We start from the raw sequence: 57,827 nt of genomic DNA on the forward strand, positions 1-57,827 counted from the left end.
GATCTCAAATATGCAGTTCATGCAAGACAATGACAATTTCATGCCCAAGAATTTACAGGAACTGGAGGCTTTTTGTCAAAAAGAATGGGCAACTTTACAGTCTGAGAAGATAGAGAGCCTCATCCACAAATACCACAAAAGACTTCAAGCTGTCATTGATGTTAAAGGGGGCAATACATGGTATTAAGAACGGGGGTATGTAAACTTTTGATCAGGGTCATTTGGGTAGTTTATTTTGTCATCATGATTTAAAAAGAGTAAACACAGTTGATTGATAGTAAATGACTTCAGCCAAACACTAACCATGAAGTGAAAGAAAAGCTTTTGTGTTATTCATATTCTTTGAAAAATGGCCAAGAAATTATAAATTCTGCCAGGGTATGTAAACTTATGAGCACAACTGTATATCAGTTTGTTCCCACATGGATTTTAGCAATTAAAGACCCAAAGTAGTCAATTTGGAGCTGGGTTCAGATGTTCACCTTGGTGTTCCATGAGGAGAAGTGGCATGGTTGCAGATGATTAGCGCTTGTGCTGAGCGCTCTGAATAAGGGGGTCATTGTGGTCTGGTAAGCCTGCACCCTTAGTATTTTTTTGGTGTTGGCAGAAGTTGTTGTCACTTCATGAGAATAATGAAGATTTAAATGGCTCACCTGTAAAATGTAACTTCTTCAGTTTTGGGACTTTTTTTGATTCATCTTTGCATGGACACATTTTTTCACATTTTGCTAATGATTGTATATGATATTTGCACTTTATATATGCTTTTTCATGTATAAGCTTTGAGAAGCAATAATGCTTTTTTTTGTACTTTAGCGCAACACGATTTAAAATTGTGATGCCTCTGGAATTGCGACTACGGTACCTGAAATTATCCATAGGTGACACTTTAAAAGCCCTTACAGGTTGCCAGTGTAAACATGAGCTCTGGTGCTAGAATTATTGTACACACTGTACATACATTGGCTGGGAAGTGGTTAAGTTGGACACTTGTACTATTACCAGGGCTTAATGGTACTTTTTTTTTTTTTTTTAGAGATCGGAGTTATTACTGCAAGATCACAAATATTTTCCAACATGTACAATGTGTGAGAGCAAACACTTACTCGTTATTTCTCAGGACTTAGCTTTACTAGATTGAGATTACTGCAAGTGATGTTTAAGTGGTTGTTTACTTGTGCTTATTATATGGTGTTCATCTACCAATACTATGAAGAAGATATGTCGATCTTGCTGCACAGCATGAGTGCAACACTGGAGCAATGAGACTTGGGTTTTAAACTGTCTGATTTTAAAAATCTATGTCCAGCTGCTCAGGGCTATACACATGCTGTTCCCCTGATGCTGTGCTTTGCGGCAAAACTTAAACAGTATGCCACTGAACGTGACTACTGCAGGTCTATGGGCGTCTCCCTACAACCTCACCTCAAAACGCATGCAATGCACGTGGTTGCATCCCAGTAGCATGGCAACTATCAAGTTAAATCCGGCAGTGAGGAGCCGACCTATTGCCTCTTTGCCACCTGTCAAACACCTCTAAAAAGCAAACTGAGCGTGGATTGCTTTTTTGAAGGAGCGTCAGTTCCTGCTGCACTTGAGAATTTTCCCTAATGCCACGTACACACGACCGGACTTTCATAAATGTCGTAAAGGGAACTATCCTATAAATCATTATATAAGTTTTCTTCAATAATGCACCTGATTCTGAGGCTAATTTGCTTAAGGCTTGGTTCAGACCTATGCGTGCATTTTTTTCAAAACGCAGTGTGCAGGGAAATTGCACGATCATTTTGCCCATGTGATTCCCCCGCAGGTTCCTTCACCCGCGGGGAACACACTGCGTTTTTACATGTGCATCTGGGTGGCATGCAGAATGAATGGCAGCCCCCACGTATTTTCTCACAGCAGCGTGTTTTCATTGGGGGTCCAGGAATCACAATTCCCGCACTTGCAGCCACCCGCATAGATGTGAACCGAGTCTAAAGAGGAACTTTGAGGCTTAGTTCACACTTCTGCATCAATTCCCACACCCACAGAAAAAACGCACTGCTCTGTGAAAGTGAGCGAGGCTACCATCCATTCTGAATGGCACCCCCACGCATATAACATTGCAGTGCATGTATGGAAAGTGCAGGGAACTCACATGGTCAAAAAGACCATGAGATTTCCCTGCAGCCGCATTTTTGAAAAGGTGTATACACCTTTTTTTTTTGTGGAAATGCAGTCATGGCAGCCCATTTATTTGAAAGGATTGCCATGGCTGCACAAAAGCAGCCTGCAAAATGCATAGGTGTGAACCTAGCGTTAGTAGCAAATCAACATTTGGCAGAAGAGGCATACTTTATGTCGCTCTCGCATTAAAGTTCTATTACTTGCCTATATGCACATGCAGGTCAGTGTACAAATTTCAGCAATGCTGGGATAAATGAACTTCCACAGATGTGTGGGAGTGATTTCTAACAGGGTGATCAGTATCTGGAAGCCAATCCAGCCAAAGATGACAGTGTCTGGCAAGGAGCTCCTGGAGACCGCAGTGGTGGAGAGAAGGAGAATATAGTTCCACTTGAATAAATCTCCCTCAATGAGCTACTGCCTGTCAGGATTGTTCGTTTTCATAATCACATTACTTTGTGCAAAACTAATGGACAATCTTTTATGGTGATGGCCATCATTTATAATTTAAGAAATAAAAAAATGCCAGATTTGGCAGAGTACACAATGACTTAAAAATAGAGAAGACTGCAGGAAACTTGGAAAAAAAGTGTTACAGGAATAAATGAAAAGTGATAAGCACGACACACAAAACTTTATTCAATAAGTTTAACAGAATTGGTCAGCAGCAAGCATCAAATAATGTGGCATGGCTTATATAGATAGTATTCAGCACTACAGTAAGTAGTGTGACCACATTCATACAGCATTTAGGAACCAATTGTTGCATTTTGGGGGCAGTGGTCACCTTTACAGAGCCAGGGAACACAAGCTTCTCATCAGTTAAAAGATTCATTGGTAATACCCCTGATGATACCCGGGTGAGCATAGAAGAATGGTAACCCCAACGATTGACACAATTATGTGGATTACTCCTGAAATTCAAAAACATATCACAAATCTAATCCCCACACTTTAAAAAATATGAGACTTGGTTAAATATTCGGGAAAAATGATATCCCCACCATATGCCACTGGCCACTTTGCTTTCTAACCCTTCTTTTGTGCCAGGTCAAGAAGAACCTGGTCCTTTTCAGTGATGTTACCTCTGGCTTCCATCGGATATACAATCTGTCAACATGAGGGACATGATGAGCTGCAATGCCTTGCAAGTTTTCCATAAAATCCCATCCGCTGAACTTTTCTGCTATGTTCACAAATGGACCTGCCACTCTCCCTTACCCCTTTCCAGCATGTATGCAATAGTGACCCTCTGACTAAGAGCACACTGTCTCTAATATACAACTCCATTTCGTCTAGTGATATGTCAGATCTTCAGTCTTATACAACATAATGGCAAAAGGACCCGGGGAGTCTGTTGGAGGCACAATAATGATTCCAAATATGGGATAATATTGCACATGGGTCCATAATTTCCTCTTTTTTGGAGGCTAACTATAAGGTTTTATTTAAGTGGTACATGGTACCCTCCCAGATAACAAAATTTGCACAGGGTGCTTCAGCTCATTTCTTTCTGGGCTGTGGTATGACTTGCACTCTGGTGCATGGGTGGTGGGACTGTCCAAAAAGCACACCTAAGAGAAAGTAACTCCAAGAACCCCTTTGAAGCCTTGCTTAACCTCTTGGCACCAATTGTAACGCATATTTGCGGCCTCTCGGTGGATGGGCCTAACGCCAAGTGACCACATAAATGCAGAGCTGTGTAAACAGAGAGCGCTACCTGCACGGTAGCCCGCGGGGATTGGTAAGCTTCCAATACATAGTTGCGATCAGGACCTTTCCAATGTGACCACTGTGACAGCCAACCACAGTGGCCACATGATGAAAGTGCCCGTCTCCTGACTTTTAGAACTCCTAAAGGGCCAGGAGGCAGTCGGTGCTAAGGGGTTAATCACAAAACACCTTCATGCACTCATAACCAATTTAAGTTGATATCTTATATTTTCATGGCAGCCAACCCCTTAAATTAACCTGTTTTCTGCTGTAACTTGCCATAAAACGTGATCTGATCTTCATTTAAATTACAACAGACATACACAATGCGGATATTTACTAACCCCGGAGCACACAGAATGTAGTAACCGATCAGCTTTTAGGTTTTATTGTCAAAGCATAATTGCCATCCTCATCCTAATTGAACAAGCTGAAGTTTGAGGTTATTGGTCAAGAAAAACCTGGGTGTTTAGCAGACATTTACTAAATCTCCCCCAAAGTACCTAAGCTGATAACACACAAACAATCCACATTTCTCATGCCTTTATTGATCACACCCATTAAACATTTACAGTTTACTGCCCTTTAGACCTTAGGGAGGCTAAACTGTGGCCCATGGGAGTAGAAAATGGAAAATAGAATAATGCCCCAATGCTGGTGTCAGTGAGAATAATGTCCCATCTGTGGTCAGTAAAGAAATAGTTCATCATCATTTCTGATGGCACAGAGCAACGGCTTTCTCCCTGGTGTTCTGCCATGGATACCCTGCCTGTTCAAAGTCTTACATATGGTAGACACATGAACAGGGAGGTTTTCCAGTTCAAGTGATATCTTCAAGCCTTTAGCTGTTACTCATGGGTTCTTCTTTAGCCCATTCAGGATTTGTGTACCTTGGGAGTCATCTTGGCTGGGCGCCCACTTCTAGGATAAGTAGCCACAGTATTAAACTGTCTCCATTTATAGACTATTTGTCTATTGCCTGATGGAGGCCTAAGCACTTTGAGATTGCTTTGTATCCCTTTCCAGCCTTATGTAGATCAACTACTCTCGATTGCATGTCTTCAGAGAGCTCCTTTTTGCAAGGCATAAGTGTTTGTGTGTGAGCAGCTTAAAGAGGAAGTAAACCCTGGCCTGGTCTGTGCCTACTCCAGGAGGCTCCCTGTGGTGGGCCAATGGGCGGGAGGCCCCTAGTGACTGCTCATTTACTTTATTCTTGAGCTAATGTGACGCAGTACAGCATGAAGTGTAATGCACTGTTTAAAAGACTAAAAAGTTAATAAAAAGAGGAAGTAAAGGCTAAAAAAAATTAATAAAAAAAAAAAAAAAAACACACCCTGCAAGGCAAAGGCATAATGAGCTAGTATGCATAGCATACTAGCTCATTATGAATAACTTACCTGAGAACGAAGCCCCCGAAGCGGTCCTCCGTCTTCATGTCTGCCGCTGCCATGCATCCCAGACTGACTCCCGGGTATCGCTGCTCCGGCGCTGTGATTCGCGGGAGCAGCGATGACGTCACTCCCGCGCATGCGCACGGGAGCCGATACTCGCGGCATATCGCCGCGATCTGCAGCCTGTCCAGTGTGCCTGCGTGCCGCTGTCTATAATAGAGGGGGCTGGCAGTGAGTTATAATTTTTGCATTAACAAAACACTTTAAAGGATAAGTTCATATTTGTAACATGTTATACCCATATTCAGGGTGTAACATGTTACAGGTGCAGCAGCCCCCGATCCCCCATTTTGACAACAAGGAAATCCCCCCCCCCCCCCCCCCCCGCTGTCACAATTGAAAAAAAAAAATGCATCTGCTTGGGGCTCCGCCTGCGCCATTCATTTACAGTGTTCTGTGAATGTGAAAACTACAAGCACCGACAGCCTTTGCAGCTGTCGGCTTCTAGTTCTCAATGAACTACCAGGGAGCTGTTGAACTCTCTAGGTGGTTCATAGAGTCTTCCTGTTAGAGTGTAACTGCCTGTCCATACATACATACGTGTAGGAGCAGACAGCTTACACCAGGGGTAGGCAACATTGGCTGTCCAGCGGTTCTGAAACTACAAAGCCCATGAGACATTGCAAGACCCTTACAAATCACAGGCATGACTCCTGCAGGCAGAGGCATGATGATATTTGTAGTTTCACCTTAGCTGGAGTGCCGAGGTTGCCTACCCCTGGCTTAGACAGTCTGCAAGAACCTTGCATTGCACCTGCAATCTGCTGCTTGCAGGTGCAATGCTTTGCGGGCTTCTAGCTAAAAAATAAATAAATAATAAATGCACATTTTTTTCTTTAAAAAAAAGTGAATTTATTTTTATTTTTTTTAAACAAAAAGGTGAGTTTACGATCCTTTAAGCACATTGCATTTGCCATTAAATTTAAACCTGATCTCTACAAATTGACAAATTACTGCAGAAAACCAGTTAAGGGGTTCACATACAAATTCTTGCAGTTTATTACGTACCGCTGTGAAATGAAAAACTTGACTGAGATCCATGCATTGTTTAATCTGCTTAAAAAGTTATTCAAAAAAAAAAATAAAAAAAAAAGATTTGATGGCTCCTCAGATTTGTCTAATTCTGGATGCTGCTGTACTTGCAGAAAAACTACTATGGTTCAATGAGAACCCCAGCTGAAAGCCAAACTGAACCTTTAGTTAAAATCAGCTACATATATTCCAGGAGCACCTATAAAAAGGTATGCCGAGTCTTATCGTTTGTTTTCTTTCCAAAGCTGCTACAGCATGAATAGAAAAATCTGTCCCCTTCTAAAAGCGTCCGGTTATGACCCTTGCTCTCTAAGGGAATGCAGTGTATAGGTCCAACATGCCCCCTACCTAGACAGCCCCATAGTAATCAGCAAAGCTTATGCTTCCTGCTGATTAGAGAGCTCTGACTCAGCAGGGGGGGTCAGACCTTTGTTCTACTTCCCCTAAGGGAGCAAGGCCCCACCCTGCAGCATGTTGCCAGGACACAGGCTTTTCTAGTTTGGTTGTGGCACCTTTTAAAAAACTAAAAAGTTTGCATACCTTTTGTTTTAATACACCTGGAATGTATTTAGCCAAGTTATACTAAAAATTCTTTTGGGCTTTAAAGTGGTTATAAACCCACTTTGAAAAAAAAACCAAAAACTAACACCTGTAAAACAAAGGCATAATGAGATAATATGCATAGCATACTAGCTCATTATGTAATACTCACCTCAGATCGAATGCCTTGGAAATTCTTTTGTACCTTTCTCCTGACTTTTACCTTCTAACAATGAGACCCCTCTGATTCTTTTGAAGCTCTCTGTGGACCATGGCTTTTGCTGAAGGATAAGACTAAGAAAATGTCAGGAAAGACCTAATAGAACAGCTGAACTTTATTTGGGGTTAATCAGAGGCACTTTAACCACTTTCCACATGCCATATAGCAGAATGACAGACGGAAAGTGGTTGCATGATCCCGACTGGGCATCATATGCTGTCCAACAGGATAAGTCAGTCTGACACACCACATCTACGATTTCTGTAAAGACCCCGACGTAGGCTCTTGACCATGCGATCAGCTGTGTCCAATCACAGCTGATCACATGGTAACTAGGAAGTGCCATTGATTGGCTTTTCCTCTGCGATTTCTGTAAAGAGCCTGACGTAGGCTCTTGACCATGCGATTAGCTGCTTCCAATCACAGCTGATCACATGGTAACTAGGAAGTGCCATCGATTGGCTTTTCCTCTACTCACACTGACAAGGCATGAGTAGAGGAAAGCCGATCGGCTGCTCTCCTGACGGTCTGGATTAACAGTGCAGATCTGTGGCCATCAGTGATTGCCTCCTATTCAGTGCTGCCTATCATTCCATCAATCAGTGCCACCTATCAGTGCTGCTTATGAATGCTGCCTATCATTGCTGCATACAAGTGCCTCATCAGTGCCCACCAGTGAAGGAGATTGCTTTGTATTTAAGTGGTCAAATGATGGCATGTGTGTACTGCTTCCTATTTAACATGAGTTTGTATGTGATCGCTTAATTCTGAACACAGCTACATCCCCAGTTATAAGAGGGTGTGCACACCTTAGCAACTACATTATTTTATTTTTACTCCCTGCCCCCCTTAAAAGATTTCAGTTTGAACAGTCAATAGGTTACATTAAAAAGGTGGAAAAGTTCTGAAATGATTTATCTTTGTCTCATCTTTTTTACATTACAGAAACCTGACATTTTAACTGTGCTTCATGGCCACACAAAAAAAAAAATCACCACATTTCCTTAAACAGTGGCAGCAAGAAGGTAGTTCTGCTTTTTTTATTTTCTACACTGAGAAAAAAAAAGTCAAACCATAATCATAGAGGCACCGGTATACTGTACAGGTATTGGCATGGAGAGGATGATACACCAAAATGAACTTGAAGGGGATGAACAACTTGTTATATGTAAAAACAAACAAAATGTAGACAATGCTGCACACACTTTTATATTACATACCATCTTGTAAGCTGTTACACCAAGTTCATAAATATTGATCCAGTGTTATGCCCATAAAAAGAGACGTCAGAAAACCAAACGTGAAGTATGAGATTATACACCAGAGGTAGTGGTTGTAATTTAGGGGGTAACGCCGAGACCAATAGTTCAATAATGGCAGACAACTGATCTTGACAAAAACAACTCTGTATTATAACCCCCAATGAAATCTCATACATTAGTTATTAAAATACAGTACAGGACTTGTATTTTTAGACCAAGGGTTATATGCTGCCTCCACCTTCGGGTGTCAACGGGTCATTTAGAATATCATGCTTTTCCAAAGAAAACAATGCTACAATAGGGAATAAATTTGACATACATGCATCAACCCTGAATATCTCTGGGAACACATAATTGCTCTTCTTTTTTAGAGGTACATAATTACTAAAGCTTCTGGCCTAAGATACCCAGTGTTTAATGCATAGTTAAAGGAGATTTGCAATTTAAATTATATATCTGGCTACAGAGACACACAAAAGGTTCCTCAGCTTCCCCATTGAGCTATTTTGTTTCCTGTGGAGCTATCGGCACCTTTGTGTATTTTGCAGTACCAAAAGGTCACCGGCTTTCGTCATTGCACATGAATTCAAACTAAAGCATTATTAAAAGGGTAGGACATCCATGTAACTACCAGGAGCATTCACAATATAATGGGGATTCCCTTTTAAACTGGAAACCTCATGTAAACAAAACCAGCTGCAGACATTTGAATATTTGTGATGCATGGGCAAGTGATCAATTGCAGCGACTTCCCTATAAACCCAGCAAAATGATGGAAAGAACCGATTTCTGCATTTCACAAAATAAGTATAAAAATCCAGTCCCTGCCAAGTCCCAGTTGAACATGTTTACAAACCAGTTTTCAATCACCATTTAAATACATTGTTATACACAGGCGTTTAATGTAATGGTTTAGAGAAGCAGCTTTGGTCTTTTAGATGGAGCAGTGTAAACGTCAACCTCTGCAGGGACAGAAAAATAAATAGTCCTGTGTATACCCTTCTCAAAATTGCACAGCACCTGGTGAAATATTAAACAAAGAAGGGTCAAACGTCTGCCCTCTGAATGGCGATCCCTCTGCATCCCATCCTTTCTTCAGCATTTCATGGACTTTCTGTGAAAAAAAGAACAGCAGAGTCAGAAAAGGGGCACAGATGGGCAAGGTATTAACCATTCTGGTCATAAAACTTTAAAGAGGGAGTCCACCCGAAAAAAAATATATTAAAAGCCAGCAGCTATAAATACTACAGCCGCTGACTTTTAATAAAATGGACACTTACCTTTCCTGTGGTCCAGCAATGTTGGCTCTTGGCTGCTGCCACTGCTATTCTCGGTGAGGGAATCAGGAAGTGAAGCGTTGCAGTTTCATTTCCCAGTTCCTTACTGCGCATTCGCGAGTCGCACAGCTCACTGGGAATGGTCCCAGAGACAGCGTGGCAGGACAGAAAGAGGCATAGACTCCAGTGGGAGTCTATGCCCGGAAGTGGGTGCAGATACCGGTCTTAGACAGGTATCTGCACCCCCCTCCCCCCTGAAAGGTGCCAAATGTGACACCGGAGGGGGGGGGGGGTTCCGATGAGCAGAAGTTCCACTTTAGGGTGGAACTCTGCTTTAAGGAGAGAACAAAGGAATTGCTACTCAGAGCTGTTTAGAATGCATGTTTGTGCAATCAGGGAACCCTTTTCTTTTACTTATAAGTCAATGAGGTCTTCGCAAACACAAGCACACTGCGATTGCACATTGGTTTAAGGAGTTACCAATCCTCAGTTAAAACTTTCCATATTTAGATTGAATTGGTTGCAGAGAGCTTGGCAAATTGACCATGCAATATGCTTGTGTGCATTTCTGCAAGAAATGAGGAACTACAAGGAAAACACTAGTGGTACCGTTGGGTGTAGAAGCTACAGCCTAGGGTAAAAACTAGAGCCCATTATCTGGAAAGATGCATCAATAATCATCTTTTCTTAGCAGTATAAATTTATTGTAATTGATTTGAAGATACCGTGTCCTGTGATGTACTCCATCTTCAGATGATTGGACACTGGCATAAACGACAGGAAATCCTCTCACAGGCAGGCATATAGCTTCAGTTTTTTTTAGCAAACCATGAATCAATAAAAGAAGAGGGGTGAGATCCTGTGTCCTGTGATGTACACTCAGAAAAGGATTTTACAGGTAACCCAGAAATCCCATTTTCTTTATCGTACATCCCAGGACATAGGGTATCTTAATATCTATTATGATAGGGATGTCCCAAAGTACTGAAGTATGAGGAGAGGGCAACAAGCCCAAGTTGATACAACTGTATAAAATACACAAACTGAAGACCAGCTAACAGCCTTATCCACTTGTGCTACCGAAGCCTGATGTTGGAAACACCAATACTGGTAGAATGAGCAGTTACTGAAAATGCAATTATGCTCTATGGCCTGTAAGCTTGGGAAAAAGGCCAATAGATCCCTTGAGAAATGATAGAGGTGGAAGCTATGTGACCCTTCCTTAGCACTTCAACACACACAAAAAGGAAATCAGACCAACGAATTCCTGCAGTCTCCTTCAGGTAAATCTTGACTGTATGAACCAGATCCAATGTATGAAGTCTCATCACCCAGCATCTGAGGCTGAAGAAGGTAACACAATGTCCTAGTTAAGATGGAATCAAAAGACTTTAGGTGAAGAAAAAAAAGGGGGGAGGGGAGGGGGATTGCATAAGGCTGCAAAAAACATGGATAACTGGAAACGGTTCCTTACAAGCAAGAGCAGATAATTCTGGCCAAAGTAATGACAACCAGAAGAATCACTTTCACGTTAGCAGGAGTATAGGAATTGTCCAGGATGGGTTCGGGTTCAACGCAGAAAGTACCAAGTTGATGTCCCACTGAGTCTTATCCAGTGGAACCCCTTGTACAAAAAGCACACACCAAGGAATGCAAAGCAACTGGTCTCTGAAAAAGGACAGCCAAGGCTGAAATCTGACCCTTGATTGTACTAAAGGACAGTCCCTGGTCGACCCTCGATTGGAGACACCAGAATGCAGCCCACAACGCACAGGGATGACATTCTGAGGCTCACATCAGCAAAATTAAAAAATTTCCAAGTTCTGTGGTAAATGTTATACATAAAAAGGAGTATGCCCAATATGGAGCCTGGAGAATAGACAGTATCTCACAAAAGTGAGTACACCCCTCACATTTTTGTAATTTTTTTTGAATATTTTTTCCATGTGACAACACTGAAGAAATGACACTCTGCTTCAGTATGTCACAGTACATGTTGGCCTTCATGGTTCCCTAAATTAACTCTAGCTCCCCAGTTCCGGCAGCACTCATGCAGCCCCAGACCATGACACTCCCACCACCACCACGCTTGACTGTAGGCAATAAACACTTGTCTTTGTACTCCTCCCCTGGTTGTGGCCACAGACACTTGAACTAAAGAAGTTAATCTTGGTCTCAGCAGACCACAGGACATGGTTCCAGTAATACATTTCCTTAGCCTGCTTATCTTCAGAAAACTGCAGGCATCATTTTTAGAAGAGGCTTTCTTCGGGGAAGACAGCCATGCAGACCAATGTGATACAGTGTGCGGCATATGGTCTGGGCACTGACAGGCTGATTTCCCCCCCCCCCCCCCCGCCAACCTCTGCTGCAGCAATGCTGACAGCACTCATACTTCTATACCCCACAGTCAACCCCTAGTTGACGCTGAACACGTGCACGCAACTTCTTTGGTCGACCATGGCAAGGCCTGTTCTGGAGTTGAACCTGTCCTGTTAAACTACTGTATTGTCTAGAACACCATGCTGCAGATCAGTTTCAGGGTCTTGGCAATCTTCTCATAGCCTAGGCTGTCTTTACGTACAGCGACAATTATTTTTTTGGTTTTATCAGACCATAACACATTTTTTCACAGGCTTTTTGTAGACTTCAGATGTATTTTAGCCAGGCTTGGATGCTTCCGTCTTGCCACTCCACTCCATAGTCCAAACATATGAAGAATACGGGAGATTGTTGTCACATGTTCACACAGGCAATCCACATAGAATGCATCCTTTAAATAACACTGTACCAGAAAAAATTAAGGGTGCTGTGGCAAGCACTATGATTCAAATCCTGTATCCGTTGAGTGAGGAGGACTCAGTAAGCAGTAGCTTTAAATTGGTCTGGACCACTTTCACAAGAAAGCCCACAAAAGGTCTTTTGGGTCAGAGATAAAACCCGACCTTGGGATCTCAGATTACCTCCCTCAACCTTTTCATTAGCACATTCTCTCCTCTGTCAATAAGGGAGGTAGGAGGAGAGGGGGAACATTTCCAACTGCAAATGAGATGGTCCAATCCAGAAAGGGTTTCCAGAAAGCTGGTGTTACATTCCAGAAACAGCAAATGAGGATTCCTCCCCTGACACAAAGTAGCTAGATTCGGAGGTAGTGCAAAGATCAGACAAATGGAGGGAGTGGAGTGGGAGTGGAGTTATGTCAATGTCCCTCCCTGCCCGATGAGGGATTTTGGGAACCTCTTGATCTCCTCTTCTCATTCATCCCTGAGAAATGGCCTTCTGACAACCGCTTTTGAACCAGCTGTCTAATGCTTTCGAGAAGTGTGGCAGTGTGCTGGTACCCTAAAAAAAAAAAAAAGAAAAAAAAAGGGGGGTTGTGTCATTCCAGCCATGAACTGAAGCAGGACCTTCCTACGTTGCGCCTAGGGCCTCCCAGACCACCCCTAAACACTGCTATGTAGTGCCCGATCAGCCAGGGGGCATCCACACAGTGAAAAAACACTATAAAAATAAAGTGACACAGTGTCCAAACTGCAGCTAGGGTCCCCAGGGAACAGGAGAGACTAAGGAAGAAAGGAAAGCTACTACCAGGACATTCTAGACCACAGGCCCGCATGGAAAGCAATTGGCCAATGGGGAGAGATCTCCCCTGACCGGCTCTGTATTCCACATGCACCACCTGGGCCGGCTGTCACAAAACTACAAATCCCATCATGCCTCTGGCTGTAGGAGTCATGCTTGTAACTGTCAGCCTTGCAATGCCTCATGTGACTTATAGTTTCGCAACAGCTGGGGGACGGGATGAAAGAGAACTCTGTGCAAGTAAGGTACTTGTCTGGCAGATCCTATTTCTTCATTTCGGTGCAGGAACACACTGGATACCTTCAGCTGCCATTGTACTTTTGCTGGGTGTCCAGAGCGCCCCTATACCTTTGAGGGGTGAGCTCCCTCCAGGCATACCTGCCTTTAATCTATTCATTATATATGTGCTGCATCTTGGGAGACTATCAGAATTATAAAGCTGGAACATGACATGGCATGCTGGTAAGTGAGCTGGAAATTTGTGTTTGTTTTTTGGCATGCTCTCTGTCCAGGACACATTACGTGCTTGTGCTTTTGCGTGGTTTACACTGAGGCCAGATAAGGAGGCAAAAACGCTATAGGAGGAGGAACAAATTAGGTAGCGAGATGTTGGTAGACGTGACATACAACAAGATGTGTTCTCCAAAAAAGGCAATTTTATGGGATATGCCCGCCAGGTCAAGCCCAGTTATGAGACCAGGATCCATGATGCAAAAAAAGCATCTGAGCATCTGAGACCAGGATCTAAAACTAGATCGAACAGTTGAGGCCAGGATCTAAAAATAGATCGAGCATCTGAGACCAGGATCTAAAAATAGATTGAACAGTTGAGGCCAGGATCTAAAAATAGATCCATGATCTAAAAATAGATCGAGCATCTGAGACCAGGATCTAAAAATAGATCCACGATCTAAAAATAGATCGAACAGTTGAGGCCAGGATCTAAAAATAGATCCATGATATAAAAATAGATCGAGCATCTGAGACCAGGATCTAAAAATAGATCCATGATCTAAAAATAGATTGAACAGTTGAGGCCAGGATCTAAAAATAGATCCATGATCTAAAAATAGATCGAGCATCTGAGACCAGGATCTAAAAATAGATCCATGATCTAAAAATAGATCGAGCATCTGAGACCAGGATCTAAAAATAGATCCATGATCTAAAAATAGATCGAACAGTTGAGGCCAGGATCTAAAAATAGATACATGATCTAAAAATAGATGCTTAAAATATCTCATGAAATTACATTGTTAAATGTTTTATGCAGATTGAAGTTTCAAAAATAAATATTAAAAACAACTTCTTTAACAATATGAACATAAAGCATATTTCATCAATCTGACTGTGATAACTAAAATAAGGATAAAGTATGATTGGCTACTATAAGCACTGTACACATCATTACTCCCTTGTTAATTAAATATTTGAATGCTATATTAAATAAAGCATTAAAAGAAAATTAAAACCAATGAATGACACTTTTACTGATTTAGGATGCAGAGAGACTTAAGACCACTTTCACACTGAGGAGCTTTACAGGTGCTTTCACGCTCACAAAAACGTATTTCCATTAAAATCAATGAACGCTTTCACACTGGGGCAGTGTGCTGGCAGGGCTGTGAAAAACTCCCCTCTCCATTGAAATTAAATGGAAAGCTCTTCAAAAGTGCCTGAATAGCTCTTCAAAAGCGCTCAGTGTTTTTACTGGCAGTTTAGAAGCGCCTCGGTGTGAAAGTGGCCTTACAGCGAAGCACAGCACTGGATAGGGTAGTGGAAGCTGCCAAAGTTAACTTTTTCTATTAACAAGCTGGTGATTTGGTTGCTCAGACCGCCTAGCAACCCATCACTAGCTTCTTAATAGGAAACGTTAACTTTGGCACCTCCTGCCCAACCCCTCTTCCCTCCCCCATCTCATCTATTTCTTTGCCTACTCCTGCTGTATGCCAGGCCCTGCTAAGAGAATGACGGGTGGAGGCTGGAAGGAGAATCAGCTCCCGTTCAACCCCCACCTGCCGGAGGCGTGCACCCCCCCCTCCCCAACCCAAGAGACCAGCAAAAAACTGTAGCTAGGCCTAGCTGGGAGGGGGTTTGCATGGGAGGATATTTTCCGGTCTTTTTTTTTTTTTTGGTCAGAGTCCAACCACCTGAAGGTGGCAGCATAATCCGATCATAATGGACAAGATAACCCGTGTTCTGGGATGTGCGATGAAGAAATTCACTCAGTGGGTGGCCCTGCCAGCCTTACTCCGTTCAACTAAAATAGGATTTTTATAACAGCTTACCTGTAAAATCCTTTTCTTTAAGGTACATCACAGGACACAGAGCCATAGTAGTTACTATGTGGGTTATAGGCCACCTTCAGGAGATGGACACTCTCACGCCCTAAATTAAAGAGTGCACTCCCTATATAACCCGTCCCACTGGTGGGAGCACCTCAGTTTTGTAGCAAAGCAATACACGTGTATACCAAGAAGGAAGTGACCGCTGTGTCCCGTGATGTACCTCAAAAGAAAAGGATTTCACAGGTAAGCTGTTATAAAAATCCTATTTTCTTGTCGTACATCACGGGACACAGAGCCATAGTAGTTACTGTGGGATGTCCCATAGCAATGCCAACTGAAGGGAGAGAGACACAATAAAGTAGGGCACCAAGAGACTAGAGGACGCATACTGCAACCTGCAGTACACTGAGCCCAAAGGCAATGTCCTCATGCCTTTTACATCTACTTGATAGAATCTGGTAAATGTATGGACTGAAGACCAAGTTGCGGCCTTGCAGATTTAAGCCATGGAGACTTGGTGATGCACTGCCCAAGAAGCACCTGCCAACAGCCCTAGTGGAGTGCGCTTTAATATGAAAAGGAGGAATTTTCCTCTTTAAACCATAAGTTTGAACAATCACTTGACAAATTCATTTAGAAATAGTAGATTGCGTTGCTGCCTGTCTTCTTTTAGGACCATCTGGCAACACAAACAAAACATTTGTTTATGAATATGAACGGTCACTTTCAATAGACCTTGACCGCTCTCACCACATCAAGAAAATGTACACAGAAACAAAGTTTTGTAAAAACCGAAGGCAGAACAATATCTTGGTTTAAATGAAAACCCAAACTGGAGGATTAATCCGTTTTACCCCCTGAATAAAGTTACGAACCAGAGAAAGGGAAGCAAGTGGTTGATGAAAAGAAAGACCGATAAGGCCAACATCTGGCCATTGATAGTACTCAAGGCCAGCTTTATTTCTAATCCTGTCTGTAAGAAATCAAGGATCCTACCTATGACATATTTCCTGGGGTGCCAACCCCTGGATTTACACCAGGAGACATATGCCTTCCAGATTCTTGACTCTGGAGGCCAGCTTCCTAGCATTTAACCAAAGTAGAACTACTGAGGCTAACTGCCCACGATCTTTCAGAATGTGGGTCTCAATAGCCAAACCACTAAATTTAGCATTTGTAAGGTAGGATAGAATACCAGACCTCGCGAGAGAAGGTCTGGCCATAGTGGTAGGGTCCAAGGATCCCCCACCGCCATCTTTATGATCTCAGCAAACCAAGATCTCCTGGGCCACACTGGGACCACAAGAATCACCTCCTTCCCTTCTTGCTTGATCCTGCAATGAAGGCGCAGAAGCAGCAAAACAGGAGGGAACGTATAGATCAGTAAAAAACAAATCCCACGGAAAAAAAATCAAGGCATTCGTTTGGTATGCCATCAGATCCTTTGTCCTTGACACAAAGTTCCACATCCGGAACTCCCCATCTATTGGTATATCAACAGAAACATGTCGGGGGGACAGGACCATTTTCCTGGGAACAAAAGTAGCCCGCCTGCCAATTCACTATTCCTGGAATGAAAATTGCTAATAGGCAAGGAAATAGGATTTTTTGTGCTCACCGTAAAATCCTTTTCTCTGTAATTCACCGACCGACACAGCTCCTCTCTGTAACTAAATGGGTTGTATAGCCTGCCATTAGGAGAAAATAGGCAAAATTGTTACACAATACACAGAACTTTAATCCCGCCCCATGAGGGCGGGCCCCGTGCACGTCAACAAGCAGTATAAACATAGAAAAAAGGAGGGGTGGGTGCTGTGACGGTCAGTGAATTACAGAGAAAAGGATTTTACGATGAGCACAAAAAATCCTATTTTCTCTTATATTCACCGACCGACACAGCTCCAAGCCGTGCCAAACGAGGGGTGGGAAAAACAGCACAAAAACTTCATCCACCATGGCAAATGGGAACTAGTGAAACTAAACCCACAAAAAAACAGCAGTGTGTGAAAAAAAAAAAATCACTATATAACCGGGTATCCTCAACAGGAGTGATCCCCAAGACCGCAACAGTAATGCAACATTGCATTAACCAAAAAGTACTGCGTTTTTATGGAAAAAGCAGGAAAAATTCAATTGCAACTACACAGCTGCCTGCAAAACTTTGCGGCCAAAACAGGCATCAGCCGACGCACGGACGTCTACCTTGCAGAACTTGGTAAACGTATGGACAGATGACCAGGTTGCCGCCTTACACACCTGAACGACAGACGCTTGGTTTCGGAAGGCCCAAGACGTTCCGATTTCTCTTGTAGAGTGGGCCGTGAATGGAAAGGGAGGCACCTGCCCCTTCAAGGCATAGGCTTGGACTACAATCTGTCTGATCCACCTGGAAATGGTGGCCGACGAGACCGCCATGCCCTACTTAGGACCAGCCACCGAAACAAACAGCGAGTCAGACTTCCGAAAGGAAGCTGTGGAAGACAAGTACACCTTCAGAGCCCTAACCACATCCAGAGCGTGAAGGGCCACCTCCTTGGGGTGCTACGGCTTAGGACACAATGATGGCAATACAATGTCCTCATTGATATGAAAGGCCGAGACCACCTAGAAAGGACGGTTGCAGACGCAACACCACCTTATCCCTGTGGATGACCAGATAAGGCGACTTGCAGGACAAGGCCGCCAGTTCCAAAACCCTCCTAGCCGATGTGATGGCCACCAGAAAGACCACCTTCTGTAAAAGGGTCAGCAGCGGAATCTCCCCGATATTCTCAAACGGCGGCTTCTGAAGCACCGACAACACCAGGTTCAAATCCCATGGGAGGTAACGGAGGATGCACTGGAGAGACTACATGTCGCACCCCCTGCACAAAAGGTACTCACCAATCAGTGAGACACCAGGCGTCTTTTTTTTTTTTTTTTTCCAAAGACAGCCAGAGCTGAAATCTGCCCCTTGATGGTGCTCAACACCAACCTCTGGTCTACACCTTGCTGCAGAAACAGCAGGATCCTGGATATAGAGAAGGAGCGCGGATGCCACCCTTTCTCCTCACACATGGAGATGTAGGCCTTCCAAGTATGATGGTATATCTTCCTGGAAGAAGATTTCCGTGCCCTCAGCATAGTTGGAATCAACGGGTCCGACAGACCTCTGTTCCTTAATACCTGGCTTTCAATAGCCAGGCCGTTAAAGCCAGAGATGGTAAAGCAGGGTGAAAGATTGGACCTTGAGATAGGAGGTGCTCTCTCAACGGCAGTCGCCAGGGAACGTCTGCCACCAGGCGCACCAGGTCTGCATACCAGGCCCACTGAGGCCAATCTGGGGCAACCAGGATTACAGGAATCCCCTAGGCTTCTCTGCAAAGCAGACGTGGCAACAGTTTCAGCGGGGGAAAGGCGAAGATCAGCTGGTACTGATCCCACGGAGCCACCAGTGTGTCTGACGCGTCTGCCCACAGATCTCGTCCTGGACATGAATCTCGGCACCTTCCGATTGAGCCGGGAGGCCAATAGATCCACATCTGGTGTGCCTTATTTCAGGCACAGCAGCCTGAATATCTCCAGATGCAATGCCCATTCTCCTGGATCCAGCATCTGACGACTCAGATAGTCCGCCTGCCAATTTTCCACCCCCGGGATGTAAATGGCCGACAGAGCCAGAACGTGACGCTCTGCCCACCGAAGTATGTGAGCAACCTCCCGAGCAGCGGCTGAACTTCTTGTTCCCCCTTGGTGATTTATGTACGCCACAGCCGTGGCGTTCTCTGACTGTATCCTGGTCGGACGCCCTTGAAGACACATCGACCACATGTGGAGGCACAGCCTGATCGCTCTCAATTTGAGCAGATTGATCTGCAACTTGGATTCCTTCATCAACCAGCCAACTGAATCCCCATCATTCCACCCCAGCCGGACAGACTGGCGTCCGTGGTGACCACCGTCCATTTTAGAGGAAGGAAAGATTTTCCGGCCTTAATCACCGGGGACCTCAACCACCAGATCAGGGAGTCCTTGACTGGCTGGCTCCCCTGGATCTGCTGATCCAGGGACAACGGAGATTTGTCCCATTTTGTCAAAATCTCCTTTTGCAGCACTCTGGTGTGGAACTGGGCACAAGGTACTGCCTCGAAGGCAGCCTCCATGAGCCCCAACACCCACATGCAAAAGCGGAGTGATGACCACTTGTGGTTCAACAGTAGTTTGACCGCAGATCTGAGAGTCAGCAATTTTTCTGAGGGGAGAAAAACCCTTGCTTCCCTGGAGTTCAATAGAAACCCCAGGTACTCCAGATGCTGAGACGGTACCACCACCGACTTCTTTAGGTTCAACAGCCACCCAAACGCTTGCAGAGTCTGCAAGGTGATCGCCACATCCTCCTCTAACTCTGAGGCAGAAGAAGCTCTCAGAAGGAGATCATCTAGGTAACCTATGATCGCGATCCCGCGTTGTCTCAACAACGCCAACACTGGAGCCAGTACTTTGGTAAAGATTTGGGGGGCTGATGCCAGGCCAAAGGGAAGAGCCACAAACTGGTAATGGGCTTCTCCGACTGCCAAATGCAGAAACTTTTGATGCCGAAGGCATATGGGTATGTGCAAGTAGGCATCCTGAATGTCCAAGGACGGCAGGAAGTCCCCTTGATGGAGTGCAGCGACAACTGAGCGAACTGATTCCATTCTGAACCTCTGCACTTTTACAAAGTGATTGAGGGCTTTCAAGTCCAAGATTGGACGTACCCCTTCCTTCTTGGGAACCACAAACAGATTGGAGTAGAACCCCTGGAAGTTTTCTGATTCCGGAACTGGTACGATCAGTAAGTCCCCCACTGCCCCTAACAGTCTCCCGGCGAACCGGGGGACACGGGTATGCTGGAGGGGAAGAATCTGTTTGGCGGCCAAGAGAGAAATTATCTTGTAGCCTGTAGAAATCAGGTCGCAGACCCATTGGTCGAATAACCGGGGAGGTCCAACGGGCTGCAAACTCCCGAAGGCGACCCCCCACCCGAGATGTGGGTGGGGGCAGACCTTCATGCAGTAGCACTTTTGTTTGCAGGCTTGCGGTTCCAGGGGCGCTTCTGACCATCCGTGGGCATTCTGTCGGGCTGGGGTCGTTTTGCCGAAGCACCGGGCAGACGAAAAAGCCGCTTGTGAGCGGAAAATGAGGGCCCTTGCCTGTGGCGTGGCTCTTTAGCCTTCCTGGCCTGTGGGAGTACTCTAACCACCCATGGCATTTTTAATCCAACAAGGCTCCAAAGAGCCGGCCGCCAAGGAAGGGAAGATCCGTCAGGGCTTTCTTGGATGCCTGGTCTGCGGACCAGCATTTCAGCCAAATAAGGCGCCTCAGCACCACAGCTGACACTGCGGCCCTGTATAACAGAGGGAGAGTATCCAGGGCCGCGTCATAAACGTACTTAAGGCCTTGCATTAGTTGGTCTGCTAACTCCACTCAGACAGGGGAGGCATTCTGCTCTCCCAATTCGCAGTGCAAAAGTTTTGCCCACTCAGTCAGTGTCTGCGACACCAATGCGGATGCCAGTACAGGTCGCACGGCTGACCCCACAACCGTAAACAAGGAATGAGCCACTGCTTCGGCCTTCCTGTCCGTGGGATCCTTGAATGCAGGAGTCCACTCAACCGGGATCGTGGTTACTTTATTTACTTTATTTAACCTAAACACTGGGGGGTCCACGACCGGAGGAGCCGACCACTTTTTGAGAAGTCTTTCCTCAAAGGGGTAGCGCACCACCCAGTTTTTGGGGACCAAAAAGGTCCGTTGCCGGCGACCCCATTACCTGTAGATGAATTTGTCAAAATAAGTCAAATACGGGAACACCTTAGGTGAACGTGCTGGCTTGTGGGACCCAAAAGGGACCGGTACATCAGCAGAGGAATCCCCTGGCTCCTGAGTCTTCAGGGTATCACGCACAGCTGTGATAAGTGCTCCAACAAGCGCCTTGTCGCTCCCGGACCCGGACGGGGAAGCATCCTCACTGTCCGAACGGTCCTGGTCAGCCACGTCCGATAGGTCAGAGCAGAAGTCTCCAGCCGCAGCAGGGCCCGAGTCTGCATCAGAGCTTTCCCCAGAGGACGGGGGGGCAGGGGCCACTTACGTGCACCTTTCCTGTAATGTGCCGCCTCTATCTTAGCAACATAGGAGTCCAGGAACGCCGTCAGGGTGTCCATGCGCACCACTCTAACCGCAGGTTACCCGGTTGTTATAGTCTGGATTTCGGGGGAAGAAACACCAGTTTCTGAAGCCATGCTGACCCTATCCTGTCTGCCACCTGCAAGTGGACTTGGAAAGTGAAGGTCCCACCCTCCTGCTGCCACCACGTGGGTGGGGGGGATGGGGAGGGGTGCTTAGCGCTAGACTCACCACCCTGGGGCATTCTGTGAATGCCAAGAGTGCCTGTAGTCCCTAGGAGATTCCCAGATTCAGAGAGGAGAAAAAAACTGTCAGCAGCAGCTCTAACAGCGGTGCAACGGTCTGCAGAACAGAATCAGCGATCCACACAGAGCCATCCAGTGTCCTTCACACACAGGGAATACAGGAAGTGACAAGAGAAAGCACATTGCAAGCTGTCGCAAGAGGCCAGTGGTGAAGAAAGCATTTTGGCTTTCACAAAATGGCTGCCAATGTAATCCATAGGAATCCCAGGGAAAATGGCTGCTGAAGCTCCCCAGGGGAATCTATAGCTTTCCCAAATCCAAGATGGCTGCTGGAACGGCGCCATGAGGTGAAAAGAGCAAAAAATAAAAACAAACCGCCTGCTGACACACAGACATCCTCCACAAAAACTGCCTTTTTTGGACCCCCAGACCTGGATCAGGACTGAACAGCAACTGCACAGAGCCCCACAGGTGAGAAACGGCAACCCACACACACACCGCCCCGCAGCGCATGCAGACACCATCTCAGAGGGGGGAAGGAGGGGCGATAGGGACTTGGGAGAGAAGATAAGGTGAGGTGGCCCCCAAATCGACCCCCCAGGGAATGCCCAGCTGCTCCCCCTGCCGAAGCAGGAAGAGCCGTACTTACCAGTCCTGAAGAGCTGGGAGACATTCCGTGGTAGCCAACTCCTGCGCAGTTACAGGGAAGGTTACTGGCCCGGTATACTGTGATCCAGACATCAGTAGCCCGGTCATATGTATACCCCGGAGCATTGAAGCTCACCGACCACCTCTTGAGCATGAGGTATGTCATGGCCTGCTGAGCCGTAGCTGCAGCCTGCTCACACTCGATGGCCGGACTGGGGAGACTACAAGGATTTCATTAACCAGCCTTTCACCCAGCCGGCAGTTGATAGATCTCAGGATCTCTCATATTGCGCAAAAAGCAGCAAACCTGCAGCAAAAACATGGACTGAGAGGCCCGCAGGGTTTTCTAGGTCATTCTCCTTGCTAGGCAAAATAAAAGCTGAAGCTGCTAGGAGCAGTGGGAAGGGTTGATAGCACGGGGCCTGCCCTCATGGGGCAGGATTAAAGTTCTGTGTACTGTGTAACAATTTTGCTTAGTTTCTCCTAATGGCAGGCTATACAACCCATTTAGTTACAGAGAGGAGCTGTGCCGGTCGGTGAATATAAGAGAAATGTTGTCAAGCTAGAATATGATTCACCTCTTTCTGGGCTGCACAACTTCTCGTGCCCAGTGAATGATGAAAGCCACAGCTGTGGCACCGTCGGATTGGATCCCAATAGGACAATTCTGTAGTTTGAGCGTCCAAGCCTCTGGGACCAGGCGTACTGCCCAATCTCTAGAATATTGGTGGACAAGGTCATCAATGATTTGGACCATTTCCTTAGGACAGATGCTTCTTCCAGGACTGCTCCTTAGCTCAGAAGGCTGGCGTCTGTTGTTACAACCTTCCAGGTAACTGGTACAAAGGATTTCTCTTTTTGAAGATTCTTGGATATCAACCACCAATTGGGGCTGACGCACATTGGGGCATAAACACATTGGGAAGCCCAGAGCTTGGGCCTCTTGTTCCCAGCTGACAGGATACCGTTTTGCAGCAGTCTTCAATGAAACCGCACATAAAGGAACGGCCTCAAAAAAGGCCACCATCTTTCCCAACAAATTCATGCAAAGCCGAATAGAAGGATTCTTCTTTGACTTGAGTAACTTAATCAGTTCCCTTATGGAACTGATCGTTTCCTGGGGAAAAAAACAAAAACATCCTCTTCTGAGCTGCATCAATGATCAGCCCCAAGTACTCCAATCTCCTTGATGGATTTAAATAGGATTTCTCTAGGTTGAGAATCCAACCTAGGTATTCCAGGTAGCTAACTGCGGTGATCAAAGTTTGGATTAAACGGGCTACCAAATTGATCTATGAAGAGAAGATCTAAGTAGGCTAGCATTGTTATACCTTGAGCCCTTACCCTGGCTAAAGGAGGAGCCAGGACCTTTGTAAACAGGTGGAGTAGCTAGACCGATAGGCAGAGCTACAAACTGAAAATTAAGATTTTTTACCTTAAAACTTAAATTTCTGGTGAGTGGAGAAAAAACAGCACATGGAAAAAGCATCCTTGATGTTGATTGATGCTAGAAGTTCTCCTCCTTGTAAGACGGAGACTACTGATTGGATTGACTCCATGGAAAAGAACGGATATTCAAAACCGGTTTAGATCTTTGAGATCTAAAATAGGTCCGACATCCCCGTACGATTTTGGAACCATAAAAAAGGTTTGAATAAAACCCTAATCCTTACTCTACCAAGGGGACCACCAATATCACTCTTTGAGATGATCAAGAGATGATCCAAAGCTAGAAAGGGACTTCTTTTCACTGGATCTCTGGGAACATTTTGATCTGAGACAACTAGGAGACAGGAACTCTGACATTGTTCCTGCCAGACCCTTGAAAACTGTAGAAGCCTTCCCCCCACTCAAGCAAGCAGGGGCGCCCTTTCATAAGGCTTTAGTATTTTGTTCTGTGGGTTACATGCCCCAGGTCCTCTTTTGACCCTGAGGTTTACCTCTAGAATTCTGACTGTGGAGGCCGTCGTGACTGCCTGGAGGAAGATGGCCCTGGCACTGGAGAAGAAGCACATTTAAAAGAAAAATACTTAAACCTCTTAACCAGAAATAAGGGAACTTTTACCATTATTTTCCCATTGTGCCGAGCTCAGCACAGCACATCTTCACTCGTGACCAACATCTTAGAAACGGAGGTGCTCCCACCAGTGAAAGGGGTTATATAGAGAGTGCACTTTTTAATTGAGGGCATGCCAGTGTCCATCACCTGAAGGTGGCCTATAACATACATAGTAACTACTATGGCTCTGTGTCCCATGATGTATGATAAGAAAATGTGATCGTTTAATCGACTTTTGTGAAAGCAGCCTGCTGGAAATGTTTCAGCCAAACAGCAGCTGCATCAAATTAGATGCAGTCACTATTTGAGTATTCTGAGAGGAGCCACCATTGCCTGTCAGAATACAATAGTCTAGCAGAGAATTTGTCCATCTGTGCTGTTTGGCATGTATAGATCTGTTAGATTTCTTTCATTCAGCCTGCAGAATGAAAAAAACAAAAAGAAATTGAACAGTGTATGGGCAGCTCAAAGCGTAATTCCACTTTTGTTGAGAAATAAACCTTCCTCTTTGGGTGATCCATGTACATTGCAAGGATTATAACAACCTTTGTTGCAGATTCCTATGTTTTGTTATTATGAAGAAATCCCTGTTTGTTCTTCTGTGCTGAGTGGGTCTAATGGGAGTGGTTTCATAATTATCAATCAGCTGTGCGGCTGCAGAGCACTAATGAGGAAAACTGCTGAGCCTGCATCCCTTTAGACGTGTTCCTATTGGGAATATCTCACCAAAAATGACATTTTTTGTAGCAGGGGATACCTAAAATCTGACTTGTAACTTAGCCAGACTTCTGGAAAAATTGGTGAGCCAATCACACAACCAGGAAATTATGTTTCTGGGATGTGTTCAGTACACACTCTGAGTACAGAACAACTCCAGGTAGCCATATTGCATTGCATTTTCTGAAAATTACAGAGCCTGCAGATTGAAAAGGAAAGGTAATTTTTAATAACATTAAATTACAATATGACTTGTGTCACAATTGTATACTCTATATCATTTTTTTCCCCACGAAAATGGAGTTACCTTTTAAGTATAAAATGCTGCAGAGGCCAGCTATACAATACAATTTTGATTTGCCCTGCATGGGCAAAGCATTCACCTTAAGTGGTGAAAGCCTTTCTTCAACAACTTACCATTTCATGACTCTGTGGTTTCCCCTGCAGTTTTTGATGGTAATCAAAAGTAAGTCGGTCCAATACGGCATGCTCCTCCTCATCCACTGTTGCCATACCACGTTCTTTGTTGATTTTGTCTATATCAATTTTTTCTTCCCCTTCCAAGACTGCATTCCACCAATACTCGCCACACTTGCTCAAGCTGATCTAAGGGACGAAAAAAAAAAGGGTCACAAAAAAAAGTGTGCTAAAAAGTGTTGCTAGGATATTTCAAATACCCCCATCTTGAAAATCAAATCCAACTGCACCCAAAACCATCAAAACCTGGTTACAAAGTGAACATCCTCTTATAACATGACATCCAAAAACACTGTTTACAGAACAAACTAAAGAAAAAAAAACGGTCATGCATCTGTATCCCTCCCTCGTTCCACTTTTACTTATGTGAGCTCTCATTCGATCCAGCGATTTGTCCATCTGCAGCTCTTCTCTCCCATCACTTCCTAGTCTCTAAGGTTTTGTAGAGGCCATTGGCTCCCACTGCTGTCAATCAAAGTCAGTGACGAGGAAGCAGGGCTTCTAGGAGCCTCTGTGGAACTCCCATTCCAGGTCTCACAGACAGCCCTGTCAACAATGCCCTTCCCAATTCCTTTCACACCACTTTATGCCCCAGTTGATACACTATGGTGCAAAACATGTCGGGCACATAGCCTGTCGGGCAGATATGCCACGCTTTTTATCAATTATTCTGCCTATGCATCATTTCTCTCGTTGGCTTTTACCTTCATGAATTATGTTTTTTATAATTTAACATTTTTAAATGCATTTTTTGTACTGGAGTGATCTACTCTATGTAAAGGCATTTTTTTCTATTTTTTCTCATTATACCTACCTTCATGATTGCACTTTTGGGGAGTTCGAGACACAGACAACCTGCATCTGATATCTCGATCGAGAGCCGGGAGTTCGATTGTTCCTTTTGGAGGACCATTTGTGGTGGATTCACTTTGATGCACGATTGACCCACCATTACGGTGTGTGGGTCCACACCTTAGGGTAAGAGTACCCATTATTGTTCTATGATAAGTGCACCTGCTATCTTCTTAGAAGTTTGCTATTGGTGGAATTTGGACAGCAAGTATCACATTTCCATACTACCGCATACATTTGAAGTTCCCCGTATAAGAATTAGATGGGGTTACATGAAGGACTGATTCATTGATGTTGTAGAGTTTTGACCTCTCATGAGGATTTTTTATGTGCATAGCATTTTCCCATTCTCTGCAATTTTCTATGAACTGCACAGATAATTTTTTTTTTTTTTATAATTTAATGTTATGCATTTTGGATTTGATATTCATTTGCTTTTTATTAATATGTATTAGTTTCACTACTATTGTCGTGACTCACTGTTTTCAGTGAGTTTACTCTCACAGATTTTTTATCACAATATTTTTTTTTATATGTTTGTCTGTTGTGCATTGTCACTAGTATCTCACATTATTTATCGCTGCACTTTTTGTTTTTTATGTTTTCACTATTCATCATTGTTGTTGCTGGCTGCTAGACTTTTTACGTTATTCTGGTAGCGCAATTATATTTTTATTTTTTCATCCACTGGTGTATAGCCATTAGACCAATTCCCCTATAACATCACTCTTGGCCTCCTACACTAAAACGCAGAGGCTGCCGAATGCCTCACTGGGATTGCATAATGAAAAAAATAAGCTCAACAAAAAAAAATTGTTGTAAAGTCCTTTAGACCAGAGGTCCCTGACCTCCCTGGCACCAACCTCAGTGAGGACAACCCCTTTCACAGACTGGAGGTGGTGGTGGTGTGGCAGTTTGGTGCTGCCGGTTACTTCTGGGGGGTGGTAGTGCAGCATGTTACCTGGAGAGGGGGCGTGTGTTGGCGCAGCCTGTCGCCTCTGGGCCCGACCCGTCTCTTCTCCCTCCTTTTACTTCCTCCCCTTCCTCTCCATAGGTAAGGTCACTACAGACATGGAAGAGAGTAGTGGTGCTAGGAGAATGGGAGCGGGCTCCCTTTGATGATGAGAGGGTGGCACAAGGTGAGCAGCCCTGTGTTTAGAGGTCGTTGCTCCAATCCAAAGACAACGATCCTTATGAGAAGTAAAGTTATGGTTTGGAGGCAGAGGATTGTGAATATTGGTGAGACAAAATCTATATCCCCTACACGCTTCTGAGAGGAAACCAAACCGTTCCCCACCTCTGCTATGTACCTGATCCTAATGTTTGGGCTGGGTTTGGGGTAAAAAAAAATCAAACAACATATAACGCCTGAGGAACATCTTACCCTTGATAGACAGAGCTCTATTTCACCTTCCTACCTGGATGTTCTTTAGGTTGCTCCAATTGAAACATGCAGTCTAACCAAGCTCAATTCCCTACTCCTATTTTATCCTTTCAACCTATCTTCAGCTCATACGTAAACATACTTCTAAGTTTTCTGGATTATTTTGCTCCTGACAACAGGATATACTGACTAAGTGATGCTGACTGTGACGAGGGAGTGTAACAATACCTGCCCTTATGATCTTGGCCAGAGACAGGCTCATCCAATTAAAACTTCCACACAGAGTTTGTCAAACAGCGAAAAGTACAGTCATACATATGGCCTGGACCTGCTCCTGTATACAAAACAGTGTTGGCAAGATGTAGTTAGGAATTATAATGCAATTAGTGGGTTAACAATTACTGTGAACCCCTCGATTCTCTTCTGGATACCTGTGATAATATTGCTACGATTTCTCATAAGCGGTTGTTTCTTTACTATGATGTCTTCTAATCCAGGAAACCAATCCAATCTAAATGGAAATTGTCTGATCCCCTACCATTTACTTGTGGAGATCCACTCTGAATTCTGCTCTATCTTTCTATAAACTAAACTAGTGTACAGGTGACATAACTGCACTAAGAAATTCAATACAATCTGGGTGGCCTGAGTGCAGGCCAGAGGTTTAACAATATGATATGGTGTAACCTTTATCATTTGGTAGCTTCAATCCTACCCAGGCCTATGCTTTAAAACAGGTATCCAGTACAAGGATATGCTCTATTTTCCACTCCCAACTCCTACCCCTCTTCTCCCCTTTTCCTGCCCACTATTATACATACACACATACACACACACACACACACACACACACACACACACACACAGCTTTTATAAAATGTAATAAAGAACATCTGTTAAAAAAATAAAAATAAAAAAAAGTTCTATAGCACTCCCATTTCCCCACAATAAAAGTGTGTTGACCAGATTCTGATTGCAAACTTGCAACTTTCCTAAGAAAGGCTTAGCAGTTTATTTACTAATTGTAAGTAGCTGATCTTTAAGAATGCACTATATATTGTATAAGCTTGCACCTGCTGCAAAGAAACAATATGGGCCCTCATCCATTCTATTACCGAGATACATTTCCCAGGCTCCAGGCTCCATAAAGATGTCTCCGCATTTATTTTGTGAGTCAAGTTTCCATCCATCAAGACACGTTCTCCTTGGCTGTCCCTCACTGCCACACGGATATATGTATTCCGTAGGTCCACCGACACCTGGAAATATTGGAGAGAAGCAAAGGTTTGAGGCACAACTTTATGGCATGCACTGCTGTGCCTTTTTATAAACCATTTATGCTACAGATTACACAGATACTATTAAATGCATCAGAAACCTGTTTAAAGTTCAAATGAGACTTTACAAGTCCAAAATCTGTACAGAGATCAATATGGGCAAAGCGGTTTCCCTACAGATGGCATATCCATCATCCACAGCATGACACCTATCACATAATTTTATCGATTTGCAAATGCAGAACTTTGGTCAAGAATCAGAGATATTGTATCTGTCCATTCAAAACCAATTATTTTATCATTTGTTAAAGTAACAATTTTATTTGCCAATATTTACAGTATAGTTGAAATAAATACATATTAGAGAATAATATATATATATATATATATATATATATATATATATATATATATATATATATATATATATATATATATATATATATATATATATATCACAATACACTGATACATCAGGACATAAACCCTGCTCCGGTTTGTACCTCAAGACTCATTTAATTCTACCTGGGAGCTGCCTTCTTGCTTAGAAGCAGTAAAAAGAAGATCAAAGGTTGTCAATCACAGTGCACATGTCAAGGACACACCTGCCTTCTTTATGACCATCATTTGTAATACATCTGCTCATCTGCTGCAACGGGGTATCTATGGTCATAGATGGAGATGAGGGCCAAGCTTCCGAGTTTGAATAAAAAGTCAAAATTGACATACATCTCTATTTGTCTCTGGTACAAAAAGTGATGAAAAGCCAAAAGTTCTGAGCCGACGCAGGAATAAGAGGGGGGGGGGGATTTTTCCAAGAGGTAAACCTGTTCTGGCGACAACTGTGCAAGAGGAGATATTCCTTCTAATAAATCCACTCTTACTTCCTGCTGTGTCCCTGTGACAGGAAATGAAGGGAGGTCTCCTTGACATGACACAAAGAAAAGAAAAAACCCTTTAGGCTGTATATACACTTCGGTATACACATTTGCAGTCAGCAGGTATTTTTTCAGATAGGTCATGTTTCCCCAAAACACAAAGTTGTCACAAGGGTTGTGTGGAGAGCTTCTAATAACATTTTTATCTTTTGACATAAAGTTACTAAACTTGCAGATATCAGACATGGATACTGTATACTGTGAAACTCAAATATATACGCTATGTGTAACTGAAGTGTACAATCAAATAAATTCAACCATTTGGACAGTTGCTGTTACAAAAGGTATTATACTGCTATAACAAATAAAGGAAAAAAAAAAAACACACACACAGCACTAACCTAAAACTGTGCATTGGGTAAATTATTTCAGTTTTACAGACTATTTTGTCAATGTTGCTAAAATATCTTTTGCATAACCAATTTCTAAATATAACCTCATTTAAGGTACAATGGTTCTTTAAAGGGGGGGAGGGGCCATTTTTGTTATAAGCTGCATATGAAGGAACAAAAGTTATTGCTCATAAGCAACTACTCTTTCCTGCATTTCCACTATTGGGAGGATAAAAGCAAGAATCAGTTTCAGTGCCATAAGAAACAAATATCTGTTCTTCTTGCAGTCACTTTTAAAATGCCAAGTAGGATGTGTTCAATTTAAATAACTGCAGTAGCACACAGACCACTTAGACTGTTCATATTCCTATTGTGTCTGATAGAGCCAGTCCCTTTATATTTACTAAACTGGTATACTATGCCCTCTGCTGGGAGCCTAGCATACCAAACACACTCTACTTCATATATCCAAGCTTTATGCACTTAAATGGTGGCTATGTATTATGTAATGATTCATACTGAGTCCAGGTTACCTGTTTGCCTTTTACCACATCCTTGGGAACTGGCACTTTAATTTCCAAGTCACTGTAATCCTGGGACCATATGTAGTTTTTCCTCACTGCACCATTGTAACTGTCTGGGTCCATCTGGAAATCATCTTGGCTCCTGATTTGAAACAAAATCATTGTTAAATGCAGGCTTTGAAAAAACAACATAGCCCAATCAGATTCTAGCTATCTTGTCAACTTTTAAAGCCAAAATTAAATCAAGCATATAAAATGGTTACTACAGACAACTTAACCTATTTCTATCCTCTAGATTTTATACTAGGAATGTATAGTATCAGACGCTTTATTCAGTGTGTACTTCATAGGGCTCAGCTCCAGTGTATTTGAAGGCCATATTGATTACTCTCCTTTATTGAACCTTCCTCATCACATTATACATTATGCTTCTGACTCAGTAGTATGACTCAACAATTCTGCAGCTCTCACACGTGTCTGACTAAAGATATTTTTCAAAATCGAATTTGTTTTTAAAAAGGTACCTGCCAGCAGATCATTACTGCTTTCCAGAACCCAGCCAACACCCATTTTCGACCAGAAGGCTGAAGTCTTAGCTCTTGTACACACGGTCGGACATTCCGACGGAATGTGTCCTATCGGACCATTTTGTCGGATATTCCGACTGTGTGTGGTCTCCATCGGACTGTTTCCGTCGGAATATGCGACGGACCAACTTTTCCAACTTGCCGGTAAAATTTTCCGGCAAAATGCTCCGATCGGACATACTCCGATCATGTGTAGCCTACTCGGACGGACAAAGTGCCACGCATGCTCAGATCAAATTCCTAGACCAAAGCTATTGGCTACTAGCCTGAACGTAGTCCCGTCGTATTGAAATAACGTCATCACGTTATGTACAATCGGATTTTCCGACAACTTTGTCCGACCGGGTGTATGCAACAGTTTGACAAAATCCTTCAGACAAAATCCAACGGATTTGGTTGTCAATGTCCGACCGTGTGTACAAGGGCTTAGAAGGCCGACGTCACATTGGCAATTCTACTGCTAAATGACAAAAAATAACCAAGGACAAATCCAAGCTCTACTTACTGACCAGCTTGCGACCAAATGAACCTGTCTGTCTGTCAAAGCACCCCGTTACCTGTAGTGCCAATCTCTGGTCGGTAACCAGAGCTTGGATTTTTCCTTGTTTTTTTTTTTTGTAATTTTGTTACCCTCCAATGCTCCTCCCTGTTAGGCCAGTTATAAATGGGGCAACGGCTCACCTTTTGTATGCTTGTTGTTTAGGCCAGGCAACGCACTGACACCTTTGCAGCCATGGTGCTATGTGCTGGGTGTTCAGTGTGTCCCTGTACCTTGGAGGAGGGATGGGCTCCCTCCTGCCAATCTGCCCTCCATCTATCCAATCAGAATGCATGTGCTTCCATTGTGCAGTCTCTCATTAGTCAGAGATAGGAACTACAGGTAACAGGGAGCTTTGCCGGGCCTGTAGCTTATGCATCCATTTGCAAATGTGTGCAGACTAAACCCCTCTTTTTAACGCATACTGTTAGGCAGGTTCATTTGGTTGGTTCCAAGCTGGTTGGTAAGTAGAGCTTGGATTTTTCCTTGGTTGTTTTTTGTCATTTTGTTGCACTCCAATGCTTCTTGCTGTAAGACCAGTTATAGATGGGGACAGCGGCTCACTTTTTTTACATTCTACTGCTAGCAACAAATACCCCACCAGCAGCAGAATCACTAAAGTAAAACTCTGCTTTAACAAAATGGACACTGCTCCCTTAATGGCTGGAACATTGCAGAATCTTGATTGCTAGTGTGGGAAAGGATCAAAGAAAGAAACTAAATATATGTCCACTGGATGAAGGTGGAGGTCAGGAATTATTTCCTGGTGTGGAGGATTCTGAGGAGCCAAGTAGTGCCTCCTGACTTGAGTGGTGCTGCCTTGTCTAGCCAGGGTCTGGGAGGCAGAGAGTCTGCAGTGTTAAGCTCCCCCACTAGGAATGGTGATGCAGGGGTGCTCTTAGTATCATTAAAGTTTTGGGACCCCACTGTGAGAAGGAGCTCTAGGCCACAACACCACTTAATTTTTTTCTGCATATCACCTCATATGCTAGACCACAAGGCCTAGTCACTGTCTTGCACAGTGGCACTTTTTTTATATTTTTTATTTATTTATTCACTCTCCACATGTTTTGCCACTGCACTTTATGTGTTTTCCTATACTCATGGATGGTATGGTGCGGGTCTTGGGGCATACCTTAAATTCTAGGGGGAGGATGTGTGGTCATTTGGTTCCTTCCTCTCCTTCTTCGGGAGAGCCCCTCACCTAATACTCATTGATTGGCCATGAGAAGAGGGATCTGCCAGGCATTTTGGCTAGGTGGGGCATATTCTAATGGCAGGAGAAAAGCAGCAGCAAAAAGACACGTTTTTTTCAAGTGTGTTAAGGCGCATCAACTGTTTGGGTGTTTATTCATTTCATTGGCCAGAATATTTATTCTGGCCAATGAAATGAAAAAAAGCTTGTACTATAGCTACATACAACTTCATACAACGCTTGCACTATAGCTACATACAACAAATTCCTCCTACTCTGTTTTTAGAACAGCCCTTTCTTGAAGAAGCATTAGGCAAAACGCATTGGCGTTCAACACTTGTCCACAGCGTATTTTCTGATTACCAGATCTCTAGATGTTACAATTATATTTTGAATATTTATATATTTTAGGGGTAGTCAAATTCAACCCCCGGGGGGATTTTGATATAGTATTAGCTATGAAGGGGTTTTCCTAAGAGTTGTGTTCAAATGTTTTGTACGTGGTGTAAATTTTATTTTTATTTTTTCTGGTTTCAATGATGGTAAGGCTGTTATTGCCATTTTAACAGTAGCCATTGTTTGGCTAATAAAAGCAAAACGTGATCTCGCTCAATGTAAGGCTCGGTTCACACAGGACGCGGCACGACTTGCAGCGCCACGACCTCAGCGGCGACTTGCAAAACGACTTCTGTATAGAAGTCAATGCGTTTCCTCCTGGTGTACATCTGACTCCGGCCACTCCATACGCGCTACGACATGTCACGTGTCTTCATCTGGTACCCGTCTCGTAACTGTCACTCCCTACGTGTCGTAATGCATAGGGAGTGGCAGTCCCTAGATGAAGACATGTGACGTGTCAGAACACGTAGGGAGTGGCCGGAGCCAGAAGTACACCAGGAGGGAACGTGAGAGTGCTCTGAGAATGCCGCAGACACATTGTTATTTTTCTATTTTGTCTGTTTTAATTGCAACATTGTAACACTCATATGGCGTTTAATAAATATACCTGAGCCTTTTTAAAAACGTACTGCACTTGTGGAGGCATTTTCTCTCTCTCTTGCTTCCCCTGTATACGCTGTGGTGATACCGGAGTGATCCAGGATATATTTGTGGAGGATTTTGAAAGGGAGAAATACCTATGGCGCTACTTGCAGTATATATTAACCTAATAGGACCCTGATAGAAGAACATGGATAATACCTATTTGTTGATGCGAGACACTACATAATTATAAGGTGAGAGTCCTGTGAGACCATAGTCTAGGAGAGAATTTATGGAATTCTATATGACCAATGCCATTCTGTTCATCAAAATTTTAACACCGCCAAGTCACATATTTGGAATTCCCTTCAAATATATCATATTGATTCGGAGGACTTTTTTTTTTTTTTTATAGACTATTAAGCCATCACGTCTAAATATTTGGACTATTTGAGCACTTGATTTTTTAATGTTTTTTATTCAATATTTGCTTTTAATTTATTTTTCTCCACTTTTCGATGGAGACACTTTTAGGACATATTTTTATATCATTGTTTGCATTGTGACTTTATTTACTGGTACTTCATCCATTTTCTGCATTGTGACACTTTATTCACTTGAATATCATTGCACAAGATATTGCTACACCATTATTTATCAGAGGATTATGTCATGTTTTTAGGCGATTGTTCTTACATTGCGCGAGATCACTTTTTGCTTTTATTACTTGTTTTGTGTTATTGTGAACACGATTAGCCCTTGTACACACGGTTGGACATTCCGACAACCAAATCCGTCGGATTTTGTCCGAAACTGTTGCATACACACAGTCGGACAAAGTTGTCAGAAAATCAGATCGTACTTAACATGATGACGTTATTTCGTTAGGACGGGACTACGTTCAGGCTAGTAGCCAATAGATTTGGTCTAGGAATTTGATCTGAGCATGCGTGGCACTTTGTCCGATCGGAATTCTCTACACATGATCTACACATGATCGGACAAAGTCTGATCGGATCATGTTGTCGGAAAATTTTATAGCCCAGCTGGAAAACTTGGTCCGTCGGATACTCTGACGGAAACAGTCCGATGGAGCGTACACACTGTCGGATTATCCGACAACACGGTCCTATCGAACATTGTCCATCGGAATGTCCGACCGTGTGTACAAGGGCTTAGATCTTGCAGCAATCATTTGGCTTTATCACTATAAGATATTTGTAGATAGGCACCATAACTAATTACTCTTAGTAGCACAAAGGACACATACACTTTAATTTATTGTTTGTCTAATGGCTGAGTGATAATTAAAGAACGTATTGTAGCAGAAGTGTGTGTAATGACATTTCTTTGAGAAACTATCCACCTTAAGGCTGGATTCACACTAGAGCAGACAGCTGCCGAAGCACTTTACCCGTCATTCTGCTCCCAGCCACACTTGGGGGCAGTGTGGTGCAATATTCAGCACATCACAAGGCTCCTTTTTTTGTTTTGGCCAAACCTTATTTGAAATATACAAACCATGCACGCATTCATGGCACTGTACAACAGCATGATACTCTGCTGTATAATGAACTGCGATAAAATGCAGCGCGTCTACATTTTATTGGAGCATGCTACAGCACAGCTACAGCACAGCTCCAGGTTGCATTGCAATGTAAATGGGACACACAGGAAATGATTGTTTTCTGCGTGTCCTTGCGGTGACAGGCGTTTTACAATGCAGTAAAACATCAAACCACACAATGCGTGAATTAGCCCTAAAAAGTCCCATCAATTCTTGTTCTTCCCCTTGGTTGTGAGCAAGCATTGGCCATACACTAAAGATATTACTAAATGAAACATATTGGTAATAATATTCCTGCCTCCCTTGGCACTGGGATGTTTCCATCACTCGTGTATGGCTGAAAATTATGGTTGTTGCAAACAACACATACTTTACAGCAGTGATGGCGAACCATGGCACCCCAGATGTTTTGGAACTACATTTCCCATGATGCTCATGCACTCTGCAGTGTAGTTGAGCATCATGGGAAATGTAGTTCCAAAATATCTGGGGTGCCAAGGTTCACCACCACTTCTTTATAGCTTAGTGAATTGAGTGCTGTTAGGTCCAACTGGTGCCGTCAGTCAGTTTGCACCAGCTTCTAATGGATCGCTGACACTCAAGCTGAAGGTTCAGATTAAAAAAATAGGATTTTTTTGTACTCGCCATAAAATCCTTTTTTCTCTAATTCACCGACTGACACAGCTCCTCTCTTAGACCATTGCGTTGTTACTCCACCTTCAGGAGAGGACTAGGCATAACAACATGTAAATGTAAAAAAATAGAACTTTTTGGTTCCACCCAAGGGGCAGTCCCTTAGGCAAAAACCCCACAGCCTGCCTTGCAGCTTCAGTACGTCAACAAGCAGTATAACGTAGAGAAAAATAGGAGGGGCGGGTGCTGTGTCAGTCGGTGAATTACAGAGAAAAAGGATTTTACGGTACAAAAAAAAAAAATCCTATTTTCTCTTACATTCACCGACTGACACAGCTCCTCTCCTAGACCATTGGGACGTCCCCAAGCAGTGCCAAAACGAGGGGTAGGAAAACAGCATAAAACTTCACCCACCATGGCATGTGGGAACTAGTATAAACTTTATCCACAAAAACGACAGTGTGTGGGAATAACAAACTTTTTTACCCACAAAAAACAGGGTGCTCCTCAACTGAGAGGCACTACCTCCAAAACGCACCAGAACTGCGGTAACAAATGCAACAGTGCATTACTTAAAAAAGGTACTGCGTTTTTAACCCCAAAAATTGGAAAAAAAATGTAAGTGCAATTGCAGTTATACAGCTTTGCGGCCAAAACAGGCATCAACCGACACACTGACATCTACCTTGTAGAATTTTGTAAAAGTTTGAACAGATGACCAAGTCGCCGCTTTACACACTTGAGCGACAGATGCTTGATGTCGGAAGGCCCAAGACGATCTGATTGCCCTTGTGAAGTGGGCTGTGACTGGAAAGGGGGGGCACATGTCCCTTCAAGGCGTAGGCCTGTACTACAATCTATCTGATCCACCTGGAAATGGTGGCCGTCAAGACAACTGTGCCTTTTTTCGGACCAGCCACCGAAACAAACAAGGAGTCTGACTTCCAAAAGGGAGCTGTAGCAGACAAATACACTCTCAGAGCCCGAACCATGTCCAGGGCATGAAGGGCCACCTCCTTAGGATGTATCGGCTTAGGACACAGAGATGGTAACACAATGTCTTCATTGATGTGGAACGCCAAAACCACCTTCGGCAGAAAAGAAGGTTGTGGACGCAACACCACCTTATCCTTGTGGATAAACAGATAGGGATACTTGCAAGACAAGGCCGCCAGTTCTGAAACCCTCCTGGCCGAAGTAATGGCCACTAGAAAGACCACTTTCTAGGAAAGAGTCAATAGAGGGATCTCTCTGATATTTTCAAATGGCAGTTTTTGAAGCACCGATAACAGCAGGTTCAGATCCCATGGGGGTAACGGTGGACGCACCTTGAAAAAAAAAAAAAAGTGCTCACTAGCGAGTGAGAGACCAGGGGGGTCGCTGAAAAAAAGACAGCCAAAGCCGACATTTGTCCTTTAATGGTGCTTTAAAGTCAATTTCTGGTCTACTCCTTGCTGTAGAAACAGCAGGATCCTGGGTATAGAAAAGGAGCGTGGACGCCATTCTTTCTCCTCACACATGGAGATGTAGGCCTTCCAGGTACGATGATATATCTTCCGAGAAGAAGATTTCCGTGCTCTCAGCATAGTTGGAATCACTGAGTCAGAAAGACCCCGGTTCCTCAACACCTGGCTCTCAATAGCCATGCCGTTAAAACCAGCGATGGTAAAGCAGGATGGAGAATCGGACCTCGAGACAGAAGGTCCTCTCGTAACGGCTGTCGCCAAGGGGCGTCCGCCACCAGGCGCACCAAGGACACTGAGGCCAATCTGGGGCAATCAGTATTACTGGGATCCCCTTCAGCCTCCACTCGTGTCTGCCCAAGGATTTTTTGTCCTGGACACGAATCTCTGCACCTTCCGATTGATATGGGAGGTCAAAAGATCCACGTCTGGTGCCCCATCGCAGGCACAGTAGCCTGAACACCTCCGGATGAAACGTCCATTCTCCTGGGTCCAACATCTGGCGACTTAGGCAGTCTGCCTGCCTGCTTGTTCTCCACTCCCGGGATGTAAATGGCTTACAGGGCCGGTACATGTCGCTCTGCCCACTGAAGGACGTGCGGCGGCCGAGCTTCCTATTCCTCCTTGGTGATTGACGTATGCCACCGTCGTGACGTTGTCTGACTGGATCCTGATCGAACGCCCTCGAAGTCTTATTGACCATGTGGAGAGGCATAGCCTGATCGCTCTCAGCTTGAGCAGATTGATCAGCAATTTAGATTCCTCCACCGACCAAAGGCCCTGGGTCAACTGAACTCCCATTACTCCACCCCAGCCGGTTAGGCTGGTGTCCGTTGTGATCACTGTCCATTTCAGAGGTAGGAACGACTTCCTGGACCGAAGTGCCGGGGACCTAAGCCACCAGATCAGGGAATCCGTGACTAACTGGCTCACCTGAATCTGCAGATCCAGGGATAACGGAGATTTGTCCCATTTTGTCAAAATCTCCTTCTGCAGGACTCTGGAGTGAAACTGGGCATACGGTACTGCCTCAAAAAAGGGGGCCACCATGAGTCCCAAAACTCACATGCAGAAGCGTACAGACGACCACCTGCGGTTCATCAACAGCTTTACCGCGGCTCTGAGAGTCTGCAGCTTGTCTGAAGGGAGAAACACTCTCGCTTCCATGAAGTCCAGCGGTAAGCCTAGGTACTCCTAATGCTGAGTCGGTACGATCACCGACTTTTTTAGGTTCAACAGCCATCCAAATTCCTGCAAGGTCTAAATGGTGATCGCTACATCCTCCTCTAACTGAGGCGGAAGATGCTCCCAGGAGGAGATCGTCTAAGTATCCCGCGATCGCAATCCTGCATTGCCGCATCAACGCCAAAACAGGAGCCAATACCTTGGTAAAGACTCGGGGGGCTGATGTCAAGTCAAAAGGGAGAGCCACAAATTGGTAGTGGGCTTCCCCAACTGCAAATCGCAGAAACCTCTGATGCCGAAGGCATATGAGTATGTGCAGGTACGCATCCTGGATGTCCAAGGACACCAGGGAGTCCCCTTGATGGAGTGCAGTGACTACTGAGCGAACCGATTCCATTCTAAACCTCTGTACTTTTACAAAGTAATTGAGAGCTTTCAGGTCCAAGATTGGATGTACCCCTTCCTTTTTGGGGACAACAGGTTTGAGTAGAACCCCTGTTAACGTTCCGATTCCGGAACAAGTACTATCACCCCGCGACTCAGCAGGTCCCTTACTGCCCCCAATAGAGCATCCCGGCGAACTGGGAGTATGGGTATGCAGGAGGGGAAGAATCTGTTTTGCAGCCAAGAGAGGAACTCTATCTTGTAGCTTGAGGAAATCAGATCGCAGACCCATTGGTCGGAAAGCCGAGAGGCACACTGGGCTGCAAACTTCTGAAGGCAACCCCCCACCCGTGTTGCGGGTGAGGGCAAACCTTCATGCAGTAGCACTTTTGCTCGCAGGCTTGTTAGGCTTGCGGTTCCAGGGACGCTTCGGTCCTTCAGAGGTTGTCCTGTCGGGCTGTGAACGCTTGGTCGAAGCCACGGACGAAAAAGCCGTTTGTGAGCGCAGAATGAGGTCCTTTGCCTACGGTGTGGCTCCTCAGCCTTCCTGGCCTGTGGGAGTAGTGTACTCTTACCACCTGTGGCATTTTTAATAATGTCATCCAATGAGGCTCCAAAGGAGGAAGGGAAGATCCGTCAGAACTTTTTTGGATGCCTGGTCAGCAGACCAGCATTTTAGCCAAATCAGGCACCTCAGCACCACTGCTGACACTGAAGCCCTGGATAACAGTATCCAGGGCTGCGTCACAAATGTACTTCAGGCCTAGCACTAGTTGGCCTGCTAGTTCCATGCAGATAGGAGAAGCCTGTTGCTCTCCCAATTCGCGGTGCAAAGTTTTGCCCACTCGGTTAGTGTCTGAGACACAAGTGCGGATGCCAGTACTGGTTGCATAGTTGACCCCACAACCGTAAACAAGGAATGAGCCACTGCCTCAGCCCTCCTGTCCGTGGGGTCCTTAAAAAGGCAGGAGTCCCCTCTACCGGGATCGTGGTTACTTTGTTTAACCTGGATACTGGGAGGTCCACGACTGGAGGAGCCGACCACTTTTTGAGAAGGCTCTCCTCAAAAGGGGTAACGCACCGCCATGTATTTGGGGACCGAAAAAGTCAGTTGTGGTCAACCCCATTCCTTACTTATCAAAATAAGTCAGATACGGGAACACCTTAGGTGAACGGGCTGGCTTACGGGACTCAAAAGGGACCGCTACATCAGCAGAGGGATCTGCTGGCTCCTGGATCTTAAAGGTATCACGCACAGCTGTGATAAGCGCTCCAACAATCGCTTTGTTGCGGACGGAACCCAGATGTGGAATCATCCTCACTGTGCGATCGGTCCTGGTCAGCGTCATCTGAAACGACAGAGCAGGGGTCACCAGCCTCAGCAGGGCCTGAGACTGCATCAGAGCTCTCCCCGGAGGTCGGGGGGCAGGGGCCGTATTTTAACCACCTCTGCTCCCCCGCGCCACCTCCATCTTGGCAACAAACTAAATTGAGGACCGCCGACAAAACGTCCACAGGCACTGCACTGTCCGCAGGTGAACCGGTTGTAATTGCCTGGATTTCAGGGGAAGAAACGCCAGTTTCTGAAGCCATGCTGACCCTACCCAGTCTGTCACCTGATGGGGACTTAGGACAGTGATGGTCCCACCCTGCTAACTGCTGCTGGCTGAGGGGCTCTTTTCCACAGGACTCACCACCCTGACTGGTTCTGCACTGTCCAGCTAGAAGTGCCTGTGTCCTGTGTCAGCTCCCAGATGCAAGGAGACCAAACTGCGCTGTGAAGAGCTGCTCTAAATGGCGCTGAAACTGACCAAAAACGTGTTCAGGCTTCAAGAAAATGGCTACAGAGCGTCCAGTATAAAGGACATAATCACAGGGAAAATGTTCGCCGAACTACAGGGAAATGATCAGAGAGTATGCTGCTCCATGCCCCACCAAAGATGGCAGCCAAGCACTATATACCATGAGGGACAGTGAACAAAACAGACAGATAAAGTGTGGTGAAACATCGCTACAGCGAACAACAGACAGCCTCCAGGGCACAGCCAGCCAGCGCAGTCCCCCCCCAGGTGAGAGCCCCCCGGAGAGCCCCTGTATATGGCACACACCGCTTAGCAGCCCATGCAGCATCCTCCACAGGGAAGGGGGGAGGGAAGAAAGGGACAGGGAGAGAAAAGAGAGGGAGGTGAGGGACCCCCGAATTCACCTCCCAGGGAATGCCCAGCTGTTCAGCCCCCCCCCAGGCAGGGAGAGCTGTACTTACCAGTCCTGAAGAGCTGAGAGACATTCCATCACAGACCCACTCTCCGATCAGTACGGGGTGGCTGCTTGCCCGGCACACTGACGCAGACATCAGTAGCCCGGTCATATGTGTGCCCCGGAGCATTTACGCTCACCGACCGCCTCTGGAGCTGATGCGGGTCGTGGCCGACCCAGCGCGGAGCTCTGGTCTGCAAACGCTCGCTGGCCAGGCTGGGGAGACTACAAGGATAAGAGTATCCAGCCTGTCACCCAGCCGGCTGTTGATAGCAGATCACAGGATCTTTAATCTTGCACAAAAAGCAAAGCTTCTGCAAAAAAATACACAGACCGATGGGCCCGCAGGGTTCCTAGGTCCTTCTCCTTCACCAGGCAGAAAAAAACTGAAGCTGCAAGGCAGGCTGTGGGGCTGTTACCTAAGGGACTGCCCCTTGGGTGGAACTAGAAAGTTCTTGTTTTTATATTACGTTAACATGTTATGCCTAGTCCTCTCCTGAAGGTGGCGTAACAACCTAATGGTCTAAGAGAGGAACTGGACAGCAATGCTAGTCTACGTAGCCCAATGTTAATCAAGAGGCAAATAGAAACCTATTATTTGTAAAACAGCACTACTATAATAACTGAAGACTGATTATTCAGATACCCGCATGGGCCCAGCCGTTAGTGCTTTTGCGTCTGCTATAAAACTTTGTAAAAGATTAATTTAATCTTACACATATTTCTTACAAATTATATCTTACACACAAATAAGCTGTACACCCATGTATATGGAATGTTTATATTGCCTCTTCATTTTGATCAGGGTGGCATCTGCTCTCAAATGTAATATCCTAAATGGTGTTTTCCTGCTCTTATTCACTACTTGGCACAGAGGGACCATGTAACCTTTACCTTTCCAATATAGTCATGCACTGCGTTTGGATTTGCACATAACTACCCTGCTTTATCAACACAGTAAATCTTCCTCTGAAAATTGCTAACCACTAGCCTTTAAATGTGCTTACTGAATGCTGAGTACATGTAACACCTACTCTGCACCAGAGCTCTTCAGTGGTCAGAATTTTAAAAAATAAAAATAAAAAAAGTCTCTCCATGCCAGGTAATAGCTTCCTAAAACAGTTTCTTTCCTTGTACAATTATATCCCATCTTTAAATTACACTCTGTTTCTATTAAATCAAGTTCAACGTATCTTTTTTAATTATACTGTTTAACACTTCACAACTTTTTGTGCACATTCATGCAGCTTTACTGAAGTGGGTCTTCTTCCAAGAGTGTGCTGCACAGCGTGCTTCCAGCACAGGCACTGAGAGCCCTGGGTTCCGTAATAATGATCCAGAAACAGAAAGCCTGGTTTCCAATCACCTGATCACTGTGATAGCCTCCGATTGGCCTTCACAGTGATGAATTACTGCAAAGCCCACCCCGTGTGTTTTCTTCTTTGAATGTAGAGAAAGATGCAATGTATCTTTCTTTTCTGCTATTAGGGCCAGTTCACACCAGATGCAGTTTCGTGTGCTTTTTTTCTGCACTAAAAATGCATGCACAGTGTTTTCCATGTATTCCAATGGCTCTAGTTCACACCATGCAGTCAGTTTCTGGTCAGTTTCTGGTGCGGAAACTGACCAGAACTGACTGTATTGGTGCAGAAAAAAAAAAAAAAACTGCATCTGGTGTGAACTGGCCCTTAAAAAACAAAAAAAAGTTAGAGTTAAGGTCAGGGTCAAAAGGTCACTGTCGGTATATTTTGGGTAGGATTTAAATTTTTAATTAATTAGTCTCAGTGTCATTGAGTTTTAGTTAGGATAGAAAAAAAAATGCACCATTGTTTCTGAGCTGTACTACGGGTATAAACAACATATACATGTGTGATATCGCTGTGATTGTTAGGAGCAGGATCGTTGTGTTCAGGCGTTAGGATTTGTTTTACCCTCCATCATGAAGAGGTTAAGGAGGTCAATGTATGTTTGAATATCTGTACCTTTTTTAAACCTGTAAAATCAGCAGTGACAAAAAAAGATGGATGACTGCAATTTAAAAGGCTATAACAAGAGCTTTGTAGTTAGTGAAAATACAGTTGCTGAATGAAAAGGGTCTGTAGTTGAAATCACTGACAAAAGGATTTCCCTGGAGAGTTTATTTAAAAAGGTAAATGCATTTTTTTATCCTCCCCATGAAAAAAATATAATAATACAACGCTCACTTTTATATCATAATTAATAAAATGTAATGACTATTAGGCCTACACCTGAATTTGTGAAAATGATGCATGACTTGACTGGTTAAGGTCTAGCTTTGTGTCTCTAAACGGATTTGAAAAACTATAGCTAATCTGATTGGTTGCTATGGAGAACACTTTCAATCTCCATATATAATACCCCTTGCAGACAAACAAAGGTCATAGTAAAAGAATACTTCATCTGCATCTAATTTATTTCTCAATGTACCTGGATGCAGAAGCCGAGCTGTCGATATTGCTGGTGCTGGCCTCCGCCTCTGCAGCTTTTTCTGGTGTATCAGAATTTTCTGGCGGATTCTCTGATGTCTCCTGCTCCCCAGGTGACTCATCTGCTGGTGTCTCTAAGACAACTTCTTCTGCTGCCATAGGTGCCTCGCCACTCTCAGCCAACTTCTCCTCCTGCTTCTTCATTTTCTCCTCTAAGTCTCGCACCCTCTGCTCATGGTCCTTCATGGCCAGTCGCTCGTGCTTTTTGAATGTCTGAGAGAGGACAAGTGTGATTCATCTCCACCACTGTCTACATTGCACTGCACACTGTAAAAGCCAGATACTCACCTGCAGCACCATGTCCTGGGCAACACCTGGGGGGAATCCCATCCGCTCTTGAGGGCTCAGCAACACCCGGTAAAAGTCTGTCTTGCGGTACAAGAACCCAAAGTAAACATTTAAAAAGTCCTGGATGTTCCCCACATGCTGCAGGATACCCAGCAAAGCATGGTCATAACGGTCTGACATCTCCAACTCCATATGGCAGTACCCTGCAGATAGAATGCAATGGGGTAGGGGTTACATTGCAGTGTTTCTCAGCAGACAATTTGTCATTTATTTTAACGAGAAAATTGTGAAATCCCATATTTATACAGGACTTAAGAACTCTTGGGATGAGCATCTGTATTTAAAGAATTAACCTGAAGTGTGTACAAACACTTCCAAGTGTTTTCAATGCCTGGACACTAGAGCTGCACAATTAATCGTCAAGAATTGTTATCGCGATCTTGACTAAAGTGTTTCACAATTCTTTCTATGCAAAGAATTCTCTCTGCTCTTCTGAAGCCACAGCCATCAAAAGAAAGGAAGAAAAAAAAAACTGGACAGTCTGCCAAGAATCAGATCTTCTTTAGCAGTTGAACTTAAGTATAAACATTGTAACAATTTGTCAATGGAATAGACTTAGTGCCCGTTCACACTACCGCGACTTAGCCGCCTGACAAGTCGCGCTCCGTTCTGTACTATGGAACCGTTCTAATAGGAGCGACTCAAGCCGCTCCGACTTAGAAAAAGGTTCCTGTAGTATTTTCGGGGCGACTTCAGGCGACTTGCATTGACTTCTATACAGAAGTCATTTTGCAAGTCGCCGCTGAAGTCGTGTGCAGGTCGCGTCTGTGAGACGCGCTGCAAGTCGCGTCGCCCCTGTGTGAACGGGCACTTAGTGTATAAGTGAAAAAGGTTTAGCCACTTAAAGTGGTGTTGCCACCAAAAATATAACCTAACTTGTATGTGCAGCAAAGGGTCTTAATAAAATTAATTGGATAATAAAAACATTTTTACTTACCTATTTCTTGCGGTTGCTAGGTGGTCCCACGAAATCTGCCTCTTCCATTGCCCGGGCTAAAAACGTCACTTCCCTCGGCAGCCCGGCTCACTAAGGCTCCTGGGAGAAGTATGTCACCATTTCCCAGGATGCCTTGGGCATCACCGAGGGTGTAGTGTCATATTTTGCTGCCCATCACAGGATGCTGCGGAAGTGACGTTGCCGCCAGAAATTGCGTACTGCGCATGCGCGATGCGTTCCAAACACTCGCGCCGTGCGTTCCAACAGGCAGCAAAATATGACACTACAACGGCGCTCGATATAGCGCTGACTGCGCATGCGCGAGATCTAATCGAACGGGTGGTGCATGCTGGTCTTTTATCAGCGCACTCTCCCGGAAGAGGATGCCTGTGGGCTTCACATGCCCACAGGCAAAATGACAACCGTCAGGAGACGGTTTTATAAAATCTTTTTTAATGACAAAACAGCATGCTGCTGGATGGAAAAAACGAAAAAGTAAGTGTTAGATTTAATTATAATGATTGTCAGTATGCAAAAAAAAAAAAAAAAAAACGATCAAGACAGTGGAATCCCGCTTTAAACCTTTTTCTGACATTTGTTGGTTTCAAGTTAAAATTTTTATTTTTTTTGCTAGAAAATTACTTGGAACCCCCAAACATTATATATATATATATATATATATATATATATATATATATATATATATATATTTTTTTTTTTTTTTAGTAGACATCCTAGAGAATACAATGGTGGTTGTTGCAATATTTTATGCCACACTGTATTTGCACAACGGTCTTTCAAAAGCAATAAAAAAAAAACTAACCAGTAAAGTTAGCTCATTTTTTTTTTTTTTTTGTATAATGTGAAAGATTTTACGTCACGAGAATTGTGATCTATTTATTCTCAGTAAAAAAATCGTAATTCTCATTTTGGCCAGAATCGTTCACCTCTACTGGACACCCTAGCTTGCTCTGGTTTCATCGACTGATTCATATGTCATAAAGGATACAATAGTTGTGTAGGGGCAGATGGATGGAGCCACAGCACACAGTGGAAGACCAGACATCTGACATGCAGAAAATTGTTCAGATGGCATAACTTTAAAATTGACTTGTGCATTGCCAATGTGCCATACCCAGCTGCAGATACTCACCTTCCTTTTGCTCTACTTCCATAGGGAGTGAGAAGACAGTTCTGTCTAAGCTAAGTGTAAGTCTAATCTCCAGTTGAAGCTTACACAGGCCTGGCTGTGAAAGTGATGGGCTAGTTATCAAGCACCAGTGTTGTCACATGGAATGCTTTTTCATACCCAAAAGTTCCTCAACCCTGTGTATGCTCCATAGTTACATAGTAGGTGAGGTTGAAAAAAGACACAAATCCAACCTATGTGTGTGATTATGGGTCAGTATTACATTGTATATCCCTGTATGTAGCGGCTGTTGAGGTGCTTATCTAATAGTTTCTTGAAACTATCAATGCTCCCCACTGAGACCACCACCTTTTAACGAGTGGCCATGGGTCTGGTTAAACTCCCTTCTGTGAAATAGTTTTATCCCTATTGTGGAGTCACCAGTATGGTATTTGTATATTGAAATCATATCCCCTCTCAAGCGTCTCTTCTCCAGAGAGAATAAGTTCAGTGCTCGCAACCTTTCCTCATAACTAATATCCTCCAAACTCTTTATTAGCTTTGTTGCCCTTCTTTGTACTTGCTCTATTTCCAGTACATCCTTCCTGAGGACCGGTTCCCAGAACTGGCCCGCATACTCTAGCTGCGGCCGGAGTCTTGTAGAGCGGGAGAATTATTTTATCTCTGGAGTTGATCCCTTTTTAATGCATACCAATATTCTGTTTGCTTTGTTAGCAGCAGCTTGGCATTGCAAGCCATTGCTGAGCCTATCATCTAGTAGGACCCCAGGTCCTTTTGCATCCTAGATTCCCCCAGAGGTTCTCCCCCCAGTGTATAGATTGCATTCATATTTTTGCCACCCAAATGCATTATTTTACTACACTGAACCTCATTTGCCATGTAGTTGCACACCCCATTAATTTGGTCAGATCTTTTTGCAAGGTTTCCACATCCTGTGGAGAGGTTATTGCCCTGCTTAGCTTAGTATCATCTACAAATACAGAGATTGAACTGTTTAACCCCATCCTCCAGGTTGTTTATTCACAAATTAAATAGGATTGGTCCCAGCACAGAACCCCGGGGGACCCCACTACCCACCCCTGACCATTCTGAGTACTCCCCATTTATCACCACCCTATGAACTTGCCCTTGTAGCCAGTTTTCAATCCATGTAATCACCCTATGGTCCATGCCAACGGACCTTATTTTGTACAGTAAACGTTTATGGGGAACTGCATCAAATGCTTTTGCAAAATCCAGATACACCACGTCTATGGGCCTTCCTTTATCTAGATGACAATTCACCTCCTCATAGGTTAATAGATTGGTTTGGCACGAACAATTAGATGCGGATTACTGCTAATGATACCATTCTCATTACTAAAATCTTGTATATAGTCCCTTATCCTCTCCAAGAGTTTACGTACTATTGATGTTAGGCTAACTGGTCTTTAATTCCCAGGGATGTATTTTGGGCCCTTTTTAAATATCGATGCTACATTGGCTTTTCCCCCAATCAATTAGTACCATTCCAGTCAGTAGACTGTCAGTAAAAATGAGTTACAATGCTCTGGCAATTACTTGACCGAGTTCCCCAAATACCCTCAGGTGCAAGCCATCTGGTCCCGTTGATTTATTAAAGCGGGAGTCCACCGGGACGCCGCGTTTTTTTTTTTTTTTTAAAGCCAGCAGCTACAAATACTGCAGCTGCCGACTTTTAAAATAGTGACACTTACCTGTCCAGCGCGCCCGTGATGTCGGCACCCGAAGCCGATCTCTAGGTCGCCTGTCGGGTCCTGCCGCCGCCATCTTGGGTATGGGAATCAGGAAATGGAGCCTTTCGGCTTCATTTCCCGGTTCCCTACTGCGCATGCGCGAATCGCGCTGCGCAATAAGGACGCTCCCCGCTGCCTCTGGGATCTGTGTGTTTCCCAGCAGGCAGCGGGGCACTTGCGGGAAGGGGCAGGCACTTGCGGAAAGGGGCGTAAGTTACGCCCCTTTCCGCAGAGAGCTATCCCGGAAGTGGGTGCAGTTACCTGGATTATCCAGGTAACTGCACCCCCCTCCCCCCTGAAAGGTGCCGATTGTGGCACCGGAGGGGGGAGGGTTCCGATGAGCGGAAGGTCCACTTTAGGGTGGACCTCCGCTTTAATGTTAAGTTTCCCAAGTATAACTTTAAATTCTGTCCTCTGTTAGCCATGGAGGTGCTTCCTGTGACATGTCATGAGGATAAACACTGCAGTTTTGGTTACTGAAGCCCCCTCGATTTCCTTGTGAAGACTGAGGAGAAGAATTCAATACCTTCGCCATCTCCCCATCCTTTGTAAGCAGATGTCCTTCCTCATTTTTTATGGAGTCGATATGGTCTGTCCTTCCTTTTTTACTGTTTACATACTTAAAGAATTTCTTGGGATTTTTTTGCTCGCCTTCACTGTGTGTCTCATGTTCTATCTTAGCCGTCCTTATTGCCCCTTACATTTCTTCTTGCATTCTTTATCATGTCTGAATGCTGGATGATAATCCTTCAACCTTGTATTTTTTTGAAGGCCTTCTCCTTTTCTTTTATATGCATTTTTTCATTGGAGTTAAGCCATCCAGGACTTTTTTTGCTCTTTAAATTTATTACCCAATGGGATGCATTGGCTAATGCCTCTATTTAATATGGTCTTAAAGAAAACCCATCTCTCCTGCGTGTTCTTTGTTCCTAAGATTTTATCCCAATTTATGCCTTCTAGCAAGGTTTGTAGTTTAGCGAAGTTGGCTCTTTTGAAATTCAGTGTCTTTGTATTTCCCTTACGTTTCCTATTTGTATGATTTATACTGAAGCCAATTGACCTGTGATCGCGGTTACCTAAATTTCCCTGTATTTCCACATTCGTAATCAGTAGATCCAGTAATGCTTTATTTCTAGTTGGTACATCTACCATCTGACCGATAAAATTGTTCTGCAAGACATTTAGGAACTGGCGAGCCTTAGATGAATGTGCGGTTCCTTCCGCCAAGTCTGTCTGGATAGTTAAAATCCCCCATTATAACACTTCCCATCCTTGCTGCTAATCCAAATTGTGAGATAGGAGATCCGTCTCCCCTTCCTCCCTCAGGTTAGGGGGCCTATAGCATACTCCCAGTATTATTTTCCCCATAGCGTCATCCCTTTGGAGCTCTACCCATAAGGATTCCACCTCCTCTATAAGTCCCTTAGTGAGGTCATCTCTCACATTCACTTGTATATTATTTTTGATATATAGGCATATTGTTACTGGAAATTGAAGCCAAGCATATGCACATTATAGTGAACTTATCGTTTTGACAAAAACCCAGATGCACCTAAGCCCCCATGGACACTGGGCATTTAGTCTGGTACATGAGGCTTTGGCACTTAAGTGTGGGCAGAGGGCACAAGTGCCCAATTCTGCCCTGCTGACGGCAGCCTGTCAAACTGTATGAGAGTCTGCCAGCTGCAGCAGCTAAACAGGGCACCTAGTGTTATGAACATTTAGGACAACATGCACCCAACACCATGGATACCTGAACCATTATGTTTGCCTAGTTATAGAAATAAATGTGCCAGTTTCAACTACAAAAATGACCATGTCTAAAGTTCAGATACCAACCTTCTCATATGCCCGCAGGTACTGTTTATTTTTACGTCAGTCATTATTTTCCTCTAACTACCACAAACACCCTTCATTACAACCAGAGACACTGGACTGCATGCCAGATACAGTCCTGGGCTAAGCCCATGGGAATAGATTGTAATAATAAGCAAAGTATCAAAGAGGAAGTAAACCCTGATGAGTTTACTTCCTCTTTCATTCCCTGTAAAGGCAAAGCATAATGGACTACCATGCATAGCATAGTAGCCCATTATGTGTCACTTACCTGACACAGGAGCCAGTGAAGTCACCGTTGTGCCCTGTAGTTCGTCGCATTCATCTTCTCGGTGGGGTCTCGCAGCTCCGCCGCTGTCATTCGGCGAAGCCGCGATGACATCACTCCCACGCATGCGCGCGGGAGCCGAGGCGCGCGGCATCTTCGTCATCGACCTGCACGACGCTGTCTACGGCGCATGCACCGTAGACAGCGGTGCCCGTCTTCGGGCAAAGATCTCCTAAACCGTATAGGTTTGGGAGATATTTCTTGGACCTACAGGTAAGCCTTAATCTAGGCTTACCTGTAGGTCAAAGTGGTTTGTAAGGGTTTACGACCACTTTAAAAGCAAAGTATGGGGTTTTTATTTTAGAATCATACTGGTGGTCAAGTGGATAAATTACTGCTGAAGTTCTGCACCTTAAACATTTTGCGCCAGAAATTCTTGCCATAAAATCCTTGCAATTTGCATGCATTTATTAAAGCCCACCTCTAGCGTGCCCCCCCCCCCCCCCCAAAAAAAAAAATAGTATTGGGTTAAGGTAGGAGTCTCTCTCTGTTGTTTATTGCAGCTAGTGTATCCATTTGCAGAGAGTTCCCCTCAATTCCTCTCAAGCCAAAAAGAGCTGAAAATCTTTGTATCCAACACTATTCCAGGTGTGTTGGATGCCCAATACCCTTCTGCACACTGTGGGTCCATTTGTGAACTCTATGTTATTACTATGTCCTGTAGTAATGTAGGTGTCAAAACAAGTCAGCGTGCAGATGACGAACCAGGCATCCAATACAGAAGATAAGCTGTACACAAAAGGGGATTTACAATGTAAACTTATGCCTTTTTTCCCCACACCTGGAAAGCCCAGGTGCTGTATACAGCTGCCCATGGAGTTGAATGGCTGTGCGCGGGTAAAAGCCATTACTTTCATATAATACGCACATACATTACGTTTATGTGAGTACCAGTGTATACCCATGTAGAGCCATTCATGTTTATGGGTAATTGAACGCAGCACATGGGCCTCCCATATGCTACATTAAACATGCCCGTGTTCATGTTCATGAAGCTTAAAAAAAAAAAAAAAAAAAAAAAAAAGGAAAATTTGTGGGATTTGGAATGCTTCCTTGCTCTTGCAGAGCAAAGCAACAGGTTTATTTAAACTCTGGCCCCTGTAGCTACTTATACTAACCTTCCTAATGTTTTTTCAGTATTTCGTTCACAAATTACATACCTGATACTTCAAAGTACGGAGGAGCACGTGATGCACTCCCCATCCTCCCACGCTACAGTGCCAGCACTGTTTAGAGACTGGTCCATCATGTAGGGAGTCCAGACCATTACTACTTTTATTCTGAAATTGGTACTTGACTAACCTATGTATGGCTTCTCATACTTTACAGTCACTGACCAGGGGGAAACATTTTGTATACAAGTATCATAATACCTGAACTCATCACCTAGTTAAAACAAGCACAAGATACTTTATGGCTGGGTTCACACTATAGGTAATGGGTGCACTATGAAGATTAGTGTACTGCAATGCCATTCGTTCTTAATGGCACTCAAACAAACTTTTCCAGTGGATGTATTGTACACTACAGCTCACTAGAATGTATAGTAAATTGTAGTGTAGGAGTAGTGCGCTACACATGTCTGGAGTGTTGTGCTGCTGTGCTGTGCCCTCCTATGCACTGTGACAAAATGCTACATCTGCATGTTACTGCATTTCACCGCACTGCACTTCAATGTGAATGGGGCACCTACATTAATCCAGGAAAATGCCACTATGTGTGCACGAGCCTTTATTGACTTGGTCACCAATGTCACTAGGAACGTAAGTGAATCCAAAATTCCAAGTTGTCACAAAACAGAAATAGAGGGGAAATCTTCCAGTGGGGACGCTTGTTCCCATAACAACTGAGAGGATATTTCACATTGAAAAGATATGCACTCACGTCATGTTGAGCCTACAGAACGGGAACTCTTAACAATGAGACATTCATGGCAAAAAAACGCAAAAAAACTGACAGTGGTTTTAAAGAATAACTAAATCCTCATTCACACTGGTGCAACTTGTCATGCAATTTGACAGATTCAAATCACAGTCCATCCCACTGCTGGCAATGGAACTGCTAAAATCGCCATGACTGATGTCGCAGTGACTCTGAAAGGGGTTTCTGCACTACTTTTTGATGATTTAATTGTGACTTGCATAGACTTCTGTTAAATTAAGTCGCCATGAAATCGGAGGTGCAAATCGTAGTGATCTGCAGCTTAGAAATCGCACTAAAGTAGTACGATTTCAAAGCCACACTGGTGCGAACCATTTGTTATTTTTGGATAGATTGGGGAGGGATTAAAACACCTGCTCAGATCTTTATTGCTGTCTGTGACCCCCGTTAGGGAGATTCACCCTCTCTTTTTGTCCTGTTTACCATTATCATTGAAGGCAAAAGAAAATCCCAAAAGGGGAAATCTTCCAACGGGTCCAGCGACACCCTATAATTAGCTCACTGTGAAAGGGATTTCCTCTCGCTTCCTGTTTTTCTTACACTAATATAATTTTACATGCGTTTTCCTTTCTGGTAACTTGTGCAAAAGAAAAAAAAAACAATAAAAAAAATGCATGATGCGTTTTTAGTACACTTCCATTGACTATAATGGAAAATGCGTTTTTCAAGCAAGGTACTGAACATGCTACAAGCAGGACTTTTTAAAATGACAGAATACAAGTTCGGAAGTGATGTAATGTATCAGGTGGTATTAAAAAGTTTCAAGGCTAGTTTTGTAACACACCAACAGATGGCAGCACAAGGCTGCACGCAGTCACAGGAAGTACCGACCTTCATAAGTCATTGTGCCAAAAGACATCATCCTGTGTACATTGAGAGCTGTGCAGCTGGTGCTATTCTGACCACGTGTGTTACCACTTCTGTTATTTTATCATAGGCAGCAAGATAGAACAAAGAGAAAACGTGAAATTCTGCATGAAACTGGGCAAATCTGCAACAGAGAGATTTTCACACGATTTGGCAAGTTTATGGTGATGCTGTAATGAGCTGAAGATCCAGCTCAAAGGTGGTGGTTTTGACTTCTAGCGTAAATCGCAGAAGGCGCTTGACAAACTACAAAAAGAAGACTTCCAGGACACATTCCAGAAATGGCAGGAACACTGACAGCCATACAAGGGGACTATCTTGAAGGTGATAGTGTGTAAATGTAGATAAAGGACTTGTAAACAGAGCTAGTTTCCAAACTTTTTGTTACCACCCTATTTGGTATTGTAATGTATTCTTTTGTTTCTGACTTCACTCGATTTTTTACAAATACTGTTCTGGTTAAACAAAAATCGTTTGTGCGCAAGACGCCTAGTACAGATCATGAGAAAATCGTATGAAAAATACCGCCTTTGGAGCAATCGTTCGATAATCTGATCGTTAGTACACAGCTTTCAAGAGCCAATCACGACAGTTCATGCAAAATTATCTAAAAGGGATGAACACAAAATTTTTTCTTATATGAAAACAGAACAAACGAATCTCGTTAAACCACTTCAGCCCCGGAAGATTTTAACCCTTTAATGCAGGGCTTGACAAATTTGCTTGGAATCTAGGAGCCAGCTTAAAAAGTTAGGAGCCAGGTCGGTAACGGCGATCCGGACCTGTCCCTGGCCTGACATGGAGACGAGTGAGGGGAAGATAGCAGCAGCGCCGCCACCGCCGCCCCCCCCCCCTGTCTCCAAGTCATTGCCCATAGCTCTTACAGGGACATTTTATTTATTTTCAAATGACAATTTTTTTTATTGCATTTTAGTGTAAATATGAGATCTGAGGTCTCTCTGACCCCAGATCTCATATTTAAGAGGACCTGTCATGCTTTTTTTTCCACATTCCTTGTAATAAGAATAAAAGTGACAATTTTTTTTTTTAAAGAACAGTGAAAAAAATAAAAATAAGAAAAAAAAAATATAACAATTTTAAATGCGCCCTGTCCCACCCGCATATGAAAGCGGTGTTCAAACCACACATAGGAGGTATCGCCGTGATCGGTAGAGCTAGAGCAATAATTCTAGCCCTAGACCACCTCTGTAACTCAAAACATGCAACCTGTAGAATTTTTTTAAACCTCCGCCTATGGAGATTTTAAAAGGGTAAAAGTTTGTCGCCATTCCATGAGCGAATTTTGAAGCGTGACATGTTGGGTATCAATTTACTCAGCGTAACATTATCTTTAACAATATAAAAAAAATTGGGCTAACTTTACTTTGTCTTATTTTTTTATTAAATAAATAATTTTTTCCCAAAAAAGTGCGCTTGTAAGTCCGCTGCGCAAATACGGTGTGACAGACAGTATTGCAACAACCACCATTTTATTCTCTAGGGCGTTAGAATAAATAAAAAAAAAATATATATATATATATATATATATATATATATATATATATATATATATATATATATATATATATATAGATAGTTTAGGGGGTTCTAAATAAAGGGAAGGAGATAGGCAGGCAATAAAAAAAAACAGGCAGAGGAAGCTCCATTAGCATTGCTGGTTGTCATACCAATGGCCACCACAAGAGGGCGCCAGATTCCAGAAGGAATCATAGGACCGCAGAAGGCCTCAAAGCCGCAGCCTCAATTACTGGCCGCCGGCGGAACGGCCCGACGACGCGATCACGCCGGGGGGGGGGTCCACGGAGACAGGATACCCCCCCAGCTGTGTTGCCCCAGGTCGCTAATTCTAGTCGCAAATGCGACCTGGCGCCCGGGTTTTGTCGAGCCCTGCCTTAATGACGAGGCCATTTTTTGCGATACATATGGCACTGCATCAGTTTGACTGCCAATTGCGTGGTCATGCGAAGCTGTACCCAAATAAAATGGATGTCCTTTTTTCCCCACAAATGGAGTTTTCTTTTGGTGGTATTTGATCACCTCCGAAATTTTTATTTATTTTTCCCTGTCAGAACGGGGAAATTCCCTGTCTACATAGTCAGATCCCTGTTCTGCATCTCTGTGGAGCATTTGCGGGTGGTTGGCGGACATCAGGGCCAGCCGGACACGTCAATAGCCTCCCACCCATGCAGTGGGCGTGCGCCCATAGTATCTATCGCACGAGATGATGTAGAGGTATGTTGTGTCGTGCAATAGAGCTGCCCTGCCGCAGTAAATATATGCAGTGGGTGGTCTTTAAGTGGTTAATCAGCACAGTATTCATCCAAATTAAAAAAAATATATCGAATGACCATGACCGCACATGCTTGGAAACAAAAAAATGCATTACATCTTTGCAGGAAGTTGTATTCTTACAAGAATTGTCTTAACCCCTTCAGCCCCAGAGGGGTTTGGCTGGCCAAAGACCAGAGCACTATTTGCGATTCGGCACTGCGTCGCTTTAACTGACAATTGCGCTGTCATGCGACATGGCTCCCAAACAAAATTGACGTCCTTTTTTTCACACAAATAGAGCTTTCTTTTGGCGGTATTTGATCACCTTTGCAGTTTTTATTTTTTGCGCTATAAACAAAAAAAAAAAAAAATAGTGACAATTTTGAAAAGAGAGCAATATTTTTTAATTTTTGCTATAATAAATATCCCCAAAAAAGATATAAAAAATGTTTCCCTCCGTTTATGCCGATACATATTTTTGGTAAAAAAGAAGAAGATCGCAATAAGCATATGTTGAGCCTGCTATGCAAGCCTCGCGAGATCACATAATATAACGCGATTTCGTGCAGCGGAGCCAACCTGCCGCAGTAAAACTGAGGCGGCTGGTCCGCAAGCAGTTAAAGCCTATGACACACCAAAAAATACCGCTTTCAAATCGAACGTTCATACACAGCTTTCCTCCAAAATTATCCGAAGGGACAAACACCAACATTTTTCTCGTCCGATTTTAATTTAATCAATACAATTTTCGTCCACAGATACAATAATGTTTTTGATATGAGACTAGCATGCCAAAAAATAAATAACATTGGACAACCATTCGTCCGATATTCCCAATTGTGTGTATCAGGCTTTAGAGTAATTTGTTCTCCAGAACCCTGTCATCACACCTGCCTCCTGTCATAGACAAAAACAGCCCAGAGTCAGGAGTAGCCAGGGATATTGTCATCAGCCGTTCAGCCTACTAAGGACACCGAACAGCTCTGTACTGCTGTCACCATAGAGGAGAACTTCCTCCCATACCCGACCACAGCACACCACATACCGCCCGATCTCCCCCAACACCGCACCGGTACAAAATCACATGGGATTCCTCCCAACACTCACTGTTTTCACTCTCCGCTCTCGCCTCCACAAAACAACTTCCGGCGAGGTTGCACTTCCGCTTCCGGTCTACCCGCTAAATGGAGAGAATTTTCCAGATTCGTAGCGGCTGTTGCTATGGGGATTTGCTGATAATGGAGAGAGAGGGAGAGGGAAGGCGAGGTGTAAACAATGGGGGAGGGCTGGGCGATGAATGGCTTCTGTGTCCTGTCACTGCAGCATTGAACTCATCTTCTCCGCAATGAGCTGGATGACAGTGTAGTCCGCCATTGAAAAATTATCACTATACTGCTACTAGGGAGGGAGCTCTGCCCTGTGACTGAGTGCTGGCATCCAGCTTTGGGCATGGTATGCAATTTAAGGTAGAACTAAAGATAACGCTTCGTTTTATTTTTATTTTGGAGAGAATAAGAGGAGAGAGTTATAACCCGTGTCACTTTGTTGTCCCATTGAGGAGATTTCACTTCCTGTCACATGGTCATAACAGGAAGTGAGAGGAAATCCCTCAAAGTGAGGAAATCACTGATTGCCACCAGAAATAGTGTTCCCCCAGGGAGGACAAGATACCCTTGCTGCCATTGTCTGTGTGCTGGACAATGATCTCTGCCCTTTGCTGTCCTCTGTCATACCTACTATTAACCTCTGCCGCACTTACTACTGACCTCTCCTGTGCTCTGCCTTACTACTGTCCACTGCTGTCTCTGCCTTACTACTGTCCACTGCCACACTTACTACTGTCCTCTGCCTTACTTAGGGCACTTTCACACTGTCAGTACTTGGGCGTCGGCGGTAAAGCGCCGCTTTAACGTAGTTTTCGTATCGTATTTCAGCCTCTAGCGG

The 57,827-nt window shown here is 44.1% G+C and overlaps 1 protein-coding gene across 3 annotated transcripts; it reads right to left on the reverse strand.

Moving 5' to 3' along the window:
• Window positions 1–8,127: 8,127 nt before the first annotated feature.
• On the reverse strand, window positions 8,128–57,142 carry NUDCD3 (NudC domain containing 3). Of its 3 annotated transcripts, none has more exons than XM_077469632.1 (7): window positions 56,991–57,142; window positions 44,719–44,921; window positions 44,372–44,643; window positions 31,144–31,276; window positions 29,137–29,322; window positions 25,768–25,956; window positions 8,128–9,504 (listed from the first exon to the last, which is right to left on the reverse strand). In XM_077469632.1, exons 2-7 carry the CDS (start codon window positions 44,908–44,910, stop codon window positions 9,394–9,396), a joined length of 1,083 nt encoding a protein of 360 aa, XP_077325758.1. In that variant the 5' UTR covers window positions 44,911–44,921; window positions 56,991–57,142; the 3' UTR covers window positions 8,128–9,393. The 3 variants fall into 3 exon arrangements, with proteins under 3 accessions (XP_077325758.1, XP_077325760.1, XP_077325759.1); XM_077469634.1 differs by having other exon boundaries at window positions 29,179–29,322; window positions 56,991–57,141; XM_077469633.1 differs by lacking the exon at window positions 56,991–57,142 and adding an exon at window positions 56,929–56,947.
• Between the last annotated feature and the right edge of the window lie 685 nt (window positions 57,143–57,827).

The sequence above is a fragment of the Lithobates pipiens genome, unplaced genomic scaffold (genome assembly GCF_037356315.1).
Source record: "Lithobates pipiens isolate NorthernLeopardFrog02 unplaced genomic scaffold, aLitPip1_a1.2 Scaffold_8, whole genome shotgun sequence".
NCBI lineage: Eukaryota > Metazoa > Chordata > Amphibia > Anura > Ranidae > Lithobates > Lithobates pipiens.

Coding starts and splice junctions, on each gene's coding strand:
- NUDCD3 (XM_077469632.1), bottom strand. CDS start 44,910: ATGGAGTTGGAGATGTCAGACCGTTATGACCATGCTTTGCTGGGTATC. Junction 44,644..44,718: donor CCCAGGACATGGTGCTGCAG/GTGAGTATCTGG, acceptor GTCCTCTCTCAG/ACATTCAAAAAGCACGAGCG. Junction 9,505..25,767: donor AACCACAGAGTCATGAAATG/GTAAGTTGTTGA, acceptor TTTTTTTCACAG/AAAGTCCATGAAATGCTGAA.